This window comes from Staurois parvus, unplaced genomic scaffold (genome assembly GCF_062004578.1).
Source record: "Staurois parvus isolate SC_StPar_1 unplaced genomic scaffold, SC_StPar_1.0 ptg000352l, whole genome shotgun sequence".
Classification (NCBI taxonomy): Eukaryota; Metazoa; Chordata; class Amphibia; order Anura; family Ranidae; genus Staurois; species Staurois parvus.
This window is the reverse complement of record NW_028318148.1, coordinates 650,001-722,089: the sequence shown is the minus strand read 5'-3', so window position 1 is coordinate 722,089 and position 72,089 is coordinate 650,001.

The window sequence follows — 72,089 nt, the reverse complement described above, 5'->3', positions numbered from 1 at the left end:
TTTTTTGACATAGGGTGCAGGCAGATTACGGGCCTCACATAGCTGCTGCCAGGCCCCTAATCTGCCATGGGCCCCTATATACCGCCTCCTCATGCTGCTGCCAAGTCCAGAGTCTCTCATGGGTCCCTGTACGGCCTCCCATTGCTGCTGTCTCCATCGCCACACTCTGCTGCCATGTGCCACTTTCAGGTCTCTTCACACTGCTGGTGTGTTTAATTTTTTGACATAGGGTGCAGGCAGATTACGGGCCTCACATAGCTGCTGCCAGGCCCCTAATCTGCCATGGGCCCCTATATACCGCCTCCTCATGCTGCTGCCAAGTCCAGAGTCTCTCATGGGTCCCTGTACGGCCTCCCATTGCTGCTGTCTCCATCGCCACACTCTGCTGCCATGTGCCACTTTCAGGTCTCTTCACACTGCTGGTGTGTTTAATTTTTTGACATAGGGTGCAGGCAGATTACGGGCCTCACATAGCTGCTGCCAGGCCCCTAATCTGCCATGGGCCCCTATATACCGCCTCCTCATGCTGCTGCCAAGTCTAGAGTCTCTCATGGGTCCCTGTACGGCCTCCCATTGCTGCTGTCTCCATCGCCACACTCTGCTGCCATGTGCCACTTTCAGGTCTCTTCACACTGCTGGTGTGTTTAATTTTTTGACATAGGGTGCTGCAAGATAACGGGCCTCACATAGCTGCTGCCAGGCCCCTAATCTGCCATGGGCCCCTATATACCGCCTCCTCATGCTGCTGCCAAGTCCAGAGTCTCTCATGGGTCCCTGTACGGCCTCCCATTGCTGCTGTCTCCATCGCCACACTCTGCTGCCATGTGCCACTTTCAGGTCTCTTCACACTGCTGGTGTGTTAAATTTTTTGACATAGGGTGCAGGCAGATTACGGGCCTCACATAGCTGCTGCCAGGCCCCTAATCTGCCATGGGCCCCTATATACCGCCTCCTCATGCTGCTGCCAAGTCTAGAGTCTGTCATGGGTCCCTGTACGGCCTCCCATTGCTGCTGTCTCCATCGCCACACTCTGCCATGTGCCACTTTCAGGTCTCTTCACACTGCTGGTGTGTTTAATTTTTTGACATAGGGTGCAGGCAGATTACGGGCCTCACATAGCTGCTGCCAGGCCCCTAATCTGCCATGGGCCCCTATATACCGCCTCCTCATGCTGCTGCCAAGTCTAGAGTCTCTCATGGGTCCCTGTACGGCCTCCCATTGCTGCTGTCTCCATCGCCACACTCTGCTGCCATGTGCCACTTTCAGGTCTCTTCACACTGCTGGTGTGTTTAATTTTTTGACATAGGGTGCTGCAAGATAACGGGCCTCACATAGCTGCTGCCAGGCCCCTAATCTGCCATGGGCCCCTATATACCGCCTCCTCATGCTGCTGCCAAGTCCAGAGTCTCTCATGGGTCCCTGTACGGCCTCCCATTGCTGCTGTCTCCATCGCCACACTCTGCTGCCATGTGCCACTTTCAGGTCTCTTCACACTGCTGGTGTGTTAAATTTTTTGACATAGGGTGCAGGCAGATTACGGGCCTCACATAGCTGCTGCCAGGCCCCTAATCTGCCATGGGCCCCTATATACCGCCTCCTCATGCTGCTGCCAAGTCTAGAGTCTGTCATGGGTCCCTGTACGGCCTCCCATTGCTGCTGTCTCCATCGCCACACTCTGCCATGTGCCACTTTCAGGTCTCTTCACACTGCTGGTGTGTTTAATTTTTTGACATAGGGTGCAGGCAGATTACGGGCCTCACATAGCTGCTGCCAGGCCCCTAATCTGCCATGGGCCCCTATATACCGCCTCCTCATGCTGCTGCCAAGTCCAGAGTCTCTCATGGGTCCCTGTACGGCCTCCCATTGTTGCTGTCTCCATCGCCACACTCTGCTGCCATGTGCCACTTTCAGGTCTCTTCACACTGCTGGTGTGTTTAATTTTTTGACATAGGGTGCAGGCAGATTACGGGCCTCACATAGCTGCTGCCAGGCCCCTAATCTGCCATGGGCCCCTATATACCGCCTCCTCATGCTGCTGCCAAGTCCAGAGTCTCTCATGGGTCCCTGTACGGCCTCCCATTTCTGCTGTCTCCATTCGCCACACTCTGCTGCCATGTGCCACTTTCAGGTCTCTTCACACTGCTGGTGTGTTTAATTTTTTGACATAGGGTGCAGGCAGATTACGGGCCTCACATAGCTGCTGCCAGGCCCCTAATCTGCCATGGGCCCCTATATACCGCCTCCTCATGCTGCTGCCAAGTCTAGAGTCTCTCATGGGTCCCTGTACGGCCTCCCATTGCTGCTGTCTCCATCGCCACACTCTGCTGCCATGTGCCACTTTCAGGTCTCTTCACACTGCTGGTGTGTTTAATTTTTTGACATAGGGTGCAGGCAGATTACGGGCCTCACATAGCTGCTGCCAGGCCCCTAATCTGCCATGGGCCCCTATATACCGCCTCCTCATGCTGCTGCCAAGTCCAGAGTCTCTCATGGGTCCCTGTACGGCCTCCCATTGCTGCTGTCTCCATCGCCACACTCTGCTGCCATGTGCCACTTTCAGGTCTCTTCACACTGCTGGTGTGTTAAATTTTTTGACATAGGGTGCAGGCAGATTACGGGCCTCACATAGCTGCTGCCAGGCCCCTAATCTGCCATGGGCCCCTATATACCGCCTCCTCATGCTGCTGCCAAGTCTAGAGTCTCTCATGGGTCCCTGTACGGCCTCCCATTGCTGCTGTCTCCATCGCCACACTCTGCTGCCATGTGCCACTTTCAGGTCTCTTCACACTGCTGGTGTGTTTAATTTTTTGACATAGGGTGCAGGCAGATTACGGGCCTCACATAGCTGCTGCCAGGCCCCTAATCTGCCATGGGCCCCTATATACCGCCTCCTCATGCTGCTGCCAAGTCCAGAGTCTCTCATGGGTCCCTGTACGGCCTCCCATTGCTGCTGTCTCCATCGCCACACTCTGCTGCCATGTGCCACTTTCAGGTCTCTTCACACTGCTGGTGTGTTTAATTTTTTGACATAGGGTGCAGGCAGATTACGGGCCTCACATAGCTGCTGCCAGGCCCCTAATCTGCCATGGGCCCCTATATACCGCCTCCTCATGCTGCTGCCAAGTCCAGAGTCTCTCATGGGTCCCTGTACGGCCTCCCATTGCTGCTGTCTCCATCGCCACACTCTGCTGCCATGTGCCACTTTCAGGTCTCTTCACACTGCTGGTGTGTTTAATTTTTTGACATAGGGTGCAGGCAGATTACGGGCCTCACATAGCTGCTGCCAGGCCCCTAATCTGCCATGGGCCCCTATATACCGCCTCCTCATGCTGCTGCCAAGTCCAGAGTCTCTCATGGGTCCCTGTACGGCCTCCCATTGCTGCTGTCTCCATCGCCACACTCTGCTGCCATGTGCCACTTTCAGGTCTCTTCACACTGCTGGTGTGTTTAATTTTTTGACATAGGGTGCAGGCAGATTACGGGCCTCACATAGCTGCTGCCAGGCCCCTAATCTGCCATGGGCCCCTATATACCGCCTCCTCATGCTGCTGCCAAGTCCAGAGTCTCTCATGGGTCCCTGTACGGCCTCCCATTGCTGCTGTCTCCATCGCCACACTCTGCTGCCATGTGCCACTTTCAGGTCTCTTCACACTGCTGGTGTGTTAAATTTTTTGACATAGGGTGCAGGCAGATTACGGGCCTCACATAGCTGCTGCCAGGCCCCTAATCTGCCATGGGCCCCTATATACCGCCTCCTCATGCTGCTGCCAAGTCTAGAGTCTCTCATGGGTCCCTGTACGGCCTCCCATTGCTGCTGTCTCCATCGCCACACTCTGCTGCCATGTGCCACTTTCAGGTCTCTTCACACTGCTGGTGTGTTTAATTTTTTGACATAGGGTGCAGGCAGATTACGGGCCTCACATAGCTGCTGCCAGGCCCCTAATCTGCCATGGGCCCCTATATACCGCCTCCTCATGCTGCTGCCAAGTCCAGAGTCTCTCATGGGTCCCTGTACGGCCTCCCATTGCTGCTGTCTCCATCGCCACACTCTGCTGCCATGTGCCACTTTCAGGTCTCTTCACACTGCTGGTGTGTTAAATTTTTTGACATAGGGTGCTGGCAGATTACGGGCCTCCCATTGCTGCTGCCAGACATGTAATCTGCCATGGGCCCCCGTACCGACTCCTCATGCTGTGACGTTGCAACAAGGTGTAATTCAACCCTACATATGTTAGACCGCCTTTACGAACAGCTAAAGGCCATCACAGATTTCCTGATGTTAAAAGCGGATAAAGGTACTCCCTGTGTAACTTAGATGTCAGCCATTGTCAGCTCATGTGTGACACCTGCGCTTGCTCAGGCCCTTTGAGGAGGCCACGCTATTCGTGAGTCGGCAGGACTATGGGATGAATGAGGTCAAATCGGCCATGGGCCCCCGTACCGCCTGTTCACGCTGATGCTGGTCCCACAGTGTGACCTGGGTCCCTGTACGGCCTCCCATTGCTTCCACTCTGCCATGTACCTCTTTGAAATCTCCTCACACTCCTGCGGTTGTCCATTTTGTCATAGGTTGCTGGCAGATTAGCGGCCTTCCATAGGTGCCGCCAGGCCCCATATCGACCATGGGCCCCCGTACCTCCTGGTCACGCTGCTGCTGAGCCCACAGTGTGACCTGGGTCCCTGTACGGCCTCCCATTGCTTCCACTCTGCCATGTGCCACTTTGAAATCTCCTCACACTCCTGCGGTTGTCCATTTTGTCATAGGTTGCTGGCAGATTACAGGCCTTCCATAGGTGCCACCAAGCCCCATATCGGCCATGGGCCCCCGTACCGCCTGGTCACGCTGCTGCTGGGCCCACAGTGTGACCTGGGTCCCTGTACCGCCTCCCATTGCTCCCACTCTGCCATGTGCCACTTTCAGGTCTCCTCACGCTCCTGCTGGTTTCCATTTTGTCATAGGTTGCTGTATGGCCTCCCATTGCTGCTGCCTCCACCGCCACACTGTGGCTCCAAACACTGGTTTTGGCCCCGTGACTGGCCAAAGGAGTGAAGTGTGCAGTGATTCTAAGATCGACGGCACTCATCTGCATGTCATACTGACAGACAGTATTATTTCTCTTCCCCAGCAGACTCCAAGGGCATTTAAATTAAAGGTACAGTGTTCTGCACTAATATTAAGTCTCTCTGAAGCCTAGAAACACCCTTTTTTAAGTTAAATTCACAGCGAATTTATTCGACTCGAATCGAATATTGTCCACGAATTCGCCGAATCAGTCGAATCGAATTTTTCATTTCTTCGCTCATCTCTATTAAGGAGATATAATTTTCTGCTCTCCTGTATACAGTATGTCAGATAGGGGGTGTAATATACCAGCCAATTTGTATTAAAGTGAGCCATCCGAATATGTTTGTGTAATTATTTCCTATTTAGAGATATAAAATTATATGGAAAACTGGGTTTTAAAATGTAAGTCTGTCTCCATGGAATGTCTTTTGAGCTCAGTGAAGGACTTGGTTTATGGCTTTACGATATCCCAGATTGAGAAGTTAACAGACATCTAGGCCCCAGCTTGGTTGGAATTTTATAGCCCTGGAGCTCTCCCACTGGGGCCTGTTGCCTTTTTAACACAGACCACATTCCTGAGGGAGGGGGAAAATTGGAGGAGGAAGCCTGATTTTGGAAAGAGAGATGATACAAACTGGAATATTCTTAACAAGATGGATGACCGCGTCCATCTCGGTGTGCAGGATTGCTACACCAAGAGCAACTGGACACCTTACTCCGTGATACCATTCCAGATCTTCAGGAGACAGCCCCTCAGTGAGCATAGGAAAACCCGGGTCTCAATATTCAGGCCCTCAGGTCGCCCACCTGAGGCTGCATGGCAGTAGTTGCCCACTGAATAAATACAGTTACCCAGCATGTCCCTCTCTCTCTAAAATAGGCTGAGGCTGTATTCATGCTGCCATCTGCATAACTCCACATCTATCATCCAAAAATTCTACAGTTTCCTGGACACAGAGATTCCCAGGCAGACTAGCAGAAGCAGAGCAGACCTAGCTGAATGATCATAGCTCACCCAGTACAGTGAGCCAACTATGCTTTTTCCTAGCAATTATTTACAGCCAATCTGACTACAGAGTGGCGACTATATTTACCTATCAAAAACACAACTAATTCTATCTAATTGTAGCACCTACCTAGGAGAGTGCTACATCTATATACAGTACATTATAAATAGATATTTAATAAAATAATGCCTTAGAGTGACTTTGTTGTTCCACTGAGGTGGGGGATTCTTTCTCCAGTAGTGAGTTCTGCTCCTACATCCTTTTACATGCTCCACCTCTTTTGCTATATTAGCCAGTGAGAAGAAAATTCCTGTGCAATCTGCTGATCAGGCACATCGTCCTGTGCCACTCTTTTTCTGCTAGCATCATGTAGCCTTTCTCCTACAGATTCTTTCTATGCTACTTCCTGTTCATGCAGTTCTTGAATTACCTCCAGCCACTTGCTTGGAGTAGAAGAGACTGCAGGGATCTGAGAGAAGGACCCTACCACCAATGTGCTATGAGGTCTGGCCGCTCTGTCACATTAAAAAATAAAAGCTATCAGAGGCAGGTGCATCCTTCCGACTGCTGGCTTCCTCCTTGCACACAACTCCTCTTCCTTGACTGACATTGTTGATAGCCAGACTTAGTCTCTGCACAGATGTTGCCCCTTCCTCTGCTCACATTGCTGGAGGTGATGAAGGAAGGGATGAAAGTTTGCCTAAGAGCTTCTCTTTAGCTGCAGCTGTCCCACTTAGCCTGCTCCCTGAGCCCTGACAGTTTACATAGTATGGTTAGGACCCAGGTCACACTGTATAGTCAGGGCTTAGAGAGGAGGCTGAGGAGGAGAAGGCTGCTACAGCAGAGAGAAGCTCTTCAGCAGCCTGTCATTCATTCAGTCAGTATCTCTGGCAGTAAGTAGGGAAAGGGGTAGAATATTTGTAGATAGGGAGAGCTTCTATCAGCATCAAGACTGGTTAACAGCACCTCCATAGCTGCGCCATAGTACGCCCCTGCACCCCACCCCCCCCAGCAATGTCAGACAGCCTTCCCCCCTTTCAACCAATAGTAATGGCTGAATCTGTCCAGGTTCAGATTGACAAGGGTTCAACGAATCTTGTTCAAAATTCTGCAAACTCGAACTTAGAGGCAAATCCCGATGAAGCCTATGGATGGGGGGGGGGGGGGACAATGTTTAGGGCTAATGGGCAAACGTTTAAAAAAAAGGAATTGAAAGCTGGGCACTGCCATGGGGACATGAACCAATGCAAAAAAAATTTAAACATGCTGTACACCAGGAAGAGCACCTTTCCATGCAACTTCAAAGACATCATTGAAAATACACAAATCCTTTCACTCTGTTACTGCAGCCACTAAGAGTGTGTGTAAATCTGACATGCCGATTGTTAGCTGTCAGGTGGAAATGATCCGGCGACTGTGCAGCCGCAGGATCGCTTCCACACACCTCTGTGAGTGCTGAGGGTGATATAGGCGAGGCTTTGCACCTACAACTTTTTTTTCTCTTATGCAGGCCATACATGGGTCGAATTCCGAACCAATATTCTTTACAAAATCGGAAAATTTGTGCGTTTTGTAATCCGATGGTGCCACCATTGATTTTGAAATACAAACAACAAAGTCTTCAATTTCACCTCGTGTTGTTACAGAAAAGAATTCATGGCCAAGAATTTTCTTTTCTTTCCAGGTCACAGCTCATGCTCATTTCTTTTTTGTTTATATTTCTCGCACGATTCTCCCATCATTGATTCGAAATTCGTTAGTTTTTCAAAAAATTTCCAACATGCCGATCACTCAAATTCGATGGTCACATGAAAATCGACCATTTCTGTGACCCACTAATGGTGCAAAATTCGAACGAAAATTCTTAGGAAAGATTTCCGCAAGAAAATTCTTTCGGAATTCGACCCGTGTATGGCCGGCTTTAGTTTTCATTTCACCTGCAGCCCTGACTTCTGTCAACAACTACTGCATCTGAACCCTCCTACCCTCATTTCTCTCATCACCCAATGTACCTGCACCTCACTTCTGTTTTCGCTAACTGTGCCTGCACCCTCCTTCTCTACACCCTACTGTGAGGCACCAGTTGGCAAGATTGTGGACTGTGCAAATGTGCCACCTAGGTTTCTTGCCTGCACACTGTTAAGGGCTCTATGGCTTAAGTCTGATAAGTAGAAAGCAAATCTTTTTGTTTTCTCAGATCTTAATAAGTTCTGGTCTGGGTTCTGCAGCCAAGAGACTCTGTAGAGCTATAGGACTGATAAAGCCTCCATTCCTAGGTCCATTTCTTACCTGTTAACCAGCTTTCAACAGTTCTTTTTATAGGTGATCTGACTGGTACGTAGGTCTGTCTTTTTCAGTCTCTTGGCTGTGAGAGCCTGCTGCTGGGTGAGAAGGCTGACTGGTGACAAAACACTAAAAGGTACAAGAACTGCCTGTTTGCTTTAGGGGGCACCCTGTTAGTCCACAGGTGACATGAAATTAGTCAGTGACTTGGGCTATCAGATGTTTTGCTTGTTGTATGCTATAGACCTGTAGCACAAAGCCTTCCTTTACTTAAAATGGTGTTTGTTTGCTGCCTCGTCGAATATGGCTACATTTACACCAGTGATTAAGGCAAGTGCACATTGTAGCGGCAGGAATCTTCTGATTCCTGCTTAGGCTCTCCATGGCTAGGTGCCCCGTTCACTATAATGACAGGTTGCCTTCTGCACAGTTGGTGGTCACGCCAGGTAATTGCTGTCTGTGTGGACAGCCGCAAATACATGTGAGCGCCATCGACCTTACCACTGCGAACCACAGCAGGAATCTTATTCCTGCTGCTACAATTCACACCGGCCTATATCACCAGTGTATGTAGACTAAAAGTGCAACAACCTGCCAGGACTGTTCCTGGGAGTCCTTATCTCAGTTATGATTTATTGCTCTAAACGCCAAGTGTAGTTTGTCTCCCCTATACCTCTTCATCCACCAATCCTGCACACTACTTGCTCTCAGAACCCACTGTATTGCACCCCCCACTTCCTTTAGAATCTGCAGTGCCTGTAACCCCCCTTTTCTCAGCACCCAAAATGCCTGCAATGCCCCTTCTCTATGCACCCACTAAACCTATACCCCCTTCCCTCACCGCCCACTGCACCTGCAGCCCCCTTCTCTCACTACCCACCTTACCTGCAGATTCTCTTTTCCTACAAGTCACCGGGTTGTGCTCTGTCTTCTCTTAATAACCACTGTGCTTGTCAGTACATTGCTCTCACCATCTGCTTTTCTTGCAGCCCCCTTCTCTCAGCATCCGCGGTGTTTGCACCTTTCTTCTCTTGGCACCCACCATATCTCCAGCCTGCTGTCTCTCAGCACCCACTGAGCCTTCATCTCCCTTTTCTCAGCACCCATCGTACCAGAAACCTTTCTCTCAACATCCACTGTGTCTACACTGCCCCTTCTCTCACCACCCATCATGCCTGCATTCCCTCTTTCACCCATACACCTGTGCATGCTTTCCTTACTTCCGCCGGAATGTTACATCCTGCCCTCTCTCACCACTGCATCTATGCACATTACCCACTTCACAACTGCATGCCACCTTTTCAGCTTTCACCAATGTACCTAAACAGTTCCCCCCCAACAAAAAACTCTTACCTAATGCCTGCATGCACACCCCTCTGCACTCCCACCATTTTACCAGCACACTGCCCCTTTTATCTCACCACCATGCCAACACCCTTACCAACCTTACCATCTTCTGCACCTCGTTCCCTTGCTGTCAACAACACCCCTGCATATCCATTCCCCATTTTACCACTACACATGCTCCACTCCCCTTTCACCATTGTTCTTTTACCCCCCCTCTCACCAATATGCCTTCACTACCAACGCCTCCTCTGTAGGTCCATCTGTCAACTCATGCCTGTACAAAGTGCCCCCCCCAACACTGCATTTGCACATTCCCTCCTCACTCCTACCACAGCTATGCACCCCCTTCACCACCACATCTTTACCCCCTTTTTTAAGCAATATATATTACCAGGGCTCTGTCTACATAGTTTGTATGTTCACAATGAGGTTTCACCAGGTTTACTTCAACAATCCTAAAAATGAATTAGGGAAAGAGGTCAGTAGGATGTGAAGAAAGATGGAGAAAGGAAGGAAAGCAGGGGGAAGCACAGTGGCTGAGTGGTTTTAGCACGTACCACCTAGCAGCACTAAGGTTGTTGGTTTGAATCCCAACCACAGCACTACATGGAGTTTGCATGTTCTCCTTTGCCTGCATGGACATCCTATGCATACTCCGATTTCCTCCCACACTCCAAAGACATGCTGGTAGGTTAACTGGCTCCTGGCTAAACTGGCGCTAGTATGTGTATGTATGAATATGAGTTATGGACCTTAGATTGTAAGTTCCTTGAGGGCAGAGACTGATGTGATTGTACAATATATACTGTATATGTAAAATGCTGCATAAATTGACAGCACTATATAAGTGCCTGTAATAAATAAAAAAAGTAAGAAAAAGGTGAGGGAATGAAAACAAAAAGGGAGGAAGTAGAATGTTAGGGATGGAAGAAGGGTGGAGCAGGACAGAACAGAGTGAGGAGGAAAGATGAGAAGGATAGGCATGATAGAAGGAAGACTGAAAAGTGTGATGGAAGGAAAAATGAAAGGAAAAAGGTTGGCAGGGTGAAAAGGCAGAAGGTATGAAAAAGAAGAGAAAGAAAAGAAGATGAAGCAAAGATGACAGGATGGAAGGGAAAGGAAGACCATGTGGAATGTGTCTACACAATGTTTGCCTAGAGACACACAATCTGATGTGTCTACAGTTCCCTTGCAGCATCAAACTCCCTGAATCAGGATCCGGGACAAGAATGCAAAAATCAGATAGTAGAGGGGCTGCAAATTTGTCGGCCGTCTCTGCAGCACCTGCTCAATCTGCTTAGCTGCAAAGTATAGGCTGTGATATGTTTCTGATTTTTGATAGAACAAAGTAAAGAGGAAAAAAAGTTTCTTTGTGTGTATTGTCTGGCAGAATTGTTCCTGGCTGCTGTGCTTTATTCTCAAATGATGGGGAAGAAGGGAGCACGGCTGTGTGCGTGTATGGACAGGAATCCTGCGGGGAATTCAAATGTAAATTCCATGTGTTGCCTGCCTATTGTATTCACTGAATTTTCCCTGTGCGACCAACTGTGAAATAATGCAAAAATTAGGAGTATGGTACACTGCAGTTGGCGCTGCTTACATCTAAAGATGTAGAGTGCAGATCCATTTTATTTTTCTTCTTTCCAGCAAAGTTGACAACAGCAGTGACATTATGCATTCCTCAAAGCTCGTCTAAAAACTAAATAGACTTCAAATTGGTGATTGCTCTTATAATGGCCACATTATGACCTCTAAGATTATGTGCTGCCAATGTCACTGAAACATACAGCACCTAATGTCTCATTCTGAGAGATCTCAGTGCAACTCTCATGAAATAACTATTCTCATGACTTGAATTGGTGTTTATAATCGTCTAAGGTCAAGTTCTAAGTATATAGAAAGCCAGAGCCAGGGATGTGAAATAAATGAGTTTATAAAGATTTTTTAAAATGAGTCAAAATGTTCTTTTACTTTTGGACGGAGTTAGAAAAGGTTAGAACCTCTGTTTTACTGCTGTCTCTGCCCATAGTGGGCACATTCACACTCTGTCCTGGGGACCAGAATTAGCAGAACAGGAAGTAACATATAATCCAAAATGTTCCAGTTATCAACCTGTTCCAGTAAGAACCGTATAAGAGATTTCCCTTTACTTTGGGAAGATTCCTCCTAACTTCCTACAGGGGTTCTAACCATTCCCTAATTGACGCACTACTTTCTTCAAAATTAATAAACGTTTTCACTAAAGATACACTTTAATTTTTCCTGTGTCCAGCAAGGCAAAGTGCAAACGTGGAACATTTCCTGCTAGACACAAAGGGGGAGATTTGCTAAGACTGGAACACTCAGAATCTGGTGCAGCTGTGCATGGTAGCCAATCTGGAAGGGTAGGTGGGTGGTACTTCCTCCATATTTCCCTCCTCGTTGGGCACCAAGTGTGGATAACATAAGAGGCCTATCCCAGGATTGGTTCTACTGGGCTATGCTGGGCACCTAGAACAGGGTCATTGCCTTGTACATGGGGTACCTTTGCTTGTGCCATGTTCACCAATGCCCTAGGACAGGGCGGAGGTCACTTTCAGGGATAATTCATCTTTAAGGCAGACTTATAACTCAAGGATGGCCATACGCTGTGTACACTTGAACAGATGACTGGCTCTGGATAACTCTCTTGAGCATCATGTTCATGAACACCACTACTGTGACTGTGCATTATGGAGAGACACACAGAGCAGATGCCCTCTCCACCTGTCCAGTGTATCTCTGCAGTAGTGGAATGAGGTCCCACCATGCACCTAGCACGGATTCCATGTGTGCACTCACTTAACTCTTTCTCTTCCATAACTGTGCCCAGGCTGGGGACCTCTGAGCGCTGATCTGCTCCTGTTGCCATGGATGACAAACCGCCAGGGGCGATAATCCAACAACATCTCCCTCTCTCAGGTACACGCTTCATGACTTGGTGCTTGTTATACTGCCATTACCCTTGGTAACCATTTGCTGTCTTCATACTCCAATATGCTTTCTGACCCAAGCTGGAAACTACATGTATGTGCAAGTTACTTACATACACCTCTTTAACTTCAGACCAGCCAAAGGCAAAGTTTTACTGGAAGCTCTGAACATTACAACTTCAAAAAAAGTGCAGTCTATTCCTTTCTATCCTAATTCCTAACTCAGGCTTGTGGCTGCCGCAGCGTACCTGTATAGAAAAGAGTCCATACTTGGTTATTATTATTATTATTATAATACAGGATTTATATAGGGCCAACAGTTTGCTCAGCGCTTTACAATATAACGGGAGACAATACAGCAACAAAACAGTTCAATACAAGAGGGATAGGAGGGCCCTGCTCCTTGGAGCTTACAGTCTAGGAGGGAGGGGCTAGTGGTACAAAAGGTAGTAACTGTGGGGGATGGACTGGTTGGAAGAGTGGAAGATTCCATTATTAGCTGAGGGCAGGATAGGCTTCCCTGAAGAGATAGGTTTTCAGAGATTGCCTAAAAGTGAGCAGAGTAGGCGATAGTCTGATAAATTGGAGTAGAGAGTTCCAGAGGATGGGGGACGCTCTAGACAAGTCCTGGAGATGAGCATGGGGAGGAGAAAAGGGAGCTAGAGAGTAGGAGGTCTTGCGGGGAGCAGAGAGTATGGTTTGGGTGATATTTGGAGACAAGATTGGTGATGTAATTTGGGGCAGAGTTATAAATGGCTTTATACGTTATTGTTAATGTTTTGAATTTTATCCATTGGGTAATGGGAAGCCAGTAGAGGGATTGGCAGAGAGGGGTGGCAGATACAGAACGGTTAGTAAGGTGGATGAGTCTGGCAGCAGCATTCATGATAGACTGAAGAGGGGATAGCCTGCGATTAGGTAGGGCAATTAGGAGGGAGTTACAATAGTCAAGGCGAGATATAACAAGGGAGTGAATACGTTGCTTAGTGATTTACGAGGTTAGGAACGGGAGTATCTTGGAGATGTTGCGGAGGTCATCTTGGCAGTATCCAGCAGCTGGATACCAAAGCCTACATTAGTGTAATGGAAAAATATATAATGCTACCTAAATATACACTTAAAGGAAAGTCTGTAAAATTCTTCTATCCTGAAAATATGGCATTTGTTGTGAAAGCCACTTAATGCACCTTGAAAGTTCTTTGCAGTCGAGAGATAAAACGGTGTGGAGCATCTTTTAAGTCAAGGCCTGGACTGAGCGAAGCTAAAAGGGAGGGCCAGCATGACTGGGGCATGCAGACGAGGCGGAGTGTGTATTTTGGGTGGGAGTCTATGCAAGAGGAAAAGGGGGGTGGTGGTTACTTACTTGATTGGAGTACGCAGCATTGAAGGGTGGTCTTGCCAGGATTTGAAAAGGGGGGTTGGGTCTTGTCGGAGTTCAGTCGGAGCTTGTGCCATCACGTTTCTACTGCCCGCCCTCCCTGGAGCTGTTTTGTATTTTGTTTGATGTGTTGGTCATGGTTTGTCCTTTGTGTTTGTCCTGGTGTTGGTTTTGCTGTTTGGTTTGGTTTGTTCGTGGTATTTGTTTAGTGTGGGTTCATTGAGTTTGTTCATTGTTCAGGACAGCTGTTTATGTCCCGAGGTGTTTGTTTGTTTTTGTCATGGCAGCCAGCAGGGGTCGATGGGTCTTTGAAGGCGGTGTTGGAGTGACAATTTGGTGAATTTTGGGTTGGGCCCATCGTAGGTATGGGTGTCCCTTCCCAATTATAAGGTCATGTTGGTAATGTGGGAGTTCATTGGCTCTATCTGGGACTACGTAACTGTAGTATTGTCCCCGAGGCGGTGTAGTAGCGGCTGGGGGCCTTTCATTGGGTATCAGATACAGCCGAGTTTGTGATGGGAGTAATGGTGCCTTTGAAGACCTTTGGACCCGGTTGGGATCTTACTGTCAGGTATCAATTAAGTTTACTGTAAGAAGTGTTATGTTTGAGTTATGTTAAATAAATGGCTGCTATGGCCGGTTTTTTACACCAGAGAGTGGCGTGGTCATTTGGGTAGGGAAGGTTTTGAAGGGTGGAGGTGGTTTTATGGATTAGGGGTAAGTATTAGCCTCGGTATTCTGCAAGTCCAACAGTCATGATGCAGCGCTTCAACCTTGGTCAGTGTCTTTGGTATACAACATTTCATGGGAGTATGCCCCCACTGTAAGCCATGGCTCCATCCTCTGACCCCCTACATTACTGGTGAGTAATGTAATCATGTGGTGTCAGAGGAACTAATTCCAATGTGCCAGACGTATAGAATGTCAAGGGACACTGAGGGAATCTGCAGTGCTGGAGCAGCAAGGGAAGGCAGGAAGCATGTCTGCTGAGGCTGAGACTATAAGACCTCTACTTTTGAAGGACACTTTCTTGTTGATTTCTGTTGTCAGCTGACAGGGTCTCTTTAGGATCTATCTGTTAAAATTCATCTTATAGCAGAATATTGGTTTTACTTTTTTTCTTGTAACAAATCCCTGTTGCAAACTTCCAGCGCCTGGGGCATCTGCCTCTTTGTATGTTCAGATGTGAGCTGCTTTAGTGAACAGGTCTTTAAAACAACATAAGGCGGGATTTTTGAGACATGGGCATTGTTCCCTATCAAACCACTTTCAGAGTGGCAGCCAGGCAGAAGTGGTGCTTGGGGTGTGCAGTGACAACAACCAGCTTTGTTCACATGTGATCAGAGAGGCCTGTCCTTCTTCCCACACTTTCATCAGACTGCTGTCCTCCAGACATTGGCATATCAATCAAAGTTCCTGGCCGCTTTGTGCAGAGCTGCTGGGAATGATTGCAGGAGAAGTTATGGGAACTCATGCAGTATTCTGAAAAGTGTACCCTTTGGAGTGTACGTCTTGACATGCCTAAGCCCTTTTGTGTTCACAGCTTCATAGCGATTTATCTGCAGTGTGATTCTAAAGCACTGCTGCCTGCTAGTGTCTTGAAATTTGGAGCCAGACTGTGCTGCTCACTGTTGTCCTGGGGACTTACTGGACAGCATCAAATGTTGTACCTAAGAACCTGCAGCCATGCTTTCCCTGCTCCTGCAAATTCTCTCCAACTGCTACGTAATTATTCCTCCATAAGTTAGTAGATCATCAATTATTAGCATATCTGAGAACTTGTTGCAAATGATTCAGCAATGCGTAAACTTTCCTCCAGTTGCTGGTTGATTGCTGGAATAGTTTACTTCTCCAGAATTTTGATTCCCGAAATGTCAACAAATGTGGCACAACGTGCTTTGCATCATATCTCATGTACACTGTGCTCTGCATTCATTGCAACTGGGAGGGAGAGGAGAAGGGTTTCTGCAGCAGCAAAGTGAATGGGGTTGGCGAATATAGCAGGAAGCATGTACGCCACTACCCTCCCCAGGAGTGAAGACACGGTGAACTAACAAATCTAAAGGCCAGTCATGTCACCAGAAAGGTGTTTGTATGTATATGAATATTTATTAGTGGGGCACCGAAATGAAAATTCTGGTGCTGAAACCGAAAATTCAAAATGCACTTGACCAAACACCAAAACCGAAACGCAGTTTTTAAAAAATGAATATATATTTTTTGGAAAACAATACACTTTGATTAAAAAAAATATATACCCCAATGTTTTTGTAAAATATGAAAGAGGATGTTAGGGCGAGTATATAAATACCCAACATGTCACGCTTTAAAATTGTGCACGCTCGTGGAATGGCGTGAAACTGCGGTACTTAAAAATCTCCATGGGTGATGCTTTAAACATTTTTTTAAATACAGGTTAGCAGTATAAAGTTACAGAGGAGGCCTAGTGTGAGAATTATTGCTCTTGCTCCGATGTTCGTGACGATAACTCACATGTGTAGTTTGAACACTATTTAAATATGTGGGTGTGGCCTACGTATGTGTTCACCACTATGTGCGAGCACGGGGGGACAGGGGCACTTTAAACTTTAAAAATAAATTTATTTAATTTTTTTTTTTGCACTGTTCCTTTAAAAAAAATTTAATCACTTTTATTCTTATCACAAGAAATGCATGCATCCCTTTAGTGACAGGTCCTCTTTATGGAGAGATATGGGGTCAATAAGACCCCATATCTCTCCTTTGCAATGTAAAGCATTGGATCAAAAAAAAAGCATTGTTCTAGTGCTTTAAAAAAAAAAATGGCCAGAACGGGAAGTGACATCACTCCGGTCCTCCCAGGGCATAGAGATGTGTGACGGCCATCTTTCCTTCACTCATCTCTATGCTCAGTGCCGGGATTGATGGTTTCTCAAGTAAGGCTGAACTACCGAGCAGTGGTGGCAGCGGCGAGGGGTGGGGTTTTTTCTACACCTGTATCGGTGCTTTTTTTTTCATTTTGGCTGACGGCCGAAAGGGGTGTTTTTGGCCGAAACATTTCGGCGCATCCCTAATATTTATGTAATGTATATGAATGTGAATAGATGGTACTGCTGTTCTATATATAAGAGGGTGGAGGTGACATAAATAATAGGGGGTGCTATGTGCAGGACTGTGTATATTTCTGATTCCTGCACTTTGTACATTACATACACCCAGGGGCGGACTGACCATTTGGAAACTCGGGCACTGCCCGAGGGCCCGGGGTCAGTAGGGGGCCCCATGAGATGCCCCTGGTACCATTTTCATTGGCTTTTTTGAGTTTGGGCAAGGACACAGGGGCCCCATGATCCCCTATTGCCTGGGGGCCCCATGAGTTGTCAGTCCGCCCCTGCATACACCTGACCCCCACACTACTGCATTACACAAGCCTGAGCCCTACTTCACACACCCCAGACCCCTGCAGTGAGTACGTTACCCCCAGACCACTGCACTCTACATTACATACCGTACTTAAAGTTGAATTGAACCTAAAAAAACATTTTTATCACAGAAGAGACCCCCCTGTCTATCAACATTAATGTACACTGAGCTGTGCAACCTCCTACTCCTCCTAAATTAAGGGGCAGCACTTGAACCAGAGAACATGCTGTGTTCTTCTTCACATGTTCAAATTAATGGCCTATACAAGGAAGATGATATTGACAGCCAAGATGAAAAGAATCTCAAGAAGATGAAATGCCTCCTTTGACTCAGTTTAAATGACATTTTTCATGTTTGGCTGGTGCAGTAATGGGCTACAGGACAGGTATTACCTAATAGCAATCGCTAGAAAGAAAGCCCAATTCTACGCTCCAGCAGAGCAGGGGTTAACGAATCAGGTATTTACCATACTATTGGACATTTGCTGGCACTACGCTGATATTTGTGTCACTTATCTGCCCTGCACCACAGAGAGGGCATTGTCTGGATCCTGCAGAGCTGACTGATTGCAGAACGCAGATGACATAACCAAGGACTTTTCCCACAATCCTTTTCACTACACCAGGCTCCGGCCTTCATCCTGCAAGACTTTGAAGATAGTGACAGTGGTGACAGTCTGACAAGCTGGGTACTCCACCCGAAATCTAAAAACCTGGCCACTCCACTCTGATAAGATGGCAGCTGAGTATGGCATGGTGGGACACATGGCTGGCTGAGCAGACTCAAAGCTTCCAACATCCCCTTTGCACCCAAATCCCCCCCCCCATCACACTCTTTTATGTCTGTATGGAAATAAATCATTTATAATACCAATCCCACTGTGAGTGTCCGCCCTTGTAAATGATTGTGCTGCTGCTTCTCACACCCGACACACAGCCATTGTATCTTTTTTTTTTTCAAATTCTTTATGCTAAGCATCAAGCGGTATCATTCCATACAATTTGTCAGTTATACAGGATAAGTATTTCATGAATGAAGTTAAATATGACGAGCAAAACATGTCAGGCTGTGATTTCTTATTACTGGAACATCGTACTTTGATCAAATTGTCTCACTAAGAAGTGTGAGAGCAATGACAGATGTGTACATAAGAGTACAAGAAATCACAATGGGTTTTTTCATTGAGAATAGGGTATTTAAAGGAGAGGTACAGCCAAAGATCAAAGAAGTTGGGTCATTCTGCACTCCGGTGACCTGTTTTCAGCAGACAGCAGGCTGAAGCTTGCAAGAGGTAGGTAACCACGTTTATGGGTTTAAATATTTTGAGTACATATTTTTGGAACTGAATCATTTAAGCTTATGGTATAATAATTCTCCCCCCCCCCCCTTTTTTTATTAGAATAAGCGAATCACATGGTTCTTTGGATTTTGTGTCCCTAGTCATCTACAAGAGATATGTGTTCCTCCTACACTAGCAAGGCAAGGAAATTTAAACTGCAAATGTTTGATCCTATATCCGTTGGGTGTTCCAGCCTGGGCCCTATTCTGCTATGCCTCCATCCTCCCCATACCCCCTCCCCCCCCCCCCCCCGAGCTGCATGTACTCCATGCCGGTTCATCTGAAACAATGAGTGGGGGTGGAGAGAAAGAGGGATTCTGGTTTGCAAAGTCTTTAAGAGAAGGGATTTGGTGGTCTCTCTCTGCCCCCCCTTTTTTTCTCCTCCTCAGGTCACTTTCCCTAGGGGGTTGATCTATACATTGTCATGTTGATGTGGTTTGTTTTTACAGTGGGGCAAAAAAGTATTTAGTCAGCCACCAATTGTGCAAGTTCTCCCACTTAAAAAGATGAGAGAGGCCTGTAATTGGCATCATAGGTAGACCTCAACTATGAGAGACAAAATGAGAAAAAAATCCAGACAATCACATTGGCTGATTTGGAAAGAATTGATTTGCAAATTATGGTGGAAAATAAGTATTTGGTCACCTACAAACAAGCAAGATTTCTGGCTCTCACAGACCTGTACTTTCTTCTTTAAGTGGCTCCTCTGTCCTGCACTCATTACCTGTATCAATGGCACCTGTTTGAACTTGTTATCAGTATAAAAGACACCTGTCCACAACCTCAAACAGTCACACTCCAAACTCCACTATGGTGAAGACCAAAGAACTGTCGAAGGACACCAGAAACAAAATTGTAGGCCTGCACCAGGCTGGGAAGACTGAATCTGCAATAGGCAAGCAGCTTGGTGTGAACAAATCAACTGTGGGAGCAATAATTAGAAAATGGAAGACATACAAGACCACTGATAATCTCCCTCGATCTGGGGCTCCACGCAAGATCTCACCCCGTGGGGTCAAAATGATCACAAGAACGGTGAGCAAAAATCCCAGGACCACACGGGGGACCTAGTGAATGACCTGCAGAGAGCTGGAACCAACGTAACAAAGGCTACCATCAATAACACACTACGCCACCAGGGACTCAGATCCTGCAGTGCCAGACGTGTCCCCCTGCTTAAGCCAGTACATGTCCGGGCCCGTCTGAAGTTTGCTAGAAAGCATTTGGATGATCCAGAAGAGGATTGGGAGAATGTCATATGGTCAGATGAAACCAAAATAGAACTGTTTGGTAGAAACACAACTCGTTGTGTTTGGAGGAGAGAGAATGCTGAGTTGCATCCAAAGAACACCATACCTACTGTGAAGCATGGGGGTGGCAACATCATGCTTTGGGGCTGTTTCTCTGCAAAGGGACCAGGATGACTGATTCATGTACAGGACAGAATGAATGGGTCCATGTATCGTGAGATTTTGAGTGCAAAACTCCTTCCATCAGCAAGGGCATTGAAGATGAAACGTGGCTGGGTCTTCCAACATGACAATGATCCCAAACATACCGCCTGGGCAACGAAGGAGTGGCTTCGTAAGAAGCATTTCAAGGTCCTGTAGTGGTTTAGCCAGTCTCCAGATCTCAACCCCATAGAAAACCTTTGGAGGGAGTTGAAAGTCTGTGTTGCCCAGTGACAGCCCCAAAACATCACTGCTCTAGAGGAGATCTGCATGGAGGAATGGGCCAACATACCAGCAACAGTGTGTGCCAACCTTGTGAAGTCTTACAGGAAAGGTTTGACCTCTGTCATTGCCAACAAAGGATATATAACAAAGTATTGAGATGAACTTTTGATATTGACCAAATACTTATTTTCCACCATAATTTGCAAATAAATTCTTTCCAAATCAGCCAATGTGATTGTCTGGATTTTTTTTCTCATTTTGTCTCTCATAGTTGAGGTCTACCTATGATGCCAATTACAGGCCTCTCTCATCTTTTTAAGTGGGAGAACTTGCACAATTGGTGGCTGACTAAATACTTTTTTGCCCCACTGTATGTATATTATTATTGCATTAAATATTATATACATCATTTTGTTATTGCCTTAGCCATCCTTTTCATGTATATTCAAGCATGGATCCTGAAGCAGCAAGCCGTGTGAAATGCGTTGATTCTTTATGCTGCTATAACACAACACATGTTGACATTGGATCTTATGTTTTTAATATGAAGATGGCATTTTAACTTTATTTTGTAATAAAATTGATTTTGTTTTTACATATGGTTGTATTCTGTAATCCTTCATTTCTGGCACAATTTATAATCCCACTTTTGCTCCTGGAATTCATTCCTTTGATTCTTGGTGAATTTCTGGGAGAGTTTGAACCCCAGATTTATGGTCGGGTAAATAATTGGGATGGCGCCTTGTCATGTTTCACATGACTGTCATATGCCTTTAAGTGTTTTTTGTCTCTGCTTCTCCCTTTCCTTTGGTTTAGTTCATGCTGTAAAGATAGCCCCATCCTTTTATTCATTTCCCAGTAATGCACTTCAGGTTCTAGCCTCATGTCTTATGGATGTAGATCGCATTATGATCTTTTGACCTATCCAATGTTCATTGTTGTAAGATTCTCTCAGTTTATGGAATAAACTTCACAAGATCTACGAGGTGTCGTCTGGATCGAGTCACTGCCTGTGTTATTCAACTAAGATTGGAGTTATCGCTATCTCATCACAACTGTAAGTTATAGAGATCACACTTTCAATGCTTAGATTGGAGAGACAGAACATGCCTCACTGAGGAATATTATTGTATACTCAGTTCACACACTTTAATCTATGACTGTACCTTAGATTGTAAACTCCCTGAGGGCAGGACTGATGTGAATGTACAATACATACAGTGGGGATCAAAAGTTTGGGCACCCCAGCTAAAAATGTGTATTAATGTGCATAAAGAAGCCAAGGAACGATGGAAAAATCTCCAAAAGGCATCAAATTACAGATTAGACATTCTTATAATATGTCAACAAAAGTTAGAATTTATTTCTATCATTTACACTTTCAAAATAACAGAAAACAAAAAAATGGCGTCTGCAAAAGTTTGGGCACCCTGCAGAGTTAATATCTTGTACTGCCGCCTTTGGCAAGTATCACAGCTTGTAAACGGTTTTTTGTAGCCAGCCAAGAGTCTTTCAATTCTTGTTTGAGGTATCTTTGCCCATTCTTCCTTACAAAAGTCTTCCAGTTCTTTGAGATTTCTGGGCTGTCTGTCACGCACTGCTCTTTTAAGGTCTATCCATAGATTTTCAATTATGTTGAGGTCAGGAGATTGTGAAGGCCATGGCAAAACCTTCAGTTTACACCTTATGATGTAATCCCCCGTGGATTTCGAGGTGTGTTTAGGATCATTATCCATTTGTAGAAGCCATCCTCTCTTTAACTTCAGCTTTTTCACAGATGGCATCAAGTTACCATCCAAAATTTGCTGAAATTTTATTGAATCCATTTTTCCTTCTACTCGTGAGATGTTCCCTGTGCCACTGGCTGCAACACAACCCCAAAGCATGATTGATCCAACCCCATGCTTAACAGTTGGACAGAGGTTCTTTGCATTAAATTCTGTGCCCCTTCTTCTCCAAGTGTACCTTTGCTCATTCTGGCCAAAAAGCTCAATTTTAACCTCATCGGTCCACAGCACTTGTTTCCAAACTGCATCAGGCTTGTCTATATGTTCATTTGCAAAGTTCAAACGATGATTTTTGTGGTGAGGACGTAGAAGAGGTTTTCTTCTGATGACTCTTCCATGAAGACCATATTTGTACAAGTATCTCTTTATAGTGGAATAGTGTACCACAACTCCAGTGTCTGCCAGATCTTTCTGGAGGGATCGTGCAGTCAAACGTGGGTTTTGAATTGTTTTTCTCACAATCCTGCGAGCTGTTCTGTCTGATATTTTTCTTGGTCTTCCAGATCTTGCTTTGACTTCCACTGTTCCTGATGACTGCCATTTCTTAATTACATTCCGAACAGAGGATATTGACATCTGAAAACGCTTTGCTATCTTCTTATAGCCTTCTCCAGCTTTGTGAGTGTCAACTATTTTCAGTTTCAGTTTTCTAGACAACTGCTTAGACGAACCCATGGTGCTGATTGTTGGGGCAAGGTCAGATGAGTCTGGGCATTTAAAACCTTTGAGATTGACATCACCTGGTCTTCCCAGACGATGATTGAGAACAATCCATGACACTGGCAGGTCTCAGCTTGTCAAAGGGGGCAGTGCATGCTATAAATTCTGCAGGGTGCCCAAACGTTTGTAGACGACATTTTTTTTTTTCTGTTATTTTGAAAGTGTAAATGATGGAAATGAAATCTAACTTTTGTTGACATATTATAAGAATGTCTAATCTGTAATTTGATGCCTTTTGGAGATTTTTCCATCTTTCCTTGGCTTCTTTATGCACATTAATACAAATTTTTAGCTGGGGTGCCCAAACTTTCGATCCCCACTGTATGTAAAGCACTGTGTAAAATTGTTGGAGCTACATAAGTACCTGTAAGAAATAAATAAAATATAGCAGGTAGGGAGGGATTATACTGTAATGTTTCTTTGTACCTGTTATCAAAACAAACTTTTTTTTTTTTACATTTTGTTACTATAAGCAGAATAACTTTTTCTTAAATGGCTACCAGTGCATTTTAAAGGACTTTTAAATGAACAAACTGGACTATCAGATCTGAACATGTGAGAGCTATCATAGAAACAGAAGAGTGATGGCAGAAACGTGACCAAGTGGTCCATCAAACCTGCCCCTTGTTTTATATAACTTTTTTTTAACATTAGTTCCTCTGCAGTACAAATTCACTTCAGGACTGCTAATAAACAGTCAGAACAAGGCATACCATTCCAGAGCTGCAGGGCACCATGTAAACCTGCAAATTCACATAAATAGACAGGCAGGCACCTGCATGGCCACTTACCTCAAGGGAGGGCAATAATAATTGACTCCAATTTTCTATCCTGTCTGGGAGCTGTCAGCAGTAGGTATCTGCCTGCCACCCTACATATGAGATCATAGCCTGATCCAACAGACGGCCTTCTGTAATTCCACGTATGTATCTCCCCCTCTTGTCCATCAGCTTATGGCATGCGGATACTAAATAGAAGGAAATATTTCAAATAACTGCATGGGCTGAACTGAAAAATGATTCAATAGATTATAAATGCATATCTAATTGAAGTAAGAGCTGTATAGACAATAATACATATTTTTCTTTGGCTCTGTTACCTGAGCTGGTGTGTACTTCAGGCGCCCTCTATTAGTTGCCCTTGGCAGTCCTAGTCTGTAGTGGGGACAGACTGGTACGCAGGCCAGTACAAATCATTCAGAGAGCTGCCACGGTGCCCCTCTTCTCAGGTATAATCCTCTGGACAGGCCATTGTCTACTCCTCAATGCCCCACTGTGCTCTTATGGCAGCTTGCCACCAGGCCCTTGCAGACGGTTCGGGCACCTACTCACTTATGGTATCGTATTCCAGTGCTGAAAGATCAAAGGCTCTGGATGCCAGAGACTGCACTGCCTGTGCCGACACCAGCCTTTCATCGTCCGGCTGAAGTTTCAGATCTCTTGTCCTTAAATGCAGAGTTTTATTGTATCCACCTTCAATGTAATGCAGCACCTACAAAGTTTATCACCGTGATTTATAGGAAACTCCGGGCTCATGAAAAAACAAAACAGGAAATGGTTTTAAAATTAGGAGGTTGAAAAAACATATATTTTAGCACTTTTACCTCTGTGCCCTGCCGTTGGAGAGATGCTACCAAGCAAACCCAATACTTTATTTAGACACCAGGCTGCCCTGACCACAGCTATATTATGATGCCATTTGGTATAAGCTCTGTATCATGTAATTATTTCAGAAAAAAAGCACACTAGAACAAGCTATTGGAAGCAGCATGAAGTCTTCTTTATTTGAATTATAAAATGTATATTATATAGGGCACGCTTGTTGGAGCCCAACCTCTGTAGCTGTAAGATAATGGTGCCAGATGGATATCAGAGATGGATGGGAGCAGTAACACTTCGGCAGCTCTTCTTAGAGTGGAAGCAAGGCTCTAATGCAGTAACAAGAAAAAGAGAGGAAGGCGCCTCTAAGTGCAGTATTGACAATTTATTTAGTAAACAATGGATAAATTGCACTTACAAGATCTTCAGGTCTGAAGAAGGACCCTAATGCTCCGAAATGCATTACCACCCCCTTCACCTCCTACAGTCAGGTCCATAAATATTGGGACATCGACACAATTCTAACATTTTTGGTTCTATACACCACCACAATGGATTTGAAATGAAACGAACAAGATGTGCTTTAACTGCAGACTGTCAGCTTTAATTTGAGTGTATTTACATCCAAATCAGATGAATGGTGTAGGAATTACAACAGTTTGCATATGTGCCTCCCACTTGTCAAGGGACCAAAAGTAATGGGACAATTGGCTTCTCAGCTCTTCCATGGCCAGGTGTGTGTTATTCCCTCATTATCCCAATTACAATGAGCAGATAAAAGGTCCAGAGTTCCATTCAAATGTGCTAATTGCATTTGGAATCTGTTGCTGTCAACTCTCAAGATGAGATCCAAAGAGCTGTCACTATCAGTGAAGCAAGCCATCATTAAGCTGAAAAACACAAAACAAACCCATCAGAGACATAGCAAAAACATTAGGCGTGGCCAAAACAACTGTTTGGAACATTCTTAATAGAAAGGAACTCACCGGTGAGCTCAGCAACACCAAAAGACCCGGAAGACCACGGAAAACAACTGTGGTGGATGACTGAAGAATTCTTTCCCTGGTGAAGAAAACGCCCTTCACAACAGTTGGCCAGATCAAGAACACTCTCCAGGAGGTAGGTGTATGTGTGTCAAAGTCAACAATCAAGAGAAGACTTCACCAAAGTGAATACAGAGGGTTCACCACAAGATGTAAACCATTGGTGAGCCTCAAAAACAGGAAGGCCAGATTAGAGTTTGCCAAACGACATCTAAAAAAGCCTTCACAGTTCTGGAACAACATCCTATGGACGGATGAGACCAAGATCAACTTGTACCAGAGTGATGGGAAGAGAAGAGTATGGAGAAGGAAAGGAACTGCTCATGATCCTAAGCATACCACCTCATCAGTGAAGCATGGTGGTGGTAGTGTCATGGCGTGGGCATGTATGGCTGCCAATGGAACTGCTTCTCTTGTATTTATTGATGATGTGACTGCTGACAAAAGCAGCCGGATGAATTGTGAAGTGTTTCGGGCAATATTATCTGCTCATATTCAGCCAAATGCTTCAGAACTCATTGGACGCTTCACAGTGCAGATGGACAATGACCCAAAGCATACTGCAAAAGCAACCAAAGATTTTTTTAAGGGAAAGAAGTGAAATGTTATGCAATGGCCAAGTCAGTCACCTGACCTGAATCCGATTGAGCATTTCACTTGCTGAAGACAAAACTGAAGGGAAAATGCCCCAAGAACAAGCAGGAACTGAAGACAGTTGCAGTAGAGGCCTGGCAGAGTATCACCAGGGATGAAACCCAGCGTCTGGTGATGTCTATGCGTTCCAGACTTCAGGCTGTAACTGACTGCAAAGGATTTGCAACCAAGTATTAAAAAGTGAAAGTTTGATTTATGATTATTATTCTGTCCCATTACTTTTGGTCCTTTAACAAGTGGGAGGCACATATGCAAACTGTTGTAATTCCTACACCGTTCACCTGATTTGGATGTAAATATCCTCAAATTAAAGCTGACAGTCTGCAGTTAAAGCACATCTTGTTTAATTCATTTCAAATCCATTGTGGTGGTGTATAGAGCCAAAAATGTTAGAATTGTGTCGATGTCCCAATATTTATGGACCTGACTGTACATCCGACTCTGCTCTCCTAGCTTCATTTTGATGCACAGGCAGATCCTGGGCTCTACTTCCTGATCCTATAGGCATAGTCTGCTGCTGGACGGCTGGATGTCCACCTGGATCTAATTACCACACGATGAGTCTTTTTAACTGTTTATCTTGTAAGTGCAATTTATCCATTGTTTACTGAATAAATTGTCAATACTGCACTTAGAGGCGCCTTCCTCTCTTTTTCATTTGAATTATTTTTCTCTTATTTGTACAGGTCACACTCCAGGTCAGTAAGCCTGCCCATTCCCAGCAGTCATAAGAGGATGCTGAGGATGCCTGCTCTATACTGGAAGCTAATTCTACCTGGAAGACATGAAGATTCCTCTTCTCAACCAAATTGCACCTATAGCCACTGCAGCTTCCTCTTGCAATTTGCAGTATGGGGCCCTTCAGTAACAGCCTCTTAAATCCTACCTGGAGCCTGGTCACCCTTGGTACAGCAGTTCAGTAAGGTGCAGGTAGCCACATTGGTGCAACCCATTCCTTGAGGACCCAATGGAGGAGAGGGTGTGTCCTATTGAAGCAGATAAATTGGGGATTTTCCACCTGGTGGTACTTACCTGAAAAGGATCGGAAGACCCCCAGTTTTTGAATACCGACTTTTGAGGCAACTGGTGAGATATTGAGGTAAAATACAAAAAGCTTTATTCTAATACAATAAAATACTACATGTTCATCGACTCCATAAAAGTTACAATATGATGGCTACATTGAATGAAAATATAGAAGCTTTGACTGATGTATGGAGGACCTCCTCTTGTTGTTTCACTGGAAATTCATCCACGGGAAACCCGACATGTTTCAGATCATTCTCTTCCTCAGGGGTATATAACAGAGGAGGATGCATAAAAGTCTATAACACAGCAAATCACAATAATATCAAAATTTATGAAATATGATGCGTACAAGAACCATGAAATACATACTATCCTAATTGTACAAAAACGTATCATGAGTAGCCAGAATATAACTTACAATCAGCCTGTCATTATCTGCCGACACCCAGAAGGATACTGATTGTAGAACCCCCCCAGCCAGCTGAGGGAGTACCACATTGAGGTCACTATAGATCCCGATATAGCCTGGTAGAAGCCAACCAAAGCTGAGCAGAAAAATAGAAAAACATTCCTTAAAACAGAAACATAACAGTAAAAGTTGTTGGTCTTAGAAGGCACAAAACAATACAGTTATCCCCCTGCAGAACCTTAACCATAATAATAATACTATGCCTCCAGCCTCAACGCACCGACTCGGAGACAAAACACACAATATGCAGTGCACAACATCCACCTTCCAGTTAAAGCTTGGTTAACCGGAATGTACCCAGGAACACCATACCAGTGATGGGTTCCAACCATTCACTTTAGCTTCAAATTATTTGCCGCCTTCAAAGACCAACAAGCCGCCACAGCACGCTGGGTAAGCCCTTACCCATGCGTGCCCCGCCACACCCTCAATGCTCGCTGGATGCCATCCTGGATGCCAAGGGGTTTATTTACTAAAGCTGGAGAGTCCAAAATCAGACTCCCTTCTGCATAGAAACCAATCAGCTTCTAACTTCAGCTTGTTCAATGAAGCTTTGGCAATGAAACCTGGAAGCTGATTGGTTTCTATGCAGAAGGGAGTCTGATTTTGGACTCTCCAGCTTTAGTAAATAAACCCCCAAGTGTCAACTTCCAATTCCAAATGCCGAACGACCAGCGCCCTCGTTACGTATCACAAACCTACCCACCTCCTTGTTAACCTTAATTCGGGCCTTGTTAAGCCGATCAACTGATCTAGCCAAATGCCAAGAAGTGCGAGCGACAATGTCGGACCACAATATAAGTGTGTCTGGAAATGCCCTGCGCAACCAAAGGAAATCAAACTTGACGTCCCTAATAAGCTTCCTCGTGGACCTAACCCCCAAGTCGTTGCCACCCACGTGGAGCAACAGCATATCCAGCGGCCTGTCCAGGAGAGCAAAACAATGTACTTCAGGGAGCACCCGGCCTACAACATGCCTGGTACCCCAATCCAGCAGACACAGGCCGACTGCCTAGAAAAACTGAGCTGCCTGCTATTGGGTCGAACATCAGCGTGCCTGGCCCCCCAAAATACATACCGTGACCAAGGATCCACACAAGGCACACCGCAGCATCTGAAAAACAAAAGAGAACAAATACAACCAGAAAAATGCACAACACACGTAGAAACTTGAACCCAGAAAACAGGACCCCACCTGTCAATAAATGAGGGCGAACATATGATATTCCCACCATCCAATACGTTTTACCACTTCCTCATCCAAACCCCACCGGGCAGCCTCCGTGGCTGCCCCAATGGGAAAGGAATGTGAGGCATAGAGTGATGCATCCAGGCCAGCAGCCATTAGGCATTTGCAAAAAACAGACACAAATTGAAACTGAGATAAGGGGCACCCATCAGAATGCACAAAAAATGACTCAGACAAAGACGGATGGCGGGAGAAATAAACCCGGACCGCACTCACCGGGCACAAGGGTGAAGCCGGAATAGAAAAAACATGCACCCACACGCCAAGGCCCAACTAGCCCATTTTTTACTTGTTGATGTGCACCTCAACCCAATCCGCACTACAGTAGACATCCTGCAGCAACAAACCCCCATGAACCAAGTTAGAAGGGCTAATGAGCTTCCCAATCTGCAAAGCCCCAAAACAGGCTACCGCAAACGCCGCCTTAAATAAACCAACCTCATAAACAGAAGGACACAATGACCCCAAGCACCCAGAGTATGCAATAAAGCAAAAGACACAGGATCGCACGTATCTCTGCGCCTATGGGCCCTGCGATAGCCCCTGAGAGCCTGTCGGACCCAAAAGTCTTTCTTAAAGTCTTGACAACCCTGCAATTTAAAGAAAAAGGCCAAGCCGGCCAACCGGCGATCAAAAGCCACCGCAGACACACCCCACTCAAAGTTCCTAGCAATAAAATACAAGACAGTGAGCCGTACATCTGTCTCCAGTGGATCAAGGCAAGCCTGTCACTACAATTCCAGCCACTCAAGCCATACTCTGGAGTAGGCGGACAACGTTGTCTCACTCACCGAATGCCGGATCTATCCCACGACGTCTCCAAGGCTCCGCTGCCAACTCTCAGAATCTGTCCCACTGAAAACGAGACAATGTGTCAGCCAAAGCGTTATGAATCCCAGGGAGATGCACAGCATAGATAAAAATATACAAATGAAGGCAACGCAACACTAAATGGTGAAGTAAGCAGATTACAGGCTTTGAAGAAGCCGAGATGCGATTAATTACCTGGACCACTCCAAGGTTGTTCGCAGTTAAAGTGCACCTTCAGATTCCAAAAAGACTCCCCCCAAACCTCCACCGCCAATACGACTGGAAAGAGCTTTAATAGAACCAGATTCCAAAGAAAAACAGCCAACTGCCAAGAATGTGGCCACGGAGCCGCACTCCAGCGACAGCGAAAGAATGCCCCATAGCCTGTGGAACTGGCTGCATCTGTGTACAGTTCCAAATAAAAATTGCTCACTGGGCCGGACATCCACAGTGACTGGCCGTTGAATGAGTCTAAGAAACTGTGCCAGACTCGCAAGTCCGCCTTATTACCCCTAGTCAAGCAAATTAAATGAGAGAACGAGGTGAACCCTGACATCGCTGCCGACAACCGACAGCAAAACACCCGACCCATCGGCATACTGCGACATGCAAAATTCAGCTTGCCCAACAAAGATTGCAAGGCAGGAAGTTGAATCTTGTGCTTCCCCAGGATCCCCCCAAATTTCGATCTTGAGGGCCATAGCACCAGAATCCAAAACAATGCCCAGGAAACTGATCACCAAGGCACTCCGTCTTCTCCAGAGCCAGTGGAATCCCGAAATGCTCAGCAATGTGTTGCAGAGTTGCCAGAAGAATGGCACACACGTTGGAAGCAGGCGGCCCCACACAGAGAAAATCATCCAAATAATGGATGATGGAATTCACTCCAGAGACATCCCGCACCACCCATTCAACAAAGGAGCTGAATGTTTCGAACAACGCACAGGAAATGGAACACCCCATGGGAAGGCACCAGTCCACATAAAACATGCCCTGCTGATGACAACCCAGCAAATGAAAGCTGTCCGGGTGAACTGGCAGCCGTAACGCTGATTCAATGTCAGATTTGGCCATGAGAGCACCCCGCAGCCAAAAACCGCAGCATCAAAAGTGTACGACACAGTACACGACTTGGGAGCGATGGTATCATTGACCTATCCCCCTTTCGGGAAGGAAAAATTATGAATCAGCCGAAACGCATTTGGCTCCTTTTTGGGCACCACCCCCAAGGAAGAGATCACCAAATCTGTCAAGGGCGCACTCGTAAATGGGCCACCCATGCAGCCCGAAGTCACTTCTTTACGCAAGTTGTTTGAAATCACCACGGGATGCTGCAATGCTGAACATAAATTCCATGCCATCAGCGGAATGGAAGCCAAAGGGATATGAAAACCCTTAGAAAACCCAACCTCCAGCATCGAAGCAGCCTCCCAATCAGGGTATCTATTTAGGAAAGGCTGCATCTTTTCCACCCTCACCGGCGTTGTCCCTCTTTCCCACAGACTTGCCAGCACGGCCTCTACCATGTGTGAAGCAGCATGACATGGCATGGGAGCCACCACAGCTGGAACATTCGTGTTTGAACCTGCAGATCACACCGCACTTACAGGATCCCTCATTCTACTGCCAGCAGAAACCCGTGCATTTTGTGGTCGATTGAGGTAAATTAACTACCCCTGCCCCCCCTCCCCCCCAGAAAAAATGGACTAAAATGAACCAGAGCCATAAGCCTCATCCAAAGGTCAATGTCCTTGTGGTCCCAACTCAAGGATGGTCGAACGGTCCTGCACTGCTGGAACTGTGCATCATAATGGAGCCAGGCAGTGCCCCCGTAGACCCCATGGGCTTCACTAATAGCATCAAATCTGAGCCTCCGTGCACTGTCTGTCCAGCAGGCGGGGGGAGGGAGCACGAGGCCCCCTGCCCGCCAAGCTTTGCCATGGCCGAGGATTGCTCCTAGACACAGCACCAGCTGAGGCAGGAGAGTGCCCTGGTGACGGGCCTGGAGGGTCCCCGTCGGAGCTCCTATGGTGGGGCAAATCTCTGGGGGTGGGTTCCGGGCTGAAGAGCTCCGGAGGCCTGGACCTCCGAGCACGTGGGAATTCCCGCCCCCCCGCTACCGTTCCAGAGCTCTGGTCCCCCAGCAGAGCGGAAACCTGGCCTTGCAGCCAGGCAGTGCCCCTGGAAGAGGCTGCATCCCGCAGCTGAGACAGCAAGAGGTCCAGGTCCGCCATCCCCCATGCAGAGGGCCCAACAAAGAGTTTTTCACCACATGCTGAGGGTCCCGAGCCGAGTTTCTTCTTCCCAAGTTTCTTCTTCCGCTGCCACTCCTATACTGAATCGTTTCACCCTACGCCACTCCCAAAAGGTGTTTAAGACCCCACCCCGCACCAACACAATCACCAATTAGGTAAGCCTGCATGTTTTAAAACCTTCCAGCCTATCCTTAACCCTCTCCTGTCTGCCCTCCGCTATTTTTTTTCTTTGCTATGAGCATCACTTTATAGAAGACTGTTTTTTTTTTTTTGCTTAGCTGAGGAGGAGGGGACGTATACACAGAGGTTAAAACTTTATCCAGCCACTTGTGTGAAAGTAGCAAGACCACTTACTACAAGGTTGCCACTAAAGAAAGATTATCTCTTAGCAACTATCTTTCCTTGGGAAGCGCATTCACAAAGTGAACTGCTTGTCACCAACTCATAACCCTATTCCAACTCTGGTTCATAAATTTGTATGGAACGTGCTGAGACCCCAGCATTCCAGGACACTGATAATAAAAATATTGTCATTTTGTCAACAGATAAATGTAGCCCGTCTCAGGCTCACATGACATCATCCAAGGCAGCCATTTTGTTTACGCCCTAGAGCAGAAATACTGCTACAGGGTGGCACAGGTGCACAAAATCACGTATATATACGTACTTTTGCATTTCCGGGTAGGGGGCGCACGCGAGCAACGTGTGAGCCTTACCCGGGCTGCCATTCGCAGTCTTGGCTGTCAATCACCAGGTCCTAGCCGGTGATTACCCGGTGATCAACACGTAATACCAACGGGGGGGGAGAGAACAGTATGTAAACAATACAATATGCATAGCAGAGCCACTGGGGATGTCAGTGACACCAAGTCAGTTCCCCCCAGTGTCAGAATACCTCCCGCTGTCCCGTTATAAGTCGCTGATCACCGCCATTGCTAGTAGAATAAAAAATCCAGTATATATACCATTTGTAAACACTATAACCTTCACGTAAACCAATTAATTTACACATATTGGGATTTTTTTTTGCAAAGACGTGTAGCCCTTTCAGGTCAACCGGCCGTTCCACTCCAGGCGGTGGTATACGATTAATGAGGGATTTGGCTATTGTCGTGTAACCTCTACGGTCTGGTCCTGGATGCCATTATAATTATACTATTGCAACCAGGGATTACCTATACTACTCTAACTAGTAGGTTTTACTATTTAGTCTGTCTACAATAAGGGATGGGCCTTTAGATACTCTTTTTACACTAACATGAGGAATATATATTCTATTACTTATAGGTAGATGTACCTCCCTTAAATTTTGTTGTCTCCTGGCATTTCCTATTTGAATAAAAGCCTTTTTTCCCCTTTTCAAGGATTACAAGTTATGTGATCACCACTTTGAATTCCCTCGATATAAGGGACTATATATATATATATATATATATATATATAAAACAGCGTTGTGTTAAGGTAAATAACCCGGCCTAGGATAGCCTGCTCCTTGTGTATGTTAAGCCGTATCACTGAATGAAGGATGGTATTCTCAGTCTATATATCTCTATTTAGGCCCCTATTGGTGTCTCTACTCCCCTCATACTGGGAATTCAGTCTTCTGAGGTGTCTCTGTGTTCTGACCTACGTTGCATGTATTGCACCCCCATACCTGGCCCCTTGGATGGTTCTCAACCCATTGGGGACCCAGAGGAGGCCTGCTCTTACTGACTAGAGGGTCCATAACTGTCTGGTGCATAATGATACTTATTGTAAGTCTGTTTTTCCAATATTTTTACAAGTTTTTCACAATGTTTTTATAACTTGTTGTTGTGGTTATCTAAGTACAGTGGGGATCGAAAGTTTGGGCACCCCAGCTAAAAATTTGTATTAATGTGCATAAAGAAGCCAAGGAAAGATGGAGAAATCTCCAAAAGGCATCAAATTACAGATTAGACATTCTTATAATATGTCAACAAAAGTTAGATTTTATTTCCATCATTTACACTTTCAAAATAACAGAAAACAAAAAAATGGCGTCTGCAAAAGTTTGGGCACCCTGCAGAATTTATAGCATGCACTGCCCCCTTTGACAAGCTGAGACCTGCCAGTGTCATGGATTGTTCTCAATCATCGTCTGGGAAGACCAGGTGATGTCAATCTCAAATGTTTTAAATGCCCAGACTCATCTGACCTTGCCCCAACAATCAACACTAGAGATGAGCGAAGTATTCAAAAATTCGATTCGACTGATTCGGCGAATTCGTGGACAATATTCGATTCGAGTCGAATATATTCGCTGTGAATTTAACTTAAAAAAGGGTGTTTCTAGGCTTCAGAGAGACTTAATATTAGTGCAGAACACTGTACCTTTAATTTAAATGCCCTTGGAGTCTGCTGGGGAAGAGAAATAATACTGTCAGTCAGTATGACATGCAGATGAGTGCCGTCGATCTTAGAATCACCGCACACTTCACTCATTTGGCCAGTCACGGGGCCAAAACCAGTGTTTGGAGCCACAGTGTGGCGGTGGAGGCAGCAGCAATGGGAGGCTGTACAGGGACCCATGAGAGACTCTGGACTTGGCAGCAGCATGAGGAGGCGGTATAGGGGCCCATGGCAGATTAGGGGCCTGGCAGCAGCTATAGGAGGCCCGTAATCTGCCAGCACCCTATGACAAAAAATTCAACACACCAGCAGTGTGTGAGGAGACCTGAAAGTTGCACATGGCAGAGTGTGGCGATGGAGACAGCAGCAATGGGAGGCCGTACAGGGACCCATGAGAAACTCTGGACCTGGCAGCAGCATGAGGAGGCGGTATAGGGGCCCATGGCAGATTAGGGGCCTGGCAGCAGCTATGGGAGGCCCGTAATCTGCCAGCACCCTATGTCAAAAAATTCAACACACCAGCAGTGTGAAGAGACCTGAATGTGGCACATGGCAGAGTGTGGCGATGGAGACAGCAGCAATGGGAGGCCGTACAGGGACCCATGACAGACTCTGGACTTGGCAGCAGCATGAGGAGGCGGTATATAGGGGCCCATGGCAGATTAGGGGCCTGGCAGCAGCTATGGGAGGCCCGTAATCTGCCAGCACCCTATGTCAAAAAATTCAACACACCAGCAGTGTGAGGAGACCTGAAAGTGGCACATGGCATGAGAGACTGTGGACCTGGCAGCAGCATGAGGAGGCGGTATAGGGGCCCATGGCAGATTAGGGGCCTGGCAGCAGCTATGGGAGGCCCGTAATCTGCCAGCACCCTATGACAAAATGGAACCCTGGGCTGGGGCAGGCAGAACCGCCGTATCTTTATCACGGTTTTCCCAGGCCACCGAATGGCGACGCTGCATATGCTGACGCAACGCTGTAGTCCCAACATGGGCCCCCTGGCCACGCTTGACTTTCTGGCCACATAGTCGACATACGGCTACGTTTACTTCCTCGGGCGGCTTGACGAAAAATTGCCACACCGCAGAGTAGGAAACTTTGCCCCCGCTACTCCACACTGGCTGACTGCTACTTCCTCCGTGCAAACCGGCACCACTACTGGCCGTGGTGGTAGGCTGCAGTGGAGCTGGTGCTCTACTCCTTGGCCGTTTGCCTCCACTGACACTGCTGCGACCCTGCTGCCTCCTGGCAGCAGCAATGGGAGGCCGTACAGGGACCCATGACACACTCTGGACCTGGCAGCAGCATGAAGAGGTGGTACGGGGGCCCATGGCAGATTACGGGCCTGGCAGCAGCAATGGGAGGCCCGTAATCTGCCAGCACCCTATGTCAAAAAATTCAACACACCAGCAGTGTGTGAGGAGACCTGAAAGTGGCACATGGCAGAGTGTGGCGATGGAGACAGCAGCAATGGGAGGCCGTACAGGGACCCATGAGAGACTCTGGACCTGGCAGCAGCATGAGGAGGTGGTATATAGGGGCCTATGGCAGATTAGGGGCCTGGCAGCAGCTATAGGAGGCCCGTAATCTGCCAGCACCCTATGTCAAAAAATTCAACACACCAGCAGTGTGAGGAGACCTGAAAGTGGCACATGGCAGAGTGTGGCGATGGAGACAGCAGCAATGGGAGGCCGTACAGGGACCCATGACAGACTCTGGACTTGGCAGCAGCATGAGGAGGCGGTATATAGGGGCCCATGGCAGATTAGGGGCCTGGCAGCAGCTATGGGAGGCCCGTAATCTGCCAGCACCCTATGTCAAAAAATTCAACACACCAGCAGTGTGTGAGGAGACCTGAAAGTGGCACATGGCAGAGTGTGGCGATGGAGACAGCAGCAATGGGAGGCCGTACAGGGACCCATGAGAGACTCTGGACCTGGCAGCAGCATGAGGAGGCGGTATATAGGGGCCTATGGCAGATTAGGGGCCTGGCAGCAGCTATAGGAGGCCCGTAATCTGCCAGCACCCTATGTCAAAAAATTCAACACACCAGCAGTGTGTGAGGAGACCTGAAAGTGGCACATGGCAGAGTGTGGCGATGGAGACAGCAGCAATGGGAGGCCGTACAGGGACCCATGACAGACTCTGGACTTGGCAGCAGCATGAGGAGGCGGTATATAGGGGCCCATGGCAGATTAGGGGCCTGGCAGCAGCTATGGGAGGCCCGTAATCTGCCAGCACCCTATGTCAAAAAATTCAACACACCAGCAGTGTGTGAGGAGACCTGAAAGTGGCACATGGCAGAGTGTGGCGATGGAGACAGCAGCAATGGGAGGCCGTACAGGGACCCATGAGAGACTCTGGACTTGGCAGCATCATGAGGAGGCGGTATATAGGGGCCTATGGCAGATTAGGGGCCTGGCAGCAGCTATAGGAGGCCCGTAATCTGCCAGCACCCTATGTCAAAAAATTCAACACACCAGCAGTGTGTGAGGAGACCTGAAAGTGGCACATGGCAGAGTGTGGCGCTGGAGACAGCAGCAATGGGAGGCCGTACAGGGACCCATGACAGACTCTGGACCTGGCAGCAGCATGAGGAGGCGGTATATAGGGGCCCATGGCAGATTAGGGGCCTGGCAGCAGCTATGGGAGGCCCGTAATCTGCCAGCACCCTATGTCAAAAAATTCAACACACCAGCAGTGTGAGGAGACCTGAAAGTGGCACATGGCAGAGTGTGGCGATGGAGACAGCAGCAATGGGAGGCCGTACAGGGACCCATGAGAGACTCTGGACCTGGCAGCAGCATGAGGAGGCGGTATATAGGGGCCTATGGCAGATTAGGGGCCTGGCAGCAGCTATAGGAGGCCCGTAGTCTGCCAGCACCCTATGTCAAAAAATTCAACACACCAGCAGTGTGTGAGGAGACCTGAAAGTGGCACATGGCAGAGTGTGGCGATGGAGACAGCAGCAATGGGAGGCCGTACAGGGACCCATGACAGACTCTGGACTTGGCAGCAGCATGAGGAGGCGGTATATAGGGGCCCATGGCAGATTAGGGGCCTGGCAGCAGCTATGGGAGGCCCGTAATCTGCCAGCACCCTATGTCAAAAAATTGAACACAACAGCAGTGTGTGAGGAGACCTGAAAGTGGCACATGGCAGAGTGTGGCGATGGAGACAGCAGCAATGGGAGGCCGTACAGGAACCCATGACAGACTCTGGACCTGGCAGCAGCATGAGGAGGCGGTATATAGGGGCCCATGGCAGATTAGGGGCCTGGCAGCAGCTATAGGAGGCCCGTAATCTGCCAGCACCCTATGTCAAAAAATTCAACACACCAGCAGTGTGTGAGGAGACCTGAAAGTGGCACATGGCAGAGTGTGGCGATGGAGACAGCAGCAATGGGAGGCCGTACAGGGACCCATGACAGACTCTGGACTTGGCATCAGCATGAGGAGGCGGTATATAGGGGCCCATGGCAGATTAGGGGCCTGGCAGCAGCTATGGGAGGCCCGTAATCTGCCAGCACCCTATGTCAAAAAATTCAACACACCAGCAGTGTGAGGAGACCTGATAGTGGCACATGGCAGAGTGTGGCGATGGAGACAGCAGCAATGGGAGGCCGTACAGGGACCCATGACAGACTCTGGACTTGGCAGCAGCATGAGGAAGCAGTATATAGGGGCCCATGGCAGATTAGGGGCCTGGCAGCAGCTATGGAAGGCCCGTAATCTGCCAGCACCCTATGTCAAAAAATTCAACACACCAGCAGTGTGTGAGGAGACCTGAAAGTGGCACATGGCAGAGTGTGGCGATGGAGACAGCAGCAATGGGAGGCCGTACAGGGACCCATGACAGACTCTGGACTTGGCAGCAGCATGAGGAGGCGGTATATAGGGGCCCATGGCAGATTAGGGGCCTGGCAGCAGCTATGGAAGGCCCGTAATCTGCCAGCACCCTATGTCAAAAAATTCAACACACCAGCAGTGTGAGGAGACCTGATAGTGGCACATGGCAGAGTGTGGCGATGGAGACAGCAGCAATGGGAGGCCGTACAGGGACCCATGACAGACTCTGGACTTGGCAGCAGCATGAGGAGGCGGTATATAGGGGCCCATGGCAGATTAGGGGCCTGGCAGCAGCTATGGGAGGCCCGTAATCTGCCAGCACCCTATGTCAAAAAATTGAACACAACAGCAGTGTGTGAGGAGACCTGAAAGTGGCACATGGCAGAGTGTGGCGATGGAGACAGCAGCAATGGGAGGCCGTACAGGGACCCATGACAGACTCTGGACTTGGCAGCAGCATGAGGAGGCGGTATATAGGGGCCCATGGCAGATTAGGGGCCTGGCAGCAGCTATGGGAGGCCCGTAATCTGCCAGCACCCTATGTCAAAAAATTGAACACAACAGCAGTGTGTGAGGAGACCTGAAAGTGGCACATGGCAGAGTGTGGCGATGGAGACAGCAGCAATGGGAGGCCGTACAGGGACCCATGACAGACTCTGGACTTGGCAGCAGCATGAGGAGGCGGTATATAGGGGCCCATGGCAGATTAGGGGCCTGGCAGCAGCTATGGGAGGCCCGTAATCTGCCAGCACCCTATGTCAAAAAATTCAACACACCAGCAGTGTGTGAGGAGACCTGAAAGTGGCACATGGCAGAGTGTGGCGATGGAGACAGCAGCAATGGGAGGCCGTACAGGGACCCATGACAGACTCTGGACCTGGCAGCAGCATGAGGAGGCGGTATATAGGGGCCCATGGCAGATTAGGGGCCTGGCAGCAGCTATGGGAGGCCCGTAATCTGCCAGCACCCTATGTCAAAAAATTGAACACACCAGCAGTGTGAGGAGACCTGAAAGTGGCACATGGCATGAGAGACTGTGGACCTGGCAGCAGCATGAGGAGGCGGTATAGGGGCCCATGGCAGATTAGGGGCCTGGCAGCAGCTATGGGAGGCCCGTAATCTGCCAGCACCCTATGTCAAAAAATTCAACACACCAGCAGTGTGTGAGGAGACCTGAAAGTGGCACATGGCAGAGTGTGGCGATGGAGACAACCCACCGACTGTTTTGCTCGCTGCCAAGCTGCCACCCTCTTCTCCTGATGATGCGGAAGCAATAGCCTGATGACGACGAGGCTGCCAAGTGCGATCAGCCTCATCATCATCAATTAGGGTCTCCGCCTCACTACTAGCCCCCTCGGCTGCGTGTGGGTCAGGAGACAGACCTGTCTCTAGACCGGCTACCGAGCCACTCTCCTCGCCACTACTTCTTCGCCTGGCTGCTGAAGAGGCGGATGTCTCCCCCCGTTCCTGACCGCCCTCTGTTAGCTCTTCCTCACTGTACTGGATGACACCGGGAGCACTAGCCTCTGGCTGCGAATAGTGCTGCCTCGACCCCTTCCTCTGCTGCCACGTCTGCTCGCTCCTAAAACATTGCCTCCTCTGCCACTCCTCTGCATGTTGTCTGACATACTCTTTAATTAAACGATTCTGTGTCCCTGAGTAACAATTCTGTGTCTGTCCCTGAGTAACAATTCTGTGTCCCTCAGTAACAATTCTGTGTCCCTCAGTAACAATTCTGTGTCTGTCCCTGAGTAACAATTCTGTGTCCCTCAGTAACAATTCTGTGTCCCTCAGTAACAATTCTGTGTCCCTGAGTAACAATTCTGTGTCCCTCAGTAACAATTCTGTGTCCCTCAGTAACAATTCTGTGTCCCTGAGTAACAATTCTGTGGCCCTCAGTAACAATTCTGTGTCCCTGAGTAACAATTCTGTGTCTGTCCCTGAGTAAGAATTCTGTGTCTGTCCCTGAGTAAGAATTCTGTGTCTGTCCCTGAGTAACGTTTCTGTGGCCCTAAGTAAAGGTTCTGTGGCCCTCAGTAACAATTCTGTGTCCCTGAGTAACAATTCTGTGTCTGTCCCTGAGTAACAATTCTGTGGCCCTAAGTAACGGTTCTGTGGCCCTCAGTAACAATTCTGTGTCCCTGAGTAACAATTCTGTGTCCCTCAGTAACAATTCTGTGTCCCTCAGTAACAATTCTGTGTCCCTCAGTAACAATTCTGTGTCTGTCCCTCAGTAACAATTCTGTGTCTGTCCCTGAGTAATGTTTCTGTGGCCCTAAGTAACGGTTCTGTGGCCCTCAGTAACAATTCTGTGTACCTCAGTAACAATTCTGTGTCTGTCCCTGAGTAACAATTCTGTGTCCCTGAGTAACGTTTCTGTGGCCCTAAGTAACATTTCTGTGGCCCTCAGTAACAATTCTGTCTGTCCCTGAGTAACAATTCAGTGTCTGTCCCTGAGTAACAATTCTGTGTCTGTCCCTGAGTAACAATTCTGTGTCCCTCAGTAACAATTCTGTGTCCCTGAGTAACAATTCTGTGTCCCTGAGTAACAATTCTGTGTCCCTCAGTAACAATTCTGTGTCCCTCAGTAACAATTCTGTGTCCCTGAGTAACAATTCTGTGTCTGTCCCTGAGTAAGAATTCTGTGTCTGTCCCTGAGTAACGTTTCTGTGGCCCTAAGTAACGGTTCTGTGGCCCTCAGTAACAATTCTGTGTCCCTGAGTAACAATTCTGTGTCTGTCCCTGAGTAAGAATTCTGTGTCTGTCCCTGAGTAACGTTTCTGTGGCCCTAAGTAACGGTTCTGTGGCCCTCAGTAACAATTCTGTGTCCCTGAGTAACAATTCTGTGTCTGTCCCTGAGTAACAATTCTGTGGCCCTAAGTAACGGTTCTGTGTCCCTCAGTAACAGTTCTGTGTCCCTGAGTAACAATTCTGTGGCCCTAAGTAACGGTTCTGTGGCCCTCTGTAACAATTCTGTGTCCCTGAGTAACAATTATGTGTCTGTCCCTGAGTAACAATTCTGTGGCCCTAAGTAACGGTTCTGTGGCCCTCAGTAACAATTCTGTGTCCCTGAGTAACGTTTATGTGGCCCTAAGTAACAATTCTGTGGCCCTCAGTAACAATTCTGTGTCTGTCCCTGAGTAACAATTCTGTGGCCCTAAGTAACGGTTCTGTGGCCCTCAGTAACAATTCTGTGTCCCTCAGTAACAATTCTGTGGCCCTCAGTAACAATTCTGTGTCTGTCCCTGAGTAACAATTCTGTGGCCCTAAGTAACAGTTCTGTGGCCCTCAGTAACAATTCTGTGTCCCTGAGTAACAATTCTGTGGCCCTAAGTAACGGTTCTGTGGCCCTCAGTAACAATTCTGTGTCCCTGAGTAACAATTATGTGGCCCTAAGTAACAGTTCTGTGTCCCTCAGTAACAATTCTGTGTCCCTCAGTAACAATTCTGTGTCTGTCCCTGAGTAACAATTCTGTGGCCCTAACTAACGTTTCTGTGGCCCTAAGTAACAGTTCTGTGGCCCTCAGTAACAATTCTGTGTCCCTGAATAACGTTTATGTGGACCTAAGTAACGGTTCTGTGGCCCTCAGTAACAATTCTGTGTCCCTGATTAACGTTTCTGTGGCCCTAAGTAACGGTTCTGTGGCCCTCAGTAACAATTCTGTGTCCCTCAGTAACAATTCTGTGTCTGTCCCTGAGTAACAATTCTGTGGCCCTAAGTAACGGTTCTGTGGCCCTCAGTAACAATTCTGTGTCCCTGAGTAACGTTTCTGTGGCCCTAAGTAACGGTTCTGTGGCCCTCAGTAACAATTCTGTGGCCCTGAGTAACAATTCTGTGTCTGTCCCTGAGTAACAATTCTGTGGCCCTAAGTAACGGTTCTGTGGCCCTCAGTAACAATTCTGTGTCCCTGAGTAATGTTTCTGTGGCCCTAAGTAACAATTCTGTGGCCCTCAGTAACAATTCTGTGTCTGTCCCTGAGTAACAATTCTGTGTCCCTAACTAACGTTTCTGTGGCCCTAAGTAACAGTTCTGTGGCCCTCAGTAACAATTCTGTGTCCCTGAGTAACGTTTCTGTGGCCCTAAGTAACAATTCTGTGTCCCTGAGTAACAATTCTGTGGCCCTAAGTAACGGTTCTGTGGCCCTCAGTAACAATTCTGTGTCCCTGAGTAACAATTATGTGGCCCTAAGTAACGGTTCTGTTGCCCTCAGTAACAATTCTGTTTCCCTGAGTAACAATTCTGTGTCTGTCCCTGAGTAACAATTCTGTGGCCCTAAGTAACGGTTCTGTGGCCCTCAGTAACAATTCTGTGTCCCTGAGTAACAATTCTGTGGCCCTAAGTAACGGTTCTGTGGCCCTCAGTAACAATTCTGTGGCCCTCAGTAACAATTCTGTGTCTGTCCGAGCAACAATTCTGTGGCCCTAACTAACGTTTCTGTGGCCCTAAGTAACAGTTCTGTGGCCCTCAGTAACAATTCTGTGTCCCTGAGTAACGTTTCTGTGGCCCTAAGTAACAATTCTGTGGCCCTCAGTAACAATTCTGTGTCTGTCCCTGAGTAACAATTCTGTGGCCCTAACTAACGTTTCTGTGGCCCTAAGTAACAGTTCTGTGGCCCTCAGTAACAATTCTGTGTCTGTCCCTGAGTAACAATTCTGTGGCCCTAACTAACGTTTCTGTGGCCCTAAGTAACAATTCTCTGGCACTCAGTAACAATTCTGTCTGTCCCTGAGTAACAATTATGTGGCCCTAATAACGTTTCTGTGGCCCTAAGTAACAGTTTTGTGGCCCTCAGTAACAATTCTGTGTCTGTCCCTGAGTAACAATTCTGTGGCCCTAACTAACGTTTCTGTGGCCCTAAGTAACAATTCTCTGGCACTCAGTAACAATTCTGTGTCTGTCCCTGAGTAACAATTCTGTGGCCCTAACTAACGTTTCTGTGGCCCTAAGTAACAATTCTCTGGCACTCAGTAACAATTCTGTCTGTCCCTGAGTAACAATTCTGTGGCCCTAACTAGCGTTTCTTTGGCCCTAAGTAACGATTCTGTGGCCCTCATTAACAATTCTGTGTCCCTGAGTAATGCTTCTCTGTCCCTAAGTAACGTTTCTCTGTCCCCAAGTAACGTTTCTGTGGCCCTAACTCTGTCCCTAATACAGAGCGGTCTGCCTCTCTTGAATGACTGGAGGCAAATGAAGAATTCTAAAATGGCCGCTATTTATAGCTCGACCATTACACAGTGCTGGCTGCCTGGCTGCTGATTGGCTAATGCGATCACATGTCATTAAGGAATGCATTATGGGTCAGCGCGCCTTGTCTGCGCGCCTTCCCAGACATCCCCGCTCCGTCGCCGCACATGTCCGCCGCCATTTTAGGAAAAATTTCGATTCGCGCGAAATTTTCCAATATTCGACTCGAATTCCACTTCGCCTACTTCGATTCGCTCATCTCTAATCAACACCATGGGTTCTTCTAAGCAGTTGTCTAGAAAACTGAAAATAGTTGACGCTCACAAAGCTGGAGAAGGCTATAAGAAGATAGCAAAGAGTTTTCAGATGTCAATATCCTCTGTTCGGAATGTAATTAAGAAATGGCAGTCATCAGGAACAGTGGAAGTCAAAGCAAGATCTGGAAGACCAAGAAAATTATCAGACAGAACAGCTCGCAGGATTGTGAGAAAAACAATTCAAAACCCACGTTTGACTGCACGATCCCTCCAGAAAGATCTGGCAGACACTGGAGTTGTGGTACACTATTCCACTATAAAGAGATACTTGTACAAATATGGTCTTCATGGAAGAGTCATCAGAAGAAAACCTCTTCTACGTCCTCACCACAAAAATCATCGTTTGAAGCTTGCAAATGAACATATAGACAAGCCTGATGCATTTTGGAAACAAGTTCTGTGGACCGATGAGGTTAAAATTGAACTTTTTGGCCGGAATGAGCAAAGGTACGTTTGGAGAAGAAGGGGCACAGAATTTAATGAAAAGAACCTCTGTCCAACTGTTAAGCATGGGGTTGGATCAATCATGCTTTGGGGTTGTGTTGCAGCCAGTGGCACAGGGAAATTTTGGATGGTAACTTGATGCCATCTGTGAAAAAGCTGAAGTTAAAGAGAGGATGGCTTCTACAAATGGATAATGATCCTAAACACACCTCGAAATCCACGGGGGATTACATCAAGAGGCGTAAACTGAAGGTTTTGCCATGGCCTTCACAATCTCCTGACCTCAACATAATTGAAAATCTATGGATAGACCTTAAAAGAGCAGTGCGTGACAGACAGCCCAGAAATCTCAAAGAACTGGAAGACTTTTGTAAGGAAGAATGGGCAAAGATACCTCAAACAAGAATTGAAAGACTCTTGGCTGGCTACAAAAAACCGTTCACAAGCTGTGATACTTGCCAAAGGGGGCAGTACAAGATATTAACTCTGCAGGGTGCCCAAACTTTTGCAGACGCCATTTTTTTGTTTTCTGTTATTTTGAAAGTGTAAATGATGGAAATAAAATCTAACTTTTGTTGACATATTATAAGAATGTCTAATCTGTAATTTGATGCCATTTGGAGATTTTTCCATCTTTCCTTTATGCACATTAATACAAATTTTTTTAGCTGGGGTGCCCAAACTTTCGATCCCCACTGTATATGTATCTTTTTAGACATAAAATTAGCCCCTGAGGAAGCGACAGTCATCGTGAAACATGTCGGGCCAATTCTCCAGTGTTAGAATGTCCCTTACCCCCCCCCCCATAGGAGTATCCTGGTGGTTATGTCTACGTCTCATCACTGGTTGTGTTCCTTTCCAGTATATGGTGGGCTTTGGGACATTCGTTGCAAGGATATTGTTCAATGAGTCTTTTACCTAATGGTTTATATGTGATGTAATGTTCAAAAAATAAATATTGATTTTATCAATTTGTGTATGTAGTCTCTGTACCCATAAATTCCATTTGTAAAACTCTCCTTTCTTTGATGTAGCAGAATACATTTTGGCCTAAATTTATGACGAAATTTTGATTTTTATTTTTACCAGACATGTTTAATAGCAAAAAGTCAAAAATATTGTTTTTTTTTCTCAAAATTGTCGGTCTTTTTTGTTTATAGCGCAAAAAATAAAAAACCGCACAGGTGATCAAATACCACTGAAAGAAAGCTCTATTCGTGGGAAAAAAATTTTGGTTGCAGCATTGTATGACCACACAATTGTCATACAGTAACGCACCGCTATATCGCAAAAAATGGCCTGGTCAGGCAGGGAAGTAAATCCTCTAGAGGGCAAGTGGATAAAATGCACACACTTGTTGTGCTCTGTCAGGTTAAGAAATAATGAGTAAAGTTAAGGTTGGTAAGGGGATGGGAACAATGCTTTGCAAACCTGCTAACATGCAAGTTGCATGCTTTTTCATGTGCTGCTATTGCCACCAGTGGTATTTAGAACATGCATCTGTAGGCAGGTGTAGATGTATGATGGATCTGAAGAGCTGATTGGCAGGTTTTCCAGCCATATTTCTGTCTAGTGCCCCAGGAGGCTCTGCTGAAAACCACTGCCAAGTTGAAGGCCTTACTCTGCCAGTCGGTGCCCCATCTGGGGGGCACATGGGGTTCCCTGTGGGCCTTTGGAACCTGAGGACTCTTATGGATGCTTAAAGAATTCTATGCTGTCTCCCGTGGAGTATTTGCCTTCATGGACACTTGCCATCTGCCCAAGGTACAGTCACTTTATGGGGCACTAGAACACCTCTGCACAGAGTTTGATGTGAGCAGCTGCTTTACAAGAACCGTTCCTGTATGTTTGCCTTGTTTCAGTAAAGTTCCAGTTAATTGTTCGATGCCTAGTCTGAAGTTTATCTCCTAAGTGGTGTAATGCTAAAAGAACAGGGCTTGTTTCATGGGGACTTAGGTTAGAGTAGACACTACAGAGTCCAGCAAGGGTCTACACCAGGCGTGTTAAGCCCCGCCTACACATCGCACTAAAAAAAATGGACCTGAACTTTTTTGGCCAATGCTCATTATAGCAGGATCAGATGTGAACTAGCATCATTAATAACAATAACAAAACTATGTACATGCATTGACTCAGGTCCCAACACATTAAATTGCAAAGATGTGATGTCATAGTGCACATGCATAGTTTTTAAGCATGCAGCAGAAGAAGCAGTGTGCTCGGTGATGGGGCAAAATACTGAAATTATACACCGACTATGGCAGGTGGCTGCAGGATTTGTCCAGAAGGAAAAGAGTTAAATTGGCTGTAAATCCAGCACTTCAAATACTTTCACCTCAATAGCAAAAAAAAAAAATCAAATCTGAATCTCATGACCTGGAACGGACTACCACAAGTGTTATTTATGATGAATTAACAGTGAACGATAACAGGATAATGACGCCAACAAGTATTAGCGATCAGCCCTTTTCTGCCTCTGCTGATTAATCTGAATCACACGTATTATAGTCTGCCGACCAAAGGATAGCATGCTGGAATGTGGAATGATGAGGCATGGGAGATCCCTCAATGGTTAGGTCAGCAAATATTCCTGTGTTTGCATGCTTCCCTGGAAAAATCAGTTTCTTTACCTAAACCTGGCCACACACACTACAATCTAACTGCATAATATAAAGATCTGCCATCCATAAAGTAGTATGACGAACTGCCAGGGTGGAAATGACTGAATTTAAATTAAAGTGGTTGTAAAAGCAAGATATTTTTTAAAGTGGTTTAAAACCCTTACATATACCCAGTGAAGTGACTGGCCTCCGGTAATACACATTTGAAACAAAATCTCCTTCATAAGTTGTACCTGTTTATCTGCAGTATTCTCGAGTCTACATCTGTTCAGAACTTATAAATTGTGTCTAAGTTTTCAGAAAACAGGGGGTGGAGAGCTGTGGGGGCACCCAACAGGAGGGAGGAGCCAGGAGAGCCTGCGGGGGACCCGAGAAGAGGAGGATCCAGGCTGCTCTGTGCAAAACCACTGCACACAGTAGGTAAGTATAGAGAGGTTTGTTATTTTCAAAAACAAAAAAACAAAAAAAACCTTTAGAATCACTTTAAATTCCAATCTATTTGTCAAACATAAAAATAACCAGCTTTGTCTTCGGATTCAAGTCATGACAGGTAGAGCTTCCTATCAGTACAATCTATATATACATACAGTATATATATATATATATATACACACACCCCAGCTTGTTCAGCTGAAGCACACAGTATTCAAAGTCCCACTAAAAGGCAGTCTCGCCAAGGTTGTAAATTTCAGACAATAGAGTCTTTCCAGGCTGCATGCAGGTTTCCTCTCTGTAGGCAGCAAAACCGACAGCAACCACACACTCTGTTGAGCTGGTTAATAAGCAGGGCTGAAGGGGAAATACCTACCCTCTACAATTAACAACCTCTTGAACCTGCCCCAGTCTGATTCTTCGCAGTGGTCATCTGGTTCGATTTTTTATTTTTTTTGTTCAACCTATACAATGTGAATGAACGATTCTCCTGCTGCATCTGTTTTCCTTTGACATCTGCTGCTGGTGACTGTCAGATTACCTGAACAGCAGCTGCATCTGATTGTAGAGATAGGGCTACCCGTTGAGTGCATTTCGGCTGGTTCATCGGAAATGTGCAAAATGTATGGCTTGCTTTACAGGGATCTTTAATCACTAGAAGCAGCCATTGATCACTAAACAGATTCCTATGGAGAAAGCTACATGTGTAGTAGCAATCAGTCACACATGATTAGAGCACTGTGCAATCATGCAAGACTTGTTGCTACATCATGTAATGGCCTGTATACACACGATAAGAAAACTATATGACAATTTCCGTATGAGGAACGATTGGCTGATTATCTGATCATTAATATAGTATACCTCCCAACTTGTGAACTGCAGAATGAGCAACACTTGAAGGAAGGAGTGACCTGCAGCGCACATAGTACAGTGCAGCAAAATGTGGGAATGGCCAAAGTCTTACCAGTGGAAGGGGCTTAGGAGGCATGATTAACCTCCCTAGCGGTCTGATTATGTCAGTATTTCTGTGCTCAAAGCGGAACATTGTTTTCAATGGACATATGTTGTTTTTTTATTGTAGGCCTGTAATTCTTAGGAATAAGGCACTGAAATCTGTCCGAACAAGAGTCTAGTAAACATCTCAGGTATGATAAAATTTGAAAAACAAAATCATAAATTATAATATAATAAATAATCATAAAAAATAATAATATAATAATAAATTTAATTCAATAATGTAATCTAACCAAAAACACTGAAATTTGAAATATAGCGCCAAGCTCGCACATCACTGAGCTCAGATGCAGAATCATTTTCAGTGTCTGATGACGAATTTCCCCAGGAATCATTATCGCTCAATTCTGCAAGTGGTTCTAATTTACTATCGCTGTTCTCTAGCTGGTCTAAAACCGCTTTTGACCTAAAGGGACGCTTTTTGGATGCCATGGACGTTTCTCAGTTTCCAGGCAGAAAGAACGGTAAAAATACAGGCATGGCACAGGACAAAACACTAGGGACAAAATGTATGTGAAATGCTTTGATACAGTATTGTAATACTATCAGATTTTAGTGTATTGAGTGAATGTCAAATTTTTACATTTTGAAATTCCCGCTTGTTCCACCCCCCATACATACCGACGCTCGCAGGGAACGGAACTCGGAAGACGGATGCCGACATTAGTCAGAGGACATGGCCGGGGACGCTGCAGGGGGGACATCGCGGGACCGCAGGACAAGGTAAGTGCTCGAGGGATTGCTGGAGAAGCGCTGCAGTGTAATCCTGAGTATAGCTCGGGGTTACCGCTTCTGGTACTGAAAGTTAACCCCGAGCTACACTCGGAATACCGCCAGGGGGGTTAAACAAAACCTAGGCTTTCTTGTACCTGTCAAGCATCTGTGGTAGTGAGCCCTTGTAGATCGCCAACTCAGGGTTCCTCAGGGTGCGGAGTCTAAACCCCTGCCTGCTTCTTCACCAGAGCCCCAGATGGTGGGGATGGACTTGCAGCAAGCTGGAACCAGGTTGCAGCCCCCAGGTACACCCAGCTGAGGATGCGGAGACCACTCCAGCCACTACAGCCAGCAGGTGACAAAAGGATATTCAGGAGACAAGCCAAGGTCATACGTGGGGAACATGGTTTTCCAGAGGATCAGAGGAATGGGTAAGTACAGCTTTTCCCTTAGCTCCTGGACAAAATGAGCACTTGTACCACTATCCCCTCCCTCCTAGATTGTAAGCTCCAAGGATCAGGGCCTCAAACCCCTCGTGTATCTCATTGTATTGTTATTGTACTGTCGCATGTTCTGTCTCCCTTTGTAATTTACAGCGCTGAGCAAAATGTTGGCACTTTATAAATACTGTATAATAATAATAATAACTTGCAGGCAGAGCCCCGCTGCATGGGAAAATAAAAGTTTTGACCGGAGTTCTGCTTTAAAATAGTCAGGGACTGCAGAGCAACCAGCAATTGTTGAGACAATGAATACTTTTGTGAGAAATATATAATGTACAGTGTTATGTATATAGTGCAGGACTGTGTAAGGCAGAGCACAGGGGTTGGGGAGTGCTGCAGTCAGTGTCGGGTTTAGGATACAAAACAGACTGAAGGGTCCCACAGTGTGTAATGCAATGTGTTCAAGGATTAGGAGTATGTAACGCACAGAGGACTGTAATCAGTGCTGGGTTTAGGAGTACATGACATACAGGTAGCACGGTCCAGGAGTACATAATGCACAGAATGCAGGCAACAGGAGTGTTATCTACAGAATGCAGGGGTCAGGAGTATGTAATGCACAGGATGCAGGGGACAGGAGTGTGTAATGTATAGTAAGAATAGCAAGAGTCCGACGTGTACAAAACAAAAAGAGTACAGGAGTCAGGGGGATATAACACACAGTGTAGGGGCAAGGAAAGTGCAAAACACCCCCCCCCCCCGCAAGCAATACTCTCCCCCACTTTACCCTTTCAGCAAAAATATACCACTCCCTCCCCAAAAAAGAGCACTAATTTGCCCCCCCCCCCAGTAAAAATTATCCCCCCAGAACAAAACCTCCCACATAAATCCCCCTTCCCAACATAAAGTACCCCCTTACAGCACAACTTCTCCTTCAGAATGAATCCTCTTCCACCTCCCAAATCTTCTGTCCCATCACAACCCCCCATTCTAGTACAAATCTGCTCCCACCCAAGTCCCCTTCTCCAAATTCCCTCAGCACAAATCTTCTTTCCACACCCATCCCACCCCCCATCCATCTTCCCAGCACAACAAATCCCCCAAATTTATTTCCCCAGCAAATATTCTCTACCCCCTTCAAGCAAAAATCCTCCACACCCCTCAATCTCTATTTCAGCACAGATCCTCTTCCTCCCAGCGTGAATCCTTTCTAGACTTCTGGTACAAATCTTCTTTCCCAAATCACCCTTCCCAGCACAGATCTTCTTCCACCCCTCAAATCCCTCCTGCAGCACAAATTCTCTCCCTGTTTCTAGCATGAAGACACCCCTCCATTCCAGCACAAATACTCCACCTCCAAATCCCCTCCCAGAACAAATCCACTCCCTGCTTCAAGCATGAAGCCACCCCACCCCTCCATCCCAGCACAAAACTTTCTTCCCTCTCTTTAAACCCTCCAGGACAAACCCTGCCCCCCAGCCCCAAATCCCTCTCCCAGCAAACATCTCCCCACTTCTAGCACAGATCCTCTCTCCCAAGCCCTCCCTTCCATCACCCCCGCCCCCCCCCCCCATCTTGAATCAAATCCTCTCCCACCCCCATCCTTCCCAGCACAAATCCTCTTTCCCCCAAATCCCCCACACCTGCACAGGTTCTCCTCCCATTTCTTCCACAAATTTTCCCACACAAATTCCCCCTCCCAATACAGACCCTAAAAACACAAACCCACTCTCCTTCTAATATAAATCCATACTTCCCAACTGTCCTAGTTTTGGTGGGACCTTCCCAAAATCTGAAAAAAATCCCCCAAATTCAGATAAAGGGCCCATTCACACCAAAATAAGCTGTGGGAAACCCACGTTCCATGCTCGTTTCCATACAGAATGCACTTCAGTTGCAATCTGCAGCGGGTGTCAGTGTTAAGCGGTGTTGTACAAAAAAAAGTGCAGGGTTAAGGGGTGCACACTGTATGAAGTGCAGGCTGAAGGTTGTGCTGTGTATTCCCAAGTTGTAAGCAGCGCTTCCTTATTTAAGTGACAGTAGTGAGCAGGGAGAAAAGTGAACAGTGCCGGAGGTGGTGGAATTTTCCAGCTGAAAACAAAGGCTTGCTGGTGCCTGCCAGGAAAATCAATGGAGCCAAGTGGCGGAATTTGTTTCGGCACTGTGCTCCACTCCACTCCAGGACCTAGCTTTGATTCGCCGGGATGTTGGGACTTGCATCAAATCCAGAGACGGTCCCGTCGAATCCGGGATGGTTGGGAGGTATGGTATAGTGCTTTCGATAGCCGATTCCTACTTTTCAGATGACAAAAACCGAGGGTGAAAGCTAGAAAATTTTTATCATACATGAACACAACAGCCAATTTTCATTTAATGTGTACAGTAAACGTATGGAAATGATCGAAAAAAAAGTGCATGATCAGAAGCAAAGAACCCTACACTTTCTCTTTTATTTTGCTAGTAATTAGCTACACTTGCCTTTGTCTGCCAAGAATTTTCTTACAAGTTGTGACATAAATGTACAGATTTGAGTAGATAAGATGTGATCAGTAGCAATATGTAATCGTAAACGTAGTTGCATGCCTTGTTATTAAAGATGTATTCAATCAAATAGTCAGTCATAGGTACTCAGACAGATGGTCATCAATTAGCTCATCAATTAGCACCTGAAAAGCCTGGCTTCCTCTGGAAGTGGCACCTGGGTGCTGATAAAATTTTGACACCTATACCTAATCAGACTTGGCCACCTTCCTGAAGCTAAAAAGAGAAACATAGACATTTCCTCTTCATGACAGCAGGGGGTCTCTGATCTGTCTGGGGAGCTAAAAGAATATACATACATCAAAGGGGTATGTTTCATCTCTCATAAAAGCTAAAATATTAGTTGCAGAGAGATGAAAATACTCCCTTCTGTTTGGGCACGCTGTGGGTCACACCAACATATAAAAATCATAATTGTGGCTTAGGTAGAAGGCCAGGAAAATACAGCAAATGGTTAGGTGGCGCTGGATCGCGACAGTCAAACAGTGTTTGATACTGTTGCGATCTGGCTGATGCGCTGGTGTCGGAAATCCAATCCCCGACTTGGTGTTTTGAGACGGTCTTGGTCCGACTGAACTTGGGCAGGTCAACACCCAGAACATCCTGTGGGCAGGTACAGGAACACCCCCCAGGGTCAATTGGCCAAGGACTAATGTCCCGCCTACATCCATATCGCCATAAATTGAGTACCTGGGCATTGGACCATTGTAATTCGTATGGAGCTGGTTCGATCGACCAACGGATTGCTATTTCTCCCTGACTTGTTCCAGTCGCAGGATAGATCTTGATAAAAGTTTTATCTCTGTTTTTTTTCCCTTTTATTTTATAGTGAATATTCATTTGTGTGTCTTCTTGTATTTTTTGTATTTCTGTAACTTTTTATATTTTGTACATATTTTATGCACTGCCCACTTCCGGGATATTAAATCTTAAAATTAATTAGTGACTTCTGGTAATTAAGCATGGGCTCATATCTTTGGAGAGATTAGATTGGATTAGATTAGATTGTATTGTATTTTAGTGCCTTTAAACGCTCGGTCAAGCTCATTGCCAATCTGTATGCAGTTGCACTGCGTGTGGGCAGATTGCATGCAGATTGTAAAAGGTAACAGATCTGCCAGACGGAGATCTGTGTGTGTGGGGTGTCTCAGTAGACTGTTCTGCGGATAAACTGCTGGGTGGTGGCAGGCTACCTTTTTGTGGTGTGTCTGGTGTGGGGGTGTGTGGACAGTGGAAGAGTGATTAACACCGGGGTTCTGGCTTGTAGGATAGCTGGAGGAATCCTAGAAGGGTGTGTCGATTGCTAGGCTGCTCCTCAACCCTAATTAGTGCACCAGATTGTATGTAAGATCATATCTGTCCGTGTGTGGGGTCAGCCAGCTGGATTGGAGTGGAATCTCCCTCCGGTGGTGGCCAGAGGTAGTGCTGGTCTTATATACGGTTTTATATATTCAAAGTTGAGTCCCCTTTAGTCCCTCTCACCCCAAGTCACGGCCGCACGTGCGTGCCTCGGTTAGCTAGTCGCTGTGGGCATGGGCGTGGCGTGTGGGTGACCCATGACACAAGTTAATACCATTTCAATTACAGTACATCATGATTTGCACTTTTGTGGAAAATTGGATGATCAGTCATCCGATTTTCTCATACTGTGTACTAGGCTTTAGTCTTGTAGCTTACACCATAGGGAGTCATATTTTCCATCTGTTTAGTGATCAGTTGCCATTCTCAGCATTTAATCTCTAGCATTTTTTACGCCATGATTCAGCCACTAAAAATTCCAATATAACCCTAACCAACTATGGTAGATTACGAGAATGACAATAATATAACTGGGGCATATGAAATGGCCATTTGTCATATAAATAGTGCTTAGCGGAGCTGTAAATGTAATCAGCGTTATTTATAAAATGTGGAATCCTCAAATCAAAGCGATGGTTCAGCAGAAAGAGTCTGGCTGGGTGTCCCCGATCTCCCATCCTATAAATACTGTCATTGTTGGGGAAGTTATTTTTCCCTCTCCGCTTCCTGTAGTGCTATTTATACAACAGGATGTGTATCATAAAACTATCATTTGTTTTCAATCTCTTAACACTCAAGGCTTTTGCTATTATTTCATACCATTAAAAGGCCTTCAAAAGTCTGAGAAAAGCTACCACAACCTGCATCAGCAAGAAATGGACAGTTATCAGGAACAGTGGGCTGCTTTTTGTGAGGTGTCTGGGTTCTTTTCACCATATATGGGCAGCACAGTGGCAGAATGGTTAGTACTTCCACCTGGCAGTACTAGGGTCATTGGTTCGAATCCCAACCACAGCACCACCTGCCTGGAGTTCGCATGTTCTCCCTGTGCCTGCGTGGGCTTCGTTCCGGGTACTCTGGTTTCCTCCCACATTCCAAAGACATGATGGTAGGTTAATTGGCTCCTGTCTAAATTGTCCCTAGTATGTGTATGTATGGATGTAAGTTAGGGACCTTGGATTGTACGCCTCTTGAGGGTTAGGAACTGATGCAAATGCACAATTGTTATGTAAAGCGATGCGCAAATTGACGGTGCTATATAAGTACCTGTAATAAATAAATATGTAAGACCACAATACTCAGCATAGCGTGCAGACCATTCATGGCAGTCCTGCTTTCTGAGGCCCTGGCAGTCCAATGTCCCCACCACACTGGACAAGACCACACACTGTTAGATGCCATGTAGCCTGTCAGAATGTGTTTAGACTGTGACAGGTAACCAGAACAAGTGGAGGGAATCCATACAAGCACAGGTAGAAATACCAACTCCATGCAGCTTAAAGCCCCCCACCCACGGGCCGAATATCGGCCAAAATAAGCTGGTACTTTTGACCCATGTGTACAGCTGCTTGTCCAACAGAAGCCAATCCCAAGGCCGCCATTTGTTGAATGAACATGTCAGAGGCAGGGGTGGACTGACCATTTGGAAACTCTGGCACTGCCCGAGGGCCCGGGGTCAGTAGGGGGCCCCATGAGATGCCCCTGGTACCTTTTTCATAGGCTTTTTTGAGTTTGGGCAAGGACACAGGGGCCCCATGATCCCCTATTGCCCAGGGGCCCCATGAGTTGTCAGTCCTCCCCTGGTGAGAGGACTAATACTAGCACAGATAATGGTAATGCTATTACTACAGCTAATGCTCATTCCTGTGCAGCTAATACTCATACAAATATATCATGTACATGTATGCATACACAAACAAGCTCCGGATAATATCCACCACACACTGCCAAGTAAGAACATCTCTGTCCACGCACATGGGCACCAAGCTGCCTATTAAAGGGAGACCCTGGAGTGTGCAAATCGCTGGGTGTTCTTCAGCTTCCCCATGACCCATATTCCTGTGTTCCTGCTGATGCTGACTGATCTCCCATTGCTGACCTGGATAGTTTATGACCTTGCTCTGAGAATTTGGATACCAACCTCTGACTGATTTGCCTCTGACTATTCTCTGCCTGTTTCCCTGGTTCTGACCTCGTCCTGCTACTGGACCTCACCTCACTCTGCCTGCTTCTCTGGTATTGACCCTCGCCTACTACCTGACCACGCTTCTGCCTCATCGTGTATGACCCTGGCTCATCCTGACCATGCTTCTGACCCTGGCAATTACCTGCTACCAAGCTCTGTCACCACCTTCAGGGGTGCTCGGACCACAGCCGCAAGGGAAGCCCTCTTGTCAGTTCAGCCCCCCAACCAAGATACGTGACAGGGTATGCTAGGAAACCAGCAACCAGTCGGCATCCAATCATTGTTTACAGCCAATGGCTGCAATCGCTGACCAATGTATTCTGATGGTGGGACAGTCCCCCTGTCGGAACACAATGCTACTGCACCAAAATCGCATATGTAACAAGAAAATGAATAAACCTACCAGTAATTCAGCTAGAGGGAGCTCTAATGATTTTAGTGTGACTTCAGCAGACTAACAACCAACAAGCTCACATTAAACTCAGAATGAGCAAGTGAGCAACATGTGTTTTCTGTTCTCCTCTTGATACAGGTTAGTCACTTTGTTTATGCTATATTTCTTCAGTTTTGTGTTTGTTGTTATGCTCACTTTCTCTGTTTAGTGTCCTATATGTTAGTAATGGTAACTCTCTAATACAAATTGATGCTTTTTCCCATGTGGCCTGTGCTGCCACTATAAAAAAAAAAGTAATTATCTGTATAATGTGATTCACTTCTGTTTAACACATTAAACTCAGAATGCAAGTGAGCAACATGTTTTCTGCTTTCTCTTTAAATACAGATGCTGCAGGCAGGGCTGGTGCTAGACTATTTTGTGCCCCAGGCAAGACCAGCTTCTTGCACCCCTGCCACCGCCCCCCAAAAATAACTTCAACATTTTTAGCCTGTGCAGGGATGCTTTGTCACCTCCTTGCCAACGTTGGCTCCGTGTGGAGACTGACTGGAAAGCTGGGAGGAAGTGATGTTGCGTGCAGCACGGCTTCCGCAGCACCTCATTGGCTGGATAGCTCTTCTTCATGGATTTGCTGAAGTTTGCAGGGGACGGCTTCGTCTCCAGCTAACATCATTCAATCCTGTCTGAGGACAGTGACACCAGGACCCAGAAGTGACATTTTACATGTTGCTTCCGGGTCATTAATAGGAAGGGGAGATCAGTGAACAGGTGTTCGTTGGTCTCCCTCCCTTCTACCAGTGTCACCCACCATGCAGGTCCCAGGTCCGCTGATGGGAGTGCAGAGCCTGGGAAGCATGGCAGGGCACATGGGGGTATGGAAGCGATCTGGAGGCTGCATAGCTATTGGATCATTTCCATCTTACAGTCAGATTTACACATACTCAATGAGATGCTTCCTGTTAGTTCTTATTTTTGATCTCCACCATTACTAGAAAAAATCAAAAGTTTGTAAACGCTATAACTTTCACGTAAACCAATTAATTTACACATATTGGGATTTTTTTTAGCAAAGACGTAGCAGAATACATTTTGGCCTAAATTTATCATGAAATTTGATTTTGTTTTTATTTTTTTACTGGACATGTTTAATAGCAAGAAGTCAAAAATATTGTTTTGTGGCCGAAACTCCTTTGTGCATGCGCGGGAGTGATGACATCGCAGCTTAGCCAATCAGATGGCTGCAGCTCATGAACCCATAAGGAAAATGGGTGAAGATGGAAGCCTGAGGGAGGCGTGATTTTTTTTCTTTTTGCGGTTTGCTACTGTTTTAATAGCATTGGAGTTAAATACTGCATTTTTCTATGTACAAATATGTTTTTTGTAGGTCTGCTCTTCAGCCTAGGTGAATGACGTTGTATACTCTAAACCCCTAGATACCTGGGATATTTTTAATGCCACGAGATTCATCTGTGAGGGGAGGGCTGGAAGATGGCTGGAGGGTGGAGAGGGATGAAGACAGGTGGAGGAAGTTGAAGACCATCACTGTGCATGCGCAGTGCTGTCATTGCACATGCGTGATGTCCCCGTTGCTGTACTGGGCTCCCGCTGCCATACTGAGCATGCTTGCTCCATGCTGCTGTACTGTGCATGCGCATGATTTGCCTTTACTAAGGGAGGGGATGTGGCAGTTACCAGGAAGCAAAAAGGCGATGGATTCAGCTGCCCAATTTAACATGGCCACAGTGGGATTATAGGGTGAGTGCAGCTTCAGGCTTCATTTTTTATTTTTTTGATAAATGAAGAGGCTAAATCAAATTACCCACACTGTTACATGCAGCTTATTATTTTTCTGAAATGTATCAAGTTTAACTAAAGTTCCTCTATAAGGGCCCATTTGCGCTAGCCTGGTCTGCAACTCAATTTATAACATTTGTATCATGTGTTTTGTCTGGATTTTTGGTTAACATTCTGTCTCTATCATTTAAAATACACCTATGATAAAAAATATAGACTCTTCATTAATAATTATTTTCCCCACTGTAGGTATACCAGTACTACAAAGGGATTGTGCAATACACTATATAGCTAATTAGCTCTATCTCAGCAGATGAGAATATATGGAGCAGAAAGCATAAAAAAAAGATACATCTTGCAGCAATTACTCAGAAAGTGTCCTCGCTTACATTATACTCTGAAGATTGTCCCTAGTACCCCCAGAGCAGTGTTTTTGGCCACTGTAAAATGCAGGTCTGTTCCTAATTAAAGTCACATGTCTAGAGGGGTATTATAGCAGTTCCCAAGACCTTAGAGTGACCTGCTTAAAGTATTCTGGAATGAAGAAAAAATGTGCTGATTAGTAGCTACATAGAACATGTCACTGCCAAAGTGTACCTGTCATTCTGCTGCAGCTGAGAAAGTTTGTGAACTGAGGCAGTTCTCAGCATATCAATTTGCAGTGATAGACATCTGGATGTGCCCATGTTTTCCAGATTTGGTGAGCTTCCGTCTGCAGTGTTCTCACACCAGGTAGATTACTGCAACCCATTCACAGTGCAACTCACAGAAGCCTCATGAGAGAAGTATTACATGCAGGGCGATGTGTAGAGTGCCCATACATCAGCAGAAGAAAAAAACAGAATGCAAAATGTATCAATCCAATGATTATAGCCTAGAATACAAGAGATTGAAAAACTCAAGACCAAGAAAACAACCCTCTCAAAAAAAACTTTCAGCACCTCAGTTTCCACAACTGGAAGGGGCTACCAAAATTCAGATTATGACCCCTTTCACAAACTTGATTGGAAGATCCATGTAAGCCTATGGGCAGGCAGATATAAATGGATGTGCTTCAATTGTCAACCTCCAATTTAGGGTGAATATTGAGAAACGCCTAATACAAAAATTCATGACACTCGGAGGTCTAATTAAAAATTTATTGGATAAGAGCATCCAACGCATTTTGGGGTAAATGCCTCCCTCCTCAGGGCTAGTGTAGACAAAAAGGGCATATACAATATACAAGATGTGAAAATGTAATTCTTGGAATGGACTGTTATAAAAAAAAAATTTTGCTTACCTATACACTAGTGACTGTTGTCACCTTCAAAGTAGTCACCTTGTGAAGTGACAAACTTTTCTAGACGACTGTGCCATTCCTGGAATTTGTTTTCCGGCACTCTGCGCAGTATCTTTGTTGCAGTGCTGGATGTACGAAATGTCATCAAATCTGTGTTTTTTACATTTTTCAAAAGCCTCAGGGTGCCAAGTCAGGATAATAAGGTGGTTGGTGGATTTCTGGGCAAGGAACTCACGAACACTTAACACATAATGTGCAGGATCATTGTCGTGGTGGAGAATTCACTTGTCAGGCTAGAATTCAGATTTTTTTTCCTCCGAACCGATTCCCATAACCTTTTCAGAATTTCCAAGTGACAATAATGCGTTTTTAGCTGCCCACTTCTTGCTTCATCTTCCCACTTCTCCTTAAACCCCTTTTGCCATTCCAAAACACTTGATTTCTAGAATGTTCACCATAAACCTGTAACAGAGCTAAAATTTTACTTGCACTTTTGTCAATATTCATGCAAAATTTGATGTTAATGCTCCAGAATCCTGTCACTCATTTTCCACAATGCAGCGCACACACGTGTTATTTCTTCTACTACTCCGTAATGACTGAGTCAACTGGTCTGTGACCCAGGAGATTGCAAGTTAGAACATATCAGAACATGCTCAAGTGCGGATGGCTGTGTGACCCACCACCATAGGGCTACGCTGCGGACATTCCCTGGAATTAAATTGTCATGCCTCGTAAGTACTTCATGTATATAAGTAACTTAAAAGTATCACCAATAAATCAATATATTAGTCTAGCACTATCACACACACTTATCAGTATGCGTCCTTTTATGTTTTTCTTGACCTAAACCTGATGGTTTTGGGGTAAATGGACGCAGTTCAAAAATAGGTCCAGAGAACTCGAATTTTCAAACTGAGAGAAACACTGGATGGACATGGCTGTCACAAAAGTTACTTTTGTCCTCTTCTGCCAAGATTCTGTTCATGGATCCCCTGCTGACCAGACAGGATAGTGCCCATGTGCAGAGGGTGTATTGAATTTCCCAGAACAAACATTAAGAATAATTTATTGTTTGTGCTTTAAGATGATTGGGAGTCAGAAGAATGTGGGGTGTCTGTACCCCGCTTCAACCATTAACCACTTGCCTACTGGGCACTTTCACCCCTTTCCTGCCCAGGCCATTGCAGATTTCTGGTATGAAATTTAGCAAACAGGTTTGCTCCTTCACTGAGGTGCGCTGATGAGGCTGCACTGATGGGCACTGATATGCAGCACTGATGGGCTGCCCTGGTGGGTACTGATGAGGCGCACTCTTGAGGCTGCACTGATAGGCAGCACTGATGGACACTGATGAGGAGGCACTGATGGGGCTGCACTGATATGCGGCACTAATGGGCACTGACTGGCGGCAGTGATGGGCACTGACAGACACTGACCGGCGGCACTGATGGACACTGTTAGGACTGCACTGATGGACACTTCTGGGACTGCACTGATGGACGCTGTTGGGGCTGCACTGATCTCCTCTGATGTGGGAATACATTTGCCGATTACCAGCTCACCTCATGCTGCAACTGTGTGATGAAAGTGCAGCTGATAACCGCAACTGTATTTACATTGTGATCAGCTGTGTCATTGGACACAGCTGATCACGTGGTAAAAGGGTGCTGTGATTGGCCCTTTACCATGTCCTTTGATTAACTGTGTCCAAAGGACACAGCAATCATAGAGCTTGCCAGGTGCGTGGTTCTGGAGGATGTCATATGACGCTCTCCCAGTACTAGAGGACCGTGCTGTAGCCATCATTTGCCTACTGTATAGCCCAGTCGTGAAATGGTTAACAGCTATAAGAGGAGCCACTCTGGTTTTTTTTGTTTTGTTTTTTTAATTTTTATTTCCCCACATCTGCCTGACTGTTAAAGGCATGAAGACATCGCACACATTTTAAGGCTTGTGTTTTCAGTAATTTATTATATCAGGTCAGTTTAGCCAATAAAAAGCTCACTCACCCCAGGCCCATTGGCCAGAGATGCCCAATAAAACCCCCCTGCATACACAAGGCAATCTGCCTCATGCCCTATTGCTTCAGTTCTCACCAACGCACTGAACTGAAAAATATAGGACATCTTCCATGTTTGCGTAGCACATTCCAACACACTGGGGTTGATTTACTAAAGGCAAATAGATGTGCACTTTGCAAGTGCAGTTGCACTCATTTTTCCCAGAACTTAGTGAATGAAGAATACCCAATTTGGTACTAGGGCATTAAAAAAAAACATAATTTTTGCTTGCACGTGATTGGATGATGGAAATCAGCAGAGCTTCATTGCATTCACTAAGATCTGGCCCTTGCAAAGTGCGCAGTCTATTTGTCTTTAATAAATCATCCCTACTGTGAGATGTGGCAAGACGCATACATGGAATTAAAGAGGATAAAAAAAAAGAAAAAATCAAGCAGAGCAAAACATTGTAATAACACACTGGGGGTTATTTACTAAAACTGGAGAGTGCAAAATCTGGTGCAACTCTGCATAAAAACCAATCAGCTTTCATGTTTTAGCCCTGGTTCACATCTGTGCAGGTGGTGCCGCTGTGGATCCACACAAAAATCCGTGCAGCCGCAGCACCCGCACAGAGGAATGTGGACCCGCAGGCGGGTGCCATTAATTGTAATGGCACGCCGCCCACACTGGAAATTGCAACTGTACTGGGAACCGAGGTTCCCATGCGGACTGCGTTTTCCTGAAAAAGTGCAGGGACTTCTTCCCTGCGTGTCCTGGGGCACAGGAGTCCATTCAAATGAATGGGCTCTCATGCCTGCGCAAAACGCGGCCCGCAGGAACACGGAGATGTGAACTTAGCTTTATTGTCAAAGCTTTCTTGCACACGTTGAAGTTAGGAGCTGATTGACTACAATGCACAGCTGTACCAGATTGTGAGTGCACCAGTTTCAGTAAATCTACCTCATTGCAGGATACAGCAGGGTGTATACACAGTGGACACAAAAGCATGTTACTTGCATCTTAACCCCTTCGCGCCAGCGCCTCCCAGCCCTTTAAGGGTTTCAGAAGCTGGGAGGTGGAGCGGGGTTTAGGGTCATGTGACCGCAGTGACATGCCATCATGGTGGTCACATGATCGGGAAAGGTCCCCGATCAAAAAAGGAGATCAGGACCTTTCCGTGAGTACCAGACATGTGTGCTGGGAGCGTGCAGGGCGCGTGCTCTCAGCACATATGTCTTTTTTTAATAGAATGCAAATGTGCGGCCGCTCGGCGTATAGGCCCAGACGCCGGGAGGCCACACATTTATGTTCGGCCAGCGTGAGGAGGTTAACAAACGTCCTTTTGGTGTGAACCAGCCCAGGTATTATTATGTGGAGTCCTGTTTTGAAGCATATCCAACTCCATAACTTTTTATTTTGTAGTTTTACCTTGGTGACCACCAACAGAAAGTGATGGAAAATCCAAAATGGAATGGTTGTCATTGGAACAGAAATAAATGGGAACAGGTGTCTTAGGTGGGATTTTGCCTCACTTTGGAGAGATTTTCTCACTTCCTGTTGTTCCTCCAATAGGGAGTAAAGGGAAACCATTCCATTGAGACATACAGACAGTAGAAAAACTAACCATTTCCCACTCTATCCAAAACAACAAAAACGTTTTATATTAAGCTAAGCTACAGAAATAAATAAATCATCACCCAGGCCAGAAGCATGACTCAGTATCGGAGTTCATAAAAACACTGGTGGTCACGTGATACAGATCCACACCTGTGTTGTGACGCACAGGCGGCACTCCGACCCCAGGATGGAAAGCCCCAGGCTGACCTCTGCCCAGCCGTCTGACAACCAGCAGATAGAAAGGAATTTTCGGTGGTGTTTTTGTATCCTGAGACTGGACACAACAGTGTGAAAGGTCTGACAGCACAATTCCTGAGTGCTTGGAGTTCTGGGAAATCCTGTTTGCTCCATTCTGGACATAGAAACTTAGTCCAAGAAAATTCGGATCACAGCCATCATGTGTGCTGGGCTCGGGCATCTCAGTAGAATTCATATTGGCGTCCATGGTAAAGAAAGTCACCGAGTGCTATCTGTATGTAAACTGGCAGTAACCTGAAAAGTACCATGGGTTATGTGAGACCTTTTGTAGGGCCTGAATTTTGTAACTGCCAAATACATGTATATGAGTGTTGGTTGTAATTTCTGTTGGCTTCCACTCCTCAGAATGTTGCAGCTGTGAGGATCTGAACCTGAGAAAAAAGGTCAAATCTTATGGTGCAGTTGGAACCAGGGGCAGACTGACAACTCATGGGGCCCCCGGGCAATAGAGGATCGTCCCTGTGTCCTTGCCCAAACTCAAAAAAGCCTATGAAAAAGATACCAGGGGCATCTCATGGTGCCCCCTACTGACCCCGGGCCCTCGGGCACTGCCCGAGTGTCCAAATGGTCAGTCCGCCCATGGTTGGAACTTTCCCTGCTGTGCTACTGTACAAGCTGCTCCATCACTTAATTTTCTGACTTTATTAACTTAAAGTGGAACTTCACCCTAAAAGGGAAGTTCCACCTTGACACCTCCTCCCCCCACACACATTTTGAGGATTTTTGTTTGGTGGGGGGGTACCTAGTTTTAGCAGATACCCACACCCACGTCCGCTCCAACCACCTAGGCGATCACAGCAGAAGTCCCACCCCCTCACAACCTTCTGCAGCATGTCAGGGTCCCAGAAGGCTGCTGGCCCATTCACATGGGCAGTAGGAAACCAGCTGTGAGTCACAGCCGGATTCCCTTAGTACACAAGCCAGTGACCCAAAGATGGCGAATAACTGGCCCAGGTGTGGAGAGCACTAGATCCTTGGACAGGTAAGGGTCTTTTTTTTTTAAGTCAGCAGATACGATATTTGTAGCTGCTGACTTTTGTTTATTTTTTTTATTAAGACTGAAGAATTGCTTTAGGTGACCAACAATCAACCCTCTGCTATTGTTTTTTCTTCTCTTTGATTGGTTGCTATTGAATGGCCTCACAATGCAGATTTTGGCTGTCTGAAGGAGCATATTAGCCACCCTTCTGTTGCCCCATGATCAGGGGCGGACTGACAACTCATGGGGCCCCCAGCCAATAGGGGATCATGGGGCTCCTGTATCATCGCCCACACTCAAACCCCACCCAAAAAAGCCTATGAAAGGTACCAGGGGCATCTCATGGGGCCCCCTACTGACCCCGGGCCCTCGGGCAGTGCACGAGTTCCCAAATGGTCAGTCCGCCTGTGCCCATGATGAGAATGACAGCCTAGAAGTATGCACCTGTACAACCAAGTCAGCAATGGCAGCTCCCTTATCTCTACACTGATGGGTACCCTTTAGGACTTAAAGAGTGGCTCTCTAGTTGTTTGGCACAGCTGTGGATTTTGTCTTGTAATACATTTTATCAAAAGTGTCAACCCAGTCTGTGCAGGAAACGTCCTGTGCTTGTGCAAGGTGTCTGTGTACCCACACAAGAGCAAAAGTCCCCACAATGGCCCCTCCCTAAAAGCAGCAGTTCCTGAACTGCACAGCGGAAGGTCAGTGGAATATGGGGAGGAAGTGTCACAAAACCTAACGTCACTCCTGGTTCCCTCCTTTTCTGTCATCTGAGCAGCCAGAACTGGCCCTCCAGTCTGATCTGATATGTCAGCTGGTGTGCAGGGGATGATGGCAAATCCACATACAGAAAAGTGACAGGTTATCACGCGTGCACACAGCAAAAAGAGATCTTTTCCCTATAATGTCTGATGTTTAGGCAAAAGTAAACCAATGTATTCAAATAAAAACAGATAGGATTCCTTTTTCACAAATACTTCTTCTTACCTTTCAGAATTATTTCTGGGTGTACACTAAGCCACACATGCTCAGCTCAGCATACAGTCTTGGCACGATTTTGTACCAGGATGAAGTAACTCCTGTGTGCATGCGCAGTAGTTATGTCATTCCAGCCAATTAACATGGCCAAAGCCTCCGAGCTTGGAGAAAACAGGTGAAGATGGAAGCACTGGCCATGGAGGAAAGCGATAGAAATGATCGTTTTGCTGGGTAATTGTGCCATAATACATAGCTCCCAATTGTCCCTGATTTTGTTGGACTGTTCCTGGTTTGGAGCAAAGTCCCTCTGTCCCTCTTTCCTCCTCATTTGTCCTGATCTATATATCGTATATAAAGTGCACTACTTATTTATCAAAAAGTGTTGTACACTTGTGGGTTTAATCAATCATTCTTTTGAACAATTCTCCTATAAGGGGGGTAGGGCATGGGGGGTGTCCCATGCTGTAATGTGAGTTTTGAACAATTATTGATTTACAGGAGACTTAGTAGTAGTTTTATGTTATCAATTATGTTATTGTTTAATCGTGTATATATATATATATGTCTAGTGTATACTGAAACATATGGCCTCATGTATATTGAGACATATGGTCTCATTATCCTGTGAGAACCTTTGACCTTTTCATTCTGGGGTGTGGCTCAAACCAGTTTTGGACAAGGAGCATACAATCTAATGTCCCTAACTTACATTCATACATACACATACTGGGGACAATTTAGACAGGAGCCAATTAACCTACCAGCATGTCTTTAGAGTGTGGGAGGAAACCAGAGTACCCGGAGGAAATCCATGCAGGTACAGGGAGAACATGCAGGTGGTGCCGTGGTTGGGATTCAAATCAACGAACCTAGTACTGCCTGGCGGAAGTCCTAACCATTAGGTGGTGCCATGGTTGGGATTCGAACCAACGACCCCTAGAACTACCTGGCGGAAGGCAGGCGATGCCGTGGTTGGGATTCGAACCAACGACCCTAGTACTGCCTGGCGGAAGTCCTAACCATTAGGTGGTGCCATGATTGGGATTTGAACCAACGACCCTAGTACTACCTGGCGGAAGGCAGGCAGTGCCGTAGTTGGGATTTGAACCAACGACCCTAGTACTGCCTGGCGGAAGTCCTAACCATTAGGTGGTGCCGTGATTGGGATTTGAACCAACGACCCTAGTACTGCCTTGCGGAAGTCCTAACCATTAGGTGGTGCCGTGGTTGGGATTCGAACCAACAACGCTAGTACTGCCTGTCGGACGTCATAACTATTTGGCCACTGTGCTGCCCATTATCTATTTTTATTATCTGTAATATCTCTTTAAACCAAGCTAGTAAATAGTTTTATTATACTTTTGAGTTTGTCTGTACCATACATTATCAGCATATCTGAAAGATTAAACATAGGAACTTTTAAGTAATAATGCTAACCCTTTATTACACATGCCTATATACTTTTGCTATAAAGCGCCCCTCATTCCCATCTCAGAAAGTTGGGAGGTGTGCAAATATGGTGTGCATACTTACTTACACTTACTGTGCACATTATGGCAAAAAGCTCTTCGGGGTCTCAAATTTGGCACTTTTTGCTGGTGGCTTTTGTCAGCTTTAAAGGTGACCTAACATTAAGTACATTTCTTCATGTTTAGTGTATGCATGAAAAGTAAGTGTTACACTTCCAGGTATCTATTACCTCTCATAAAGATCACAATACTCCTTCTGACAATGCCCCCAACTGCTTTTATCTCCAGGTGAACAGTTCCATTTTTTGTTCAGGCAATTTCCAGGGTCAGCATCTATATTCGTAACTGAGATTTTGGCTCAGAGATAACTCCTGCAGCCTGTACCGTTTTTGGCTGTGCTTACAAATGTTTAACACAGATCAGCCCCTGTTGCCACCTCTCCCCTTTTGACAAAGACCAAGTATTAAAGTGGAACTTTACTGAAAAACAGAAGTTCTGCTCGTCTTCCTTTTCCACCTCTCCTCATTTACTTTTGGAAATCAGTTTTTTCTTTAAAAGGTACCTGTTCCCCACTTTCACTGGAATTTCCTAGATGATATAAGCAGAAGTTTGCCCCCTTCCACCCCTCCCTAAAACCTTCTGGGACATGTCACAAGTCCCAGGAGGCTGCAGGACCATCAAAGCAGCACAGCGTGACTGGCGAATGTGCAGTGGGGAGCTGGCTGTGAAGCTGCAAGACTTCACAGCCAGTTTCCCACACTCAGCATGGTAGCGCCATGGACCCAAAGACCGGTGAAGAACTGGCCCAGGTAGATACAGAGCTGGATCCATGGACAGGTACATGTCCTTTTATTTAAAAAAAAGCCAGTAGCTACAGTATTTGTAGCTGTTGAGTTTTAATATTTTAAAAAGTGACTGGAGAAGCACTTTACACAACTTTCAGGCTAGAGGTTTCAGAGGTGACTACAGCTTGTTTAAGGGCAATTACAATATTGTTTATTCCAAAACATGTTAAAAACACATAAAAAGTTTATTAGGGTAATATATACAGGAGTAAAGAAGTATGGCGTTGACTATACATGTAAATACAATATTGGCGTTGACTATACATGTAAATACAATACAGTTTATTATTGCTATAACTATTGTAATTTTATATTATACTGTATATTATTTTTAATAAATACTGTGCTGTATTTATATTTAAATTATGTATGTAAATACAATATAAATAATGAAATACCTGTATTGCTCATTAGCTGTCAGACCGTTTAAACAATGTCCATACTTCCCCTGGCAAACATTTTTATTGGACGTTCGTACTCTTTCTGTCACTCCATGTTGTTCTAAGTTAGGCATCTTCAGGTCCAAAAATAATGTTTGTGTAACTGAAATCAAACTTTTGCCTGCAGGGCAGCTGTGACAGACTGCAGGAACGCGTTACCTCTTAAAATGTTGCGGTTAAGAATCCTTGTTTATATTAAAGAGGAACTATAGTCGTGCCTCTGTAATTATTTTTTTAAATCCCAACTTACTTGTTGTTTAGGCTTGTATTCGATTCAGATACTCATCTGCCCAGCAGATTTAGCCTCGCACTGCTGTAATCCGCTGATCAGGCGCAGCAGCCCAAGTCCTTGCAGCCATCTTGGTACTCTTCAGTCATCTGAAGCTGGCTGAATTTTCCGGGTTTAAGCAGCTTGTCTCCAATAACGTGCACAGCTCTGCCTACCACTGCTGTCAGTCCATTCTCCTGCAACCTCCTGGGATATGTGACATGGAATCCCAAGAGACTGACACATCATCCACACCTGGGTGAGAATGGTGGCAGGGACGGGACTAGGAGTAAAGTCTGGAAAAAGCTTTAATCAAACAAAAAATGTTAAAAAAAACAGGGAGCCATAGGTGAGCTTGAGAAAGCTTAAGTTTAAAGTAGGCCAGACATCTTATTGAGGATTTCAGATGACAGGCATTTTGTCAATCTTCCATCATGCTTCTGGGCCACATTGGCCTTCCAATTTGATCAATAGAGCATATGTGTAACATAAGACAATATAATTTCTTGTTTTTTTTAAGCAGAAAAGGAAACAGTCAGTGCCCAGTCACCAAGAGATTGATAGATCTGAATGACAGAATAGGGATGAGGTTTGGGTTTGCGGAGCCCTGGTCCTTATGTACAGATTGGCATGGGAATTTTTTAAACCATAATGCATTGCATGGCCTTTGAACTATGGCCTGCAGGCTTAGAAGGGCTAATTAAGGGGCTTTTTAAAAAGTAATTTGATGTGATGTAACACGTAGAGTGGGCCAATGACTTCAAGCTGCTAAACAGGAAGTTTACGAGCCGCCATCTTGGAAATTCATGAACACTTTGAAAATACATTATAACAAGGTTTTTTACTGTGGTGTCCCAACAGGACACTTTTGAATGTGAGTGCACTTTGATTTTTAATAAATCACACTATATTTACATACTACACTATGGCAAGCGTTTCTGTTTACATATGCAGAGGATTTGTGGGATAAAGAGGAGACAGTACTGCTTGCAACAGAGTGAGGAGGAAAGTGGAGTCATCTATGCAGTATACCTACCCAGGTTAAAAGGGAAAGGTGGTATTTGACCTATGCAATTTGGGTCATAAAAGGAGGTGAGAATATATATGTATGTCTTTGATGGAGGAGCACCTATAGGAATATATGTGGATAGAAGCAATAAAGAGCACCTGTTTTGATCAAGCACACATTATGGACTTTTAAGTTATATTTAATGTATTCACCGTTGTTGCATAATCACATGGTTTGGATGTTTTAATTCATATATGAGGTTATAGAGATATATGCGTGGCACTATTATATGACATTATATGACTATTATATGACATTATAAATATGGCTTTTAAATTTTATATATATTTATATATATATACACGTCACTAGTCATTATCCCTGATCACCTCCACACCAGTCATATGATGATGCTGTACTGCTCTGGTGACAGCATGTAAAAACATTGTGGAAAACACAAATTTTTTTAATTTCTTAATTTTCGCAAAAATTGTGATAAACAATTACAACTCAAAAATGACCATGCATATTACTAAATACATTGGAGTGTCTACTTTCCAAAAAGGGGTCATTTGGGGTGTATTTTTACTGTTCTGGCTTTTTAGGGCCTCAAGAAATGAGATAAGCTGTCAATACATCAGGACTGATGAATTTTCAAATATATATCCCACAGTTTGTAGTCTCTATAACTTTCCAACAGACTAAATTTTATGTACACGGATTTGGGTTGTTTTTACCAAAGAAATGTAGCAGGATACATTTTGGCCAAAAATGTATGAAGAAAGAATATAACAGAAACTATGAAAGAGATTTAAAGAAATGTTTTTTCTTTTCAAAAATGTTTGTTATTTTTTCTTTTATATAGCAAACAAAATTAAAAAACCACTAGTGGTGATTAAATACCACCAAATAAAAGATCTATCTAAATATCTAAAAAAAAATATTGCATATTCATATAATCTCGAAGTAAGAAAAAATTGTTAGAAAAGTATATTGAATCCCTAGAACAATTTCAGCAGCTCATCTCAACCAAAAATATCCCGCTTATTAATTAAACCAACACTCTTCTTGCATAGTGTCAGTAAAAGGGAAAGGAAGGGAGTTTAATACATTTGCTGTTGTTTTTGGCGACAGGCCAGCCTGCATACGAATGTTTTAACTTTAACAGTGCGGAGGTCGCAGGAGAGCAGAATGAGATTTCCGAGCTTTTTTCAGCAGTTCTCCCACGGTGAAGCCTGCCGGGAAATATTTACCATACAGCGGCCACATCACCAGGAGTGCCATACATTGATTGCGTGGAAGACTGCCACTAATTGAGTATGAATATTCCTCAGACAGATCCGGAGGCTGTAAACCTTGTTACACTTTTAGTTCAGCTGCTTGGCATAAAAGACACTTCTCAGCAATAGATGCCAATATGCAGTATTTAAAAACTTCCTTTAAATACCCATCATCCCTCGCACACTAGCTGAAGTTTTAGATCAGACTGGCTGCATTGGCTTTTGAATTACAAGATGAGCATATTCCAGCTCTCAGCTCTGCAGCCCCAACAGTCTCATGTTTCAGGCAGTGAGAGTGGGCAGCAATGATATTTAGGCAGCTAGCTCTTTAATCATGTCCTGGGAGAAGAGTTAGTACTACAGAGGGTTTGGGAAATGCTATTGCACACTTTCAGGTTTTGTGGCTCTATAGACGTAGGACATTGAGGGAATCAAAGGTTGTTGGAAAGCACAAAAGGGTTACACAGGGGTTTATTTACTAAAGCTGGAGAGTCCAAAATCAGACTCCCTTCTGCATAGAAACCAATCAGCTTCCAGGTTTCATTGCCAAAGCTTCATTGAACAAGCTGAGGTTAGAAGCTGATTGGTTTCTATGCAGAAGGGAGTCTGATTTTGGACTTTCCAGCTTTAGTAAATAAACCCCACAGTGTCCAGACTGGTGTCAAGAGGTGGAATTACAGTGAGCTTAGCCCATACTGGGGCAAGAGTGCCTACAAGCAGTGTGAGCTGTAAGCTTCTGTACCAAGCCCAATATATTGCACCCACCTTCCTCCTACCCCCATGTGACAGCACTGGGAGACACAAGGAAACTAAGCGCTGGCTCCTTGTTATCCCTCCTGAAAAGTCACCCTGGTAATTTGCCCAGTATGGGTAATGTATGGGTCCTTTTAAAGTGGACTTCAATGCACTTCAGCCTTGGCATTTGGGCATATGATCCCTTCCCAGCCTTGGCTGATGTTTCACTTTAGTAGATATCATGGGGTTTATTTACTAAAGCTGGAGAGTGCAAAATCAGACTCACTTCTGCATAGAAACCAATCAGCTTCCAGGTTTCATTGCCAAAGCTTCATTGAACAAGCTGAGGTTAGAAGCTGATTGGTTTCTATGCAGAAGGGAGTCTGATTTTGGACTCTCCAGCTTTAGTAAATAAACCCCCATGTGTCCAAGTGCCTAGGCTTTTAAACACATGAGCAATATGAGATTGAAGCTGCATACTTACCAGTGAAGGTAAGTATTTAATCAATTCGCTTTATTTATCTAGTCCCATTCACTGGTCGTCCGTGCTCCCTGGCGCCGGCATCCTAAGTGTGGGCTGGCGGCTGTGACAGCTTGCATCTTCACAGCCAGGTGCCCACTGCGCATGCTCGAGTAGCGATGCACCTTGTGAATGCTAGAAATCCCGGAGGAACCCTCTGCCTTGTGCGCCTTGTGAATGGTCCCGTAGTCTTCTGGGACCTGTCACGTGTCCCAGAAGTCTACGGAGAGGGAGGGTGAAAGGACAACCTCCGCTTCCGATTACCTAGGTGATCACAGCAGAAGTGGGAGTGGGTACCTGTAAAAATCCGGTACATGCTCCCCCCCCCATTCCCCAAAGCTGCCAATTCCTCATGGGGAGCGGGGGACCAGTACTTAAAGCTTAACTTCCCTTTGAGCCCTGGTTCACACTGATGCGGTGCAGAATTCGCAGTGTTTTCAGTGCGAATTCTGCACCGCATTACAATCGCACCGCGTTCATACAAACTGATGCAGATGTGTATGTTAAGTTAACAACACCCCGACAACAGTCCGCAAAATGTGGTGTGATGTGCAGAATCGGATTGCATAGGTATGAATACCTATGCGATCTGATTCTAGTACGGACCCAAAAAAGGGTCCTGCACATTTTTGGTGCGGGTGGGTGCGAATAGAGCCATACAAAATATATGGCTCTAATCGCACCGCGTACAAATTGCATGTGATTTGTACAGGAATGTGGTGCAGTTCCTGTGCAAA